This window comes from Calliphora vicina, chromosome 3 (assembly GCF_958450345.1).
Source record: "Calliphora vicina chromosome 3, idCalVici1.1, whole genome shotgun sequence".
Taxonomy (NCBI): domain Eukaryota; kingdom Metazoa; phylum Arthropoda; class Insecta; order Diptera; family Calliphoridae; genus Calliphora; species Calliphora vicina.
This window is the reverse complement of record NC_088782.1, coordinates 23726398-23798486: the sequence shown is the minus strand read 5'-3', so window position 1 is coordinate 23798486 and position 72089 is coordinate 23726398. Positions and strand designations below refer to the sequence as shown.

The 72089-nt window shown below is 30.0% G+C and overlaps 3 protein-coding genes across 3 annotated transcripts in view; 1 reads left to right on the top strand and 2 right to left on the bottom strand.

Moving 5' to 3' along the window:
- LOC135955353 (uncharacterized) overlaps positions 1–905 on the top strand; it is a 7245-nt gene extending 6340 nt beyond the window's left edge. Inside the window, exon 6 of the mRNA XM_065505705.1 lies at positions 182–905. Coding sequence (XP_065361777.1) covers positions 182–905 — 724 coding nt within the window. The remainder of the gene's footprint in view (positions 1–181) is intronic.
- A 5467-nt stretch (positions 906–6372) lies between these two features.
- Positions 6373–15355, bottom strand: LOC135954403 (uncharacterized). Its single transcript, XM_065504569.1, has 2 exons — positions 13840–15355; positions 6373–7131 (listed from the first exon to the last, which is right to left on the bottom strand). The coding sequence occupies exons 1-2, from the start codon at positions 15284–15286 to the stop codon at positions 7028–7030; spliced, it is 1551 nt and encodes a 516-aa protein (XP_065360641.1). The 5' UTR covers positions 15287–15355; the 3' UTR covers positions 6373–7027.
- An 11999-nt stretch (positions 15356–27354) lies between these two features.
- LOC135955352 (uncharacterized) lies at positions 27355–57242 on the bottom strand. The gene is made up of 4 exons (XM_065505704.1): positions 57104–57242; positions 34367–35078; positions 28116–28708; positions 27355–28055 (listed from the first exon to the last, which is right to left on the bottom strand). Exons 1-4 carry the CDS (start codon positions 57213–57215, stop codon positions 27355–27357), a joined length of 2118 nt encoding a protein of 705 aa, XP_065361776.1. The 5' UTR covers positions 57216–57242.
- Positions 57243–72089: the final 14847 nt, after the last annotated feature.

The following is a 72089-nucleotide window of genomic DNA, read 5'->3' as shown; positions in this document are numbered from 1 at the left end:
GTGAAGACATTTTTTATGGTTTTATCTTATTTGCAATCTGAAAAAAAGCTAGACTATGAAACAAATCCAGTGCAAAACATTTTCTCTCTTAATTAAACTACATAATTTCAAACTATAACATGGCACCATCAAAAATATTACCTCACTTTGCCTTTGCTCTCCCTGCATTACCTTTTTACAGCAGTCAACTCTCAGTATGTTCTGAGCCACCCGCCGCCATACGACAACTATCGGGTCAGTCAAGCCTAGAACCCTGTCTACCCGAAGAAGCAATTGAGCTAATGGATGACAACTTCCAAATCTCCCACACCGACTCCCCTCGATCGTTAACATCCGCAACCATTATTAATCCAGTAGATCCTCCACCACCAACAACACCGCCACTAATACAAAAATCCACCATCCCGGAAATGAAATCACCCAGCCGGTCTGGTATATTGAAAAAACCCCGCCCCGACTCTTTGCCTCTCATGGAGAATTCTGCCATACTTGATTTTAACAAACCCACCATCAAAACCACTAATCACGAACGTTACAAAAATCTTCAACGCAGCAATTCCTCGCGTACTTATGATCGTCCCAAAAGCCATAAAACCTCAGAGCATGATGATTCCATATTCTATATACGTTCCGAACATCGGGTATTACAGCACTGTAATGATTTCTATGATTCCGAACAGGTCATCAATGAAAGACGTTCGACACTGCTGAAGGCAGACAGTGAAACTGCACTGGCTGAGCGTAAATTAAGTTCATTCTCAATACCAGAGAGAATACTGGAACAAACGGCAACAGGAACGAGTGCAGAGAATGAAGAGTCAAAGCCACCCGATGTTACAGTATTACAGATCGAGGCGGATAGTAGGAAGGAGATGTCTCTAAATGAAAACAAGGATTTAGTTTAGAATGTGAAGTAGAATTTAAGCCGCTAATTACAAATCAATTAAACGGAATTACTTTACATCTTAAAGTTGTTGATGTGTAGAAGTAAAGAAAAAAAAAAATAAAAATACATTAATGTTAGAATTAAATATTATTACAATATTAGTGGGTAATTTGTTTTCAATTTTCTTTTATTTTTTTGTTTCAAATAATTTGTAAACTTTTGTATTTAGTAGCTGCATTGGTTTATTTAATTAGTAAGTATTTAGGTGAAATGAAATTAATGTAAACTGAGTACTTAATTTATGTATGTTTTTCTTTAGATATAAACATTAAAGTTCGGTAGTTTGTAATAATAAGTGTATTTTTTGTTCATCTTACTTTCCTTATTTTCTTTTGTAGCGGTTATTAAAATGTGATCAATTATATTTAGTTTGTGTTTAGATTAATTAATTACTTGTTCCTTTAACTAAGTTTACTGTAAGATTTATTAAGACAAGATATCTTAATCTTAATTCTAATAAATTATTAATTAACTCATGCTAAAACTCATATTCAAACATCTCATATTTATTAATTTTAGAAGCTAAAATGTCAAGGGATATAAAGACAAAGAGATCAGGGTTTCCAATATGAATCTCTACAGGAATATTTTGGAAATAAATCTGCTATTTCTAATTGGTTGATCCGAATAACAGGAGCGGTGAGATATGCTAAATTTATTTGTTGTATTTAGAATTAATTCTAATACATTCCTAAAGCCCGATAGGACTTTAACAAATATTTTATAGTCTGCGCATTTGAAAATACAAATTTCAAAATTTGTAAATATGTAAATATGTAACTTGTAAACGCTTAGTCCGATTTGAATGCGCCAAGAGGAAGTGTAGTCGAGTTTAAGGCTCAACTATAATATGCATACACTAGTTTAAGTCAGCTTAAGCAACTGTTCGAATACATATAAAACGTATGTGACAAACTATAATGTACTTAAGAGAGTTTTGTCAAGTTTCGTCAAATTTTATTTGCTTAAGCAAAGAGCGAAGCTGGTCGCACATTCCGTAAGTTTGTTTATTATATACAAAGAAAATAAAGAAAAAATGAAAAGGATGAAGAAAATTAATTTATTTTCATAAAATAATAAGAAATACGTATTTTTTTAATTACGTGTTGCACATAAATGTGCAAATGGGGCTAAATTGTTTTAAATGCACATAAGTATATTATGGCCACCTAAAAGTTTCTTCGGATTTTCTTAAGCATTTGACAGTATTTTCGTTCGGTTTTGACATTAACTTAAGCTAGCTTATGCACATTACAGTTGGGCCTTTAAGTTTTGAACTTAGACCTCATGGGTACATCCCCAAAGTAGGACACCTCGGGTATGTTAAAACGATATTTTTAAAACGATCATATTTCTTCGTTTGTGTTTCGCTTTCAAAATATTACATATATGTATGTATATGAGGAGCCTCAGAACAAAAGGTACTTTTTCGAATTTTTTTAAAAATTGATTTTTTGGTATTTTTATAATATTTGGGTTGGGTTCTAGAAAATATCAATTTCCCAAAATTTTTAAATTTTCACAAAAGTACCTTTTGTTCTGCGACTCCACATATATTCTCCTCGCCGAGTAGCTATCAATTATCTCTTAAAGCTTAGGAGATATACGCATTTTAAAATAAAATTTTCAACATTTTTACCCAGCCTACTCCAGTTTTTTGATAACAACGTGTACTAATATTTTCCGATTTTCTCCCTTTTTCTTTCATTGGCCTAACAACAAATATATGTATATCTCAAACAAAGCAAAGTTTAAAAATCTTGACTGCCTCCAAAATTATATGCATTTGAATTTAAAAACAGTACTTTCTTTGGAAAAAAAATACTTTTTTTCTTTTTAAGTTATCTAAAAAAATTCTAAGAAGATGTGTAAGGAATTTATACCTTTTACAAAGCTATCTTTACATAAAATATTTTCAATGAAAAACAAATTTAAAAATTTTGATACCGATGGGACCAGGCCCATCCAATGACTAGTTTTTATAAGAAATTCAACTTTAGGCCAAAAACTCTCAAATCGCATAGACGATATCAGAATATAGTAACCCAGTTTAGATGGCCCAATATTTTCTTAATTATTTTGCAAATGGTTCCGATAACTCCCACCTTGCTATGGATATTATAGCCAAAAAATTAAAAATTCCATTTTTGGGATTTTTCAAAACATTTTTGGGAATTGCGGGATTCAAATTTTTAATAGAAAAATCTATATAACTGAATAATTTCATTAAAAAATATTCATAAATAAAAATTTAATTTAAATTTGAAACATTTTTATCTTCACAAAAACTCAATAAAAAGCTTCTTTAGTCATATTTTTCAAAAAAGTATTCCATGAATTTTTTTATTATAAAAAGTTATATATATTTTTCTAGACAAAATTCCCTATCTATTGATATATAACATGTCTACCTTATGTTTTTTACGTGGCAAATTAATTAGGGAGCAGATGACGCTACAACAATACGGCCGCTATCAACTGTCAAGGGACTTCCGTACTTTGCTTTTAGTTTAGAAAAAAAAGTTTCGTTAAGTTTTTCAAATTCAAAAAATTCCAGAATTGTTCTCGTTTTTAAATAGTTGCTAAGAAATGCTAAAAGAATTCGTTAAGTTTTTTAAAATCCACAATTTTAAAATTTTTTATGGATTTAAATCGTTTTTAGTTAATGATAAATGAATATGAAAACATTTTTCTTTTTAGGATTTTATTTTAAAAATTAAAATTTCGTTAAGTTTTTTAAACTCCAAAAATTAAAATTTTTTTATTAATTTGAATAGTTTCTAATAAACACTAAAAAATATAGCGAATGTTTCATTTAAATGCCTTTCGTTTAGAAAATAAAGTTTCGTTAAGTTTTTTTTAAAAAAATTTTCCAGGTTTAAATAGTTGGTTAACTGTGAATTAAATGAAAACTTTTTTTCTTTATTAAGTTTTTTAAATTCGAAAATTTTGAAACATATTCTTGGTTTCTATGTTTGCTGATAAATGCTAACAGAATACAGTAAAAGTTTTTTTTAAGTTCCTTTGGTTTAGAAAATAAAGTATCGTTAAGTTTTTTAAATTCTAAAAATTTAAAATTTTTTCTTGATTTCAGTAATTGCTGATAAATACTAAAAGAATATAGCAAAAGTTGTATTCAAATAATTTTAGTTTAGAATAAAAAGTTTCGTTAAATTTCTCAAATTTCAAAAATTTCAAAATTTTTATTAACTTAAATAGTTGCTAATAAATACTAAAAGAATATAGCGAATGTTTCATTTAAATGCCTTTCGTTTAGAAAATAAAGTTTCGTTAAGTTTTTTAAATTCTAAAAATTTCTAAATTTTTCCAAGTTTAAATAGTTCTTTGTTAACTCTTTTTAGACCTTTGGTTTAAAAATTAAAGTTTTGTTAAGTTTTTTAAATTCTAAAAATTTAAATTTTTTTCTTGATTTCAGTGATTGCTGATAAATGCTAAAAGAATATACCAAAAGTTTTATTCAAATAATTTTAGTTTAGAAAAAAAAGTTTCGTTAAGTTTTTCAAACTCCAAAAATTTGAAAATTTTTCTTGATTTAAATAGTTTTCGATAAATGCATTATGAATATGAAAACAATTTTCTTTCTAGGCTTTTGGTTTAGAAAATAAAGTTTCGTTAAGTATTTTAAATTTCAAAAATTTAAAATTTTTTCTTGATTTAAATAGCTCTTGATAAATGCTTTATGAATATGAAAACAATTTTCTTTCTAGGCTTTGGGTTTAGAAAATAAAGTTTCGTTAAGTTTTTTAGATTCCAAAAATTTTAAAATTTTTCCTGACTTAAACAGTTCTTGATAAATTCTTTATGAATATGAAAACAATTTTCTTTCTAGGCTTTTGGTTTAGAAAATAAAGTTTCGTTAAGTTTTTTAAATTCCAAAAATTTCAAAATTTTTTTTTATTTAAATAATCTATGGTAATTACTTTATGAATATGAAAACAATTTTCTTTCTAAAAATTTGGTTTAGAAAAAAAAGTTTCGTTAAGTTTTTTAAATTCGAAAATTTTTGTTGATTTAAATTGTTTATTATTGGAAGGCAATTTAGTGTTGGTATCATTTGATAACAAATTTTTCTGCAATAGATATCTGTTAAAGTACCAAAAATTCAATTTTGTAGGCAAAGGGCAGAAAAAGGGCAACATTTTAGCAGGAAAACAAAATGGGATTAGTTTCACCTTTATTATCATCATATAAATTTGTAATATGATCTCCTGATCCTGGTCTTGTTAACAAAATCTCCTTGTCTTATTAATTTTTATAAAAAAAAACACCTTCAAATCATTCATAATTTATATGTAAGTATTTATTGTTAGTTTATCTGTTTTTAGCATAAATGTTGTTAACTATTTTAAGATTTACAAAAGAAATTATAAATAAATAATAAAAAAAGAAATACAAAACAACAAATAACAACAATTAAAAATAAAAGCAATGTACTTATGAGTAACTACTTTGTAAATGTAAGAAATTAATAAAAAAAAACTAAACTAAAAATATAAATAAAACAATTAAATTTAAAAACGATTTAAACAAGAAAAAACCTAAAAAAACACAACTTATTATAAATGTTTGTAAATTATAAATGTGAAAATTTTATATGTGTTTATTTCTATACAATACAAAACAAAAAAAAAAAGAATCAAAAAAATATTAAAAAAAAACAACTGAAAAGCAAAAAATACAAACAATCAAAACCGCAAGAACTAAAAATAAAATACTAAATAACAACAAATTGTTACAATTAAACAAAAAGAATAATTACTTGATACATTAAAGACTAAAGAAAAAAAAAATAAAAACTGAAAAATATTTGTGTGTTTTAAAACTGAACATGAAAAATTGATAATAATAACACTGTGCTACACCAAAAATATCTAGGGGTTCTCATATAGCAATTCTGTTGCATCAACAATGTTGATAACACGCTGTTATTAACATTGCTTATAAATATAACAACATTAACTGTTAAAGCTGCTAAAAGCTCTAGAAATATAACATTCTAGTTTTGTCCGTTAGATATTTCATGAAACTACTAAGAGATGGCACTGTGTATATAAATAGCAACAGCAAGTGTAGTATTTTCTTACTCTATGCCATAGAGTCTATGGACTCCATCAAGTTTCATTTGTAACATGAGAACCTCTGCATATTTTTTTTCATTCACTTTTGTATCACTGTGTAATTATTTAAGTGTTTTATTACTTTCAAATCAAAGTAAGTATGGTGGAACTAAATATGTAAAAAAAGAATTTTTAAAATTTATAGTTTTTTTTTAATTTGATATCAAATCTAAATCATATTGAAGATATTTAAAAAAACAGTATTGAGAAATTCATTATTTTGTATTATATTTTCAATATTCTCAAGCATTCTCAAACATTTGAGAATTATCCTTCGTGTTTGCCTTTTTAGGCTTCTGGTTTGATTTCATATTTTAGTAAGTCTAGCCTTAGTTTGAGATAAAACAATATTCATGCTTATAATTTGAGAGATTTTATTGACACGAGTATTACTTAATAGTATTTATTTAAGAGGGTCCTCAGATTTTGACTATATTCGTTAAACACATACCCTTTCGAGTCGTTTGGACAATTCCATTTTTTTAAATTTCGAAAAACTGATTTTTACACAGAGAAAACAGATTTGTGATAGCAACCGAATTTTTTGCCAATCGAATGATTCTGCCTTAGTGACCGAATTTTAGAAGGAGTAACCAAAGATTGGTTTCTTCAACTGAAATTCTTCTTTATCAACTGACTTTCTGTTGATAAAACCGAAAAATTCTATATGTACGACCGAATCATTCGATTGGCAACAAATTCGGTTGCTATCACGAATCTGTTTTCTGTGTGTACTCGAATTGAAATCGCCAGTTTTTTCAAAATTAGAAAAAATTAAAATGCAAATATCCAAAGGACTAGAAGGGATATGGGTTTACCGAATATAAGCAAAATCGGAAGATCCAATGTCAATTTGTTTGTGATATCTGATGAAATTCAAAATTTATAAAGATAGTTAGTTCCCAAGTTGTTGAATATCAATATTATTTCCTTTAATAAAATTCTACATTTCCAAGGTAAAATTTGTTTTTTTAAATCTATAATGACTTGTGTATTTATTTACTTGATGTAAGGCATTGTTGAAATTATCCTGCAAATCAAGGCAATCTGTAAGGAAATATACAAAAATGCAAATAAAATTAAAAGAAATTAAAATGTATTTATTAAAAAAAAAAAATTAAAAGTATAACAATGAAATGACAGAGAGTGGTCTAAAAATCTACATAAAACTTATTTTTAATATTAAATTAAATAGTCAGTATTCAGCTCAAAATTCAATGAAAATACTTAGTAGCCAAATTTTATTTCAACAGATAGGACATTTTGTGTACTTTTTAAAACTTATAAATAGGTCTTAAGGACCTTTAACCGTTCAAAATTTGTTAAAGCTTGGTACACAAATTCTTTAAACTAATGTTGGTTTTGATAGATATCCCACTCGCATCCCACTAAGCGACCAAATAGTTGTTCAAGGAAAATATCTAAGCTTTATTTAAAGAAAAAAAGGGCCCATTTTAAAAAGAAGTCAAAAAAGTTTTTGATTTCGAAAAAATATTAAATTTTTTTTATTTTTTTTTATAAATTTTTTTTCGAAAGATTGAAGAAAGAGCTATCTAAACTATTTGGGACACATTTTGCTAAGAACAATAGGTAATAAGTTACATGGATAAGAAAAAACACCTGCTTGACCAAAATGTAAAACTTTGACCCCCTCTAACTCAGAGAGTTCTCGACCGATCTTGTTGAAAAATTGTGTCTGAATTACTATCCAATAGAACTAACCTTGGTGCAAATTCATACCGATCGGAAGTTATCGATTTCAAAAGTTGCTTCACTTGACATGAAATGCCCCATATGTATTTTAGTAGAACAAAAGATTGTAACATGATTTGATTGTATGACTTGAAAATGTTGGATTTTTTAAAATTTTCAGCATTTATTTTAAAATATTTGTACCCATCTCACTGGCAACAAATGGATTCCGAGCCAAAAGAACTGCTCGTCTTTTGAGGCCATGAACGAATCAAGCCAATATCGGATACTCTGTTCCAAAGTGAAGCCTATATCAGAGAGAACGTTCAGCATCGATCGAAACAAAAGGTCTCGACTATAATGGGGGAGAAGTAATTCTTCCCAACCAGTTCATTCTAAATACTTTTTAACAGGTATTGCGTTTTTCGGCCAATGCTCGTTTCAAACGAATCAGTTGCGTTCGGTACAGAGATCATAGGCTTCAATTCGTATGGTACCCAATTTCCCTGCTTCTGGGTGAATCCTGCTGCTCGCAAACGTTTTGAAATTTTCTGCTTGTGTAGCTTGCAATGATTGTGCCAGCTCTTGTTGAGTTAGACAAGTAATGGCTCCAATTCTTGGTCTTCAAACTTGTTTGGCTGGCCAGGGCGATCTTTGTCTTCCGTGTCAAAATCATCACTTCTGAACCGAACAAAACATCGCTTGTTCGTTAAAACTGATTCTTCATAAGCTTTGCTGAGCAATCGGTGTGCTTCAGCGGCACTTTTTCAAATTATAGAAGTAAAGCAAAACTTCCCGCATATGACGCTTTGTTGGGACAAGATTCGACATTTTACGAAGCAAAACATTGATGTTACACAGGTATGTACCCTTGAAAACGACATATAAGTTATTTTTTTTTTTGCTCGGACCAGCACTCAGGGGATAACCCCTACTGCATTGTGTTGGAACTAGGAAAATGGGTAATGGATACATCAGAACACATTCCATTGTAGTATCGATAGAACAGTGAAACACAAATCACATTGCGACAATGCTCCAGAGAATCAATAGAGTTGGGTAGCCTACTGTCACCGATAAGCTCCTTCGCCCTCTCCTGTACGCGGTTGATTAACTCCAAAATAGACTTCGTAGCACCGGCCCATATATGAGAATTGTATTTCATTTTAGGTCGGATATAATTGGTGTAAATAGTAAGGAGATCAGATGAAGTGAAGTATTTCTTACACCGTCTTAGAAAACCGAGGCACTTGAATGCTTCTTTCGAAACACGTGAAAAACATCACACTGAATTCTCATGCCTAGAACATCGAGAGCGTCTGATTCCTTAATATTTACACCACCCATAGAAACAGATGAAGCAACATAATCTGTCATGCGTTTGTGTGTTAACATACAACATTGAGTCTTAAGTGCATTAAAATCGACTCTGTTCTCATAACCCCATTCAGAGATTGTCACAAGATCTTGGTTAAGTGTATCGTTCATGTTTTGCCTCATTGCCCCAATCTCCGAAATGCTTGGCCTATAGCTGAATGAATATGAATGGCAAATATTGCTGTCATCTGCAAAAGAATAGATAGGGTTGGAAGTTTGACTTTGAAGGTCATTTAGAAAAATAAGAAATAAAGTTGGAGAAAGAAGCCTTGCGGTACCCCTGAATTACTCTTGAACACATTTGATGAGATCCCATCTACAACAACTCGTATAGTGCGATATCTGAGAAAGCTCGATATAAATTGAGAGAAGTCGTTACCGACACCAAAAGCAATAAGTTTCGATGATAATGATTTCGTTTATATTTACAATACCATTACATTATAATATTTACAGATACATTAATACAATACTTTACCCAATTCAAAACCACAAATCTTAATCCATCTAACTCTCTGGCAAAACTTTTCATCACACACCAACTCATCCAAAAATATGTCATCCATCAGTTCTTCATGTCTGCCATAAATCGTATAACGCAAACGTCTATTCAGCAGCAATAAATCAATCCAAAATGATTGAGCCATTCTAAAAATCTTATAGGGCATAACTATCACACACAATGTGGTTTTTATACCGAAGGCATTGAATGGTATTACTTTATCATCATCAATGATTTCAGTGGTCTGCAGGTACAAAAATTCCAAAGCCAACATACGTATCAATGTCACAATGAAACACCATGACAGACGATTGCAGGAGGTGAATGTCAATTCTTTAAGAGACTTCAGATTGAAAACAATGCGTCTCAGTGAAACTGGATTGGGTATATGTAAGGTTTTCAATTTGGGACATTTATGTAAAATCCACTCGTCATTTATATTACCATTGTACCATAGAAGAGTGTGTAAATTTTCAAAATTATTTATGGAATTTTTAAAAGCTTCCGATATTTCAGCAAAACGTATGGTATCAATCATGATTTTTTCCAGTGAAGGTGAAACATAAATTTCAGTTATATTGCCATAAAGGCGGGTATTAGTCAGGGAGAAGCTTTTCAGTTTTAAAGCCCCCATAATCTGCTGAAAATTTGTAAACGTTAGAGCACCACAATTGGTTAATGATAAATGTTTGAGAGTTTTTAAAACCCCAAAATCCTCCACATCCAAATCACACTTTTCTAAATGCAATTTTTCCAATTGTGTAGATTTAGTGGCCAAAATCTCTACAGTTTGTGTATCAAATTTGATATTACAATTACTGACGCAAATAAACAGCTCTTTAAGTTTTACAAAATTATTATTAAGATAATTCCAAAAGTTGGTCCAAAATTTTGTAGTTATAATGCCCACATTCATTATTTCCATGTTATGGTTTGTGGCCAACGATGTATATTCACAATTGCCATATATGTAAATGTTTTTTAAAATCAATTTCTTTAACTTTGTATTGAAAAAAATATCTTTTAGATGAAAGGATTTCATGACCACATTTGTTATAGGATCTGCTTGTATGACAAGTTCCTCCAATTGTTTTATTTGGAAAATATATTTCAAATTTAAATGCTCTCCTGGTATTAGTGGCTTCAAATCATTGCCAAAACATTCTATTAAATGCAATTTTTGTAAATTTTTACATTCTGCTGACAACTCTAGCATTTGATTATCATTTAATATCACACGGTAGTAAGTAAGCTCCGTTAAATTATAGAATATTTGAATATTTTGAAAGACAATAGCTGTATTTTTTCCATAATATTCCGAGAGCACTTTCAACGCTTTAAAATTTTTTGCATTTAAATATAGAAAATTATAGAGTTGTTGATCAGATAAGGCCTCTTTGGATTTTTTCTCCTCATCCATTGACACTTCAAATAGCTCTGTTTGGTTCTGTTGACTGTTGTTGTTGGAGGTGATAATGTTGACATCTGGCGTTAAATATAGATTTATGTCAGTGTATGTTTTGAGCCATAGATCTTTTGTGAATATATTCTCAAACCGTTTACAAACTGACACTAATTTTAGTTGTTCACTTAAATTTAAATTTTTGAAAATATATTTCAATATATTATCTGAATTATAGATCTTAAAGCACGCTTTTTTAGTGCGATAACTCATTTTCTTTTATTTTATTTTATTTTTTTTTATTATCTTTGTACTATTACTAAGGAGATTATATGAATCTTTACTGCTTGAGATGTCTTTTATAACTGTATATAAAATATTTTCATTATTTGTAATAATTTATAAACGGTATAGATAAGTATTTGTTTAAAATATATAAAATATTCATAATTATTTATTTTTAAATACATACATTTATAAAACTTGCGGTTTTTTATCTTTCTAACTGGGGATTTCACTTGCATTTTATTCCTGTTATAATAAAACATGACAAAACATCACAATAGCAAAGTTTAGAAGGATATCTTATATTTTTAACCAAAACTCGGATTTTCATATGAAAATTAAATGAAACGCCGCACGGTGGCTCATACATTTCTCAATTTCATAGGCCAAAAGTCCAACTTTTTGTTAACTCCGATTTTAGATAAAACAAATAAGAAAGTATGGTCGGTCAAGCCCGACCATATAATACCCTACACTAAGTAAAAGAGCAAAAAAAAAAATTTCTTTTAAAATTTCAATAATTTATATTTTTGAGTGATTTTCGGAAGTGGGGTTATATGGGGGCTATGACCAATTATGGACCAATCACCATAAAATTAGGTCGTGTGATTTATGTCTATATTAAAGTTAACTACTATGTTGAATTTTGTGTGTATACCAACATTTTTAAGCGATTTATGCACGTTAAAGTGATTTTCGGAAGCGGGCATATATGGCAGCTATGACTAATTATGGACCGATCGTAACAAAATTTGGTGACATAAATTTTGTGTATATAAGACTTATTTGGAGCGGAATTTGTGAAGATACATATATAAATTAAACATTTATGACCGATAAAGTCCAATTTCGGAAGGACATTTGTATGGGGTCTAGTTGAGATAATGGACCGATTGCAGCCAGTTTCAGTAGGCTTGGTCCTTGAGCCGAAAAAATAATATGTACCAAATTTCATCGAAATATCTTCAAAATTGCAACCTGTACTCTGCGCACAAGGTTTACATGGACAGCCAGCCAGCCAGCCGACCAGACGGACGGACGGACATCGTTTAATCGACTCTGAAAGTGATTCTAAGTCGATCGGTATACTTTAAGGTGGGTGTTAGACTAATATTTTTGGGCGTTACAAACATCTGCACAAACGCATTATACCCTCCCCACTATGGCGGTGTAGGTTATAAAAACAAGCAGAGTCAAATTGATTTCATACTACAAGATAATTGGGAGCCTAGTTTTCGTCGCAATTTTAGCCTAAAACATACCCAAAAAATATTTTTGTCTTTAAAATATTGTAATATGATCTAAATACTTTCACATAGTAACATATTATTATTATATTCTTCTATTCAAATTATCTTGGAAAAAAGTTTCAAGGGTTTTTGTTTTTCAGTCGTGGTATCGATTCTCGTGGAATTGCCCATAATGAATTGCGCTATTATCAAAAAACTGGAGTAAAAATTTTTAAAATTCAATTTTAAAATGCGAATATCTCCTAAGCTACAAGTGATAATTGATAGCTGCTCAATGAGGTGATTCTATGTACTATGTAATGTGTTGGAAATCGGAACACAAACGAAAAAACCCTACTTTGGGGACCCTTTTCAAACTTAAACTCGAAAATACTTTCTCTTTGCGCATTTGAAATTTCATTCAAACCAGAGTAACCGTAATCAACTGTGTAATGTTGGCCAGGCATGACCGTTAACAGTAAACTCTATAGATCGATGATTAACAACTTCTTTTGGCCAGACACAGCTGATGTCACGAGCGATTTGAGAACATCTCACACACATTTTGTTTTATTTAAATTAAACGATACACCCACAGAATAAATAAGCTGTGCATGTTTACTGTAATCATTTAAGAAATTTTACAAGTTTTTTAACAATATTATTGTCACAGTAATTATTTATATGGTTGTGGTAACCATAATATGGTCAATTTACGATTCACATCATTGTATCAATCATATATATGGTTGCAGTGAACAACCACTTTTATGATTAATCATTATATGTTATAATATGTTATTCCCAGATTATAATATGAAAAATTCGAGAACAACATAATATGGTAAATCCTTCATCATAAAAATGGTTGTCTCAAACACTTAGGCCCTAATTTTGTAAATCATGTCACCAAAGTGATATTTATATGGAAAGCAAAAACAAAATTTCAAAAATTTATTTTTGTTTTATATACAAAATTTTCAAATTATGAAAGGCAAATCAACGCTTGAATTTTCGTGCGTTTGTTCTGTTAAGAATTTGTGTATAAAACAAAAACAAATTTTTAAAAATTTTGAAATTCTGTTTTTGCTTTCCATATAAATATCACTTTGTGACGTGATTTACAAAATTAGGGCCTTAAAGAAATACCTTTTATACAGATTTACTAGTCAACGAATTAATAGAAAATGAATATGAAGCAATTTAAAGAAGTTTGAAAACCCCTACTGTTTATAATAAATAAATAAAATTCAAATTCAATACTTTACCTAATTTAAAGCCACATATCTCAATCGACTTCACTCTCCGGCAAAACCTCTCACAGCAAATCAACTCATCCAGAAATATACCATCCAATAGCTCTTCATGTTTGCCATAAATCGAAAAACGCAACTCCTCATTCAGATACAGCAGATCAAGCCAAAATGATTGAGCCATTTTAAAAATATTACACGGTATTATGATCATTCGCAATGTGGTTTTTACATCATAAGCATTCGTAGGAATTTCTTTTTCATCATCAATGATTTCGTTGGTTTGCAGGCACAGACGTTCCAAAGTCAAATTGCGTATCAAAATCAAGATGAAACACCATGAGAGACCCTTGCAGGAAGTGAAAGTCAGTTCCTTAAGAGATTTCATGGTGAAAACAATGCGTCTCAATAAATATGGATTGGGTATGTGCAGATATTCCAATTTGGGGCATTTATCTATAATCCAATTGTCATTTATGTCACCATTTAGCCATTCTAAAGTGTGCAAGTTTTCAAAATTATTTAGGGACTTTTGAAAGGCATGTGATATTTCAGCAAAACGAATGGTATCAATGGTGATCTTTTCCAGAGAGGGTGAAACATAAATATGATTTATGACGCCATAAATGCGGGTATTAATCATAGAGAATGATTTTAGGGTTAAGGCGCCCAGAATCTGTTGAAAATTGGCAAATGTCAGGCCACCACACGAGGTCAGCGACAAGTGTTTTAAAGTTTTCAAAACACCAAAATCCTCCACACACAAATCACACTTTTCCAAAGACAATCTCACCAAATGTTTTAATTTGGTGGCCAAAATATCTATAACTTGTACATCTAAAGTGGTATTACAATCGCTGACATTGATGTACAGCTCTTTGAGTTTTTGAAAATGATTGAGATAGTGCATAAAACTGGGCCAAAAGCGCACAGATATCAAACCCATATTCAGCACTTCCAAGGTATCTCTTATGTTCTTTACCGTATCCGCATCATTGTCATCTATGGTGAAATTTTTCAAAATCAATTTCTTCAGCTTTAAATTTATAAAAATCTCTTGCAGATGATAGGATTTGATTACTGCCTCGGCAGTTGGGTCCGTATGTATCACAAACTCCTGCAACTGCTTCATTTCGTAAATATATTCCAAATTTAAATGTTCTCCCGGTATAAGAGGCGTCAAGTACTCATTGTAGCATTCTAGTAAATGTAATTTTTTCAATTTCTTACATTTTGTGGACAACATTAGCATTTGGTCATCGTTCAGTATCAGGCGATAGTAAGTTAGCTCTGTTAAATTACAAAACAATTGCACATTCTTAAACGAAATGCCCAGTTCCTTTTGATGGTAGAAGTATTCCGAATGCACTTTTAACTTTTCAATATTTCTGGCATTTAAAATTAAAAAATCACTGCATTGCTTATGATTTAAGGCCACCTTGGCTTCTTTAACCTCATCCATTTCCGTTACCGTTTCCCTGTCCCTGTACCGATTTCTATGGTCGTTATTGTTGGTTATAATATTAACATATGGCGTTTTATATAGATTTATGCTGGTGCAGATTTTGGGCCAGAGAAACGCTGATAATACGAAACCAAATCGTTTAGCCACTGCCACTAGTTTTACTTGTTCTTTGAAATCTAAGTGCTTTAATATATATTCCAGTATAAAATCTGAATTATAGACATTGAAACATGCTATTTCAGTGCGAAAATCCATTTTCAATTATTTACGTAAGTTTCAAGAGTGTTTATTGTTTGAGATCTAGTTTATGACTGTATAAAATTTTTTACATTATAATAAATACAAGAAATATTATTTATTTATTTATAAAGAAGAGTGTAGAGTTTGCGGTTTTTGTCTTTATAATAATAAATATCAAAGATCAATTAACTGTAAATTAAATACCAATGAAATGTTTATTTTTGCCACAAAATTATTTTTAAAGAACAGACTGGCAGTGAACCTTTACAGTATATCAGAGATTAACAGTAAAAGTTTTGCCAATTTAGATGCGATCTAATTGGGAATAAATTAGATTTTCAAAATATTTATTCCAATTATAATCAATTCAAACTAAATTTTGATATAAATATATATTAAAATAAAGATTTGATTTGTATTTACATGGGCTTGTAGCTGGAATGCGTTAGTGAGCTGCCCCCAAAGTTACTCATCTCGGGCATACAAAATTTAAAAAAAAAGAAGTAAGAAAGTATGGTCGGTCAAGCCCGACCATATAAAACCCTACACTAAGTAAAAAACATTTTTTAAAATTTCAATAATTTATATTTTTGAGTGATTTTCGGAAGTGGGCCTTATATAGGAGCTATGACCAATTATGGACTGATCATCATGAAATTAGGTCGTGTGATTTATATCTATATTAAAGTTAACTATGTTGAATTTTGTGAGTATACCAACATTTTTAAGCGATTTATGCACGTTAAAGTGATTTTCGGAAGCGGGTCTATATGGGAGCTATGACTAATTATGGACCGATCGTAACAAAATTTGGTGACATCCATTTTTATATATATAAAACTTATTTGGGCGGAATTTGTGTAGATACATATATAAATTAAACATTTATGACGGATAAAGTCCAATTTCTGAAGAACATTTGTATGGGGGCTAGGTGAAATCATGGACCGATTTCAGCCAGTTTCAATAGGCTTGGTCCTTGAGCCGAAAAAATAATATGTACCAAATTTTATCGAAATATCTTCAAAATTGCGACCTGTACTTTGCGCACAAGGTTTACATGGACAGCCAGCCAGCCAGCCAGCCAACCAACCAGCCAGACGGATGGACATCGTTTAATCGACTCAGAAAGTGATTCTAAGTCGATCGGTATACTTTAAGGTGGGTGTTAGACTAATATTATGATGGTGTAGGGTATAAAAATCACCAAAAATTTCAAATCATGGCCGAGTTCATAGTCAAGAAATTTTATATTGGGACCAGTGTTTAAAAAACTAGACTACAAGTAGCAGTAGCAACGAAAAAACACAAGTAGTCTAGTTAAAAAATTAATAAAAACACGGAGTCAATAATTACTAGTACTACTGCTACCTTCAGATTTTGGTAGCAGTCGTTGTAGTAGTACTAATAAAAGAAAAATTTAAAAGTAGCAGAGTAATTTATTTTCTATTGCTACCTTAAAAAAGAAAAAGTTTTGATGTAGCAGTCATTAGTTTTTTATTAATTGTGCTACTGAGGTAGCAATAAAATAAGTCAAAAATAAAAATCTTCAGCCAAAAAAGTATATTATGTGTTGTTGTTGTGAATGTATATTTGTGTAAGTTGGTCGTGTTGTAAACAAAAGTTCGGCTTTTTTGTTATACACACAGAAAACACGATCTTTCTGTTAGCAACACGAACATCTGAGACGAATAAAAACGAATAATTCTTTCAAACTCTCTCAAAACAAAAACAACACACAGTGTTTAATTCTGTCAATTTTTGTGTTATGACTGAAGATTTTCTTTTTTGACTACTTTTATTGCTACCTTAACTGCTGCATCAACTGCTACTTTACTGCTACCTTAAAAATTAAAACTCGACATAGAGCAGTAGCAATGATTTGTATTTTTATGCTACTACTCCATTTACAATTCATGTTTTATTACTACTGCTCTGTTAAGAGTTTTATATTTTGAAGGCAAATGCTACTGCTACCGCTACATACACTTTTTTGAAGCAGTAGTTGTAGCAACAGTTAAAAATTTGTTAGTTATCGTAGCTTTTTAAACACTGATTGGGACAGTTCTTGAAAATATCTAAAAAAAAGTCGCTTACATGTGTGGGTTATCCATTTTAGTTTAAAAGAATTTTTTTTTTAAATAAATTACTTCGACTTCCTTTTGGGTCGGAAAATTTTTTAAAAATATCTGTTGAATTTTTGTTTAAATTTCAAATAAACTATTAGTAAGTTCCCTATAATAAGTTACACGCTTCCAAATTCGGAACATATTGAAAATAAAATTGAAAATATTTTAAAATAATGTATGGGATTTTATATTTATTACAATCTTTATATATATAATTCTTCTGTACGTGTGTTAGTAACAGAACTCCTCCTTAACGGCTGGGCCGATTTGGATGAAATTGTGTGTGTGTGACATATATAGGTACAATGGGCATGGTACCTTCCATACAAATTAAAAATGTATTAATAGCTACCGAGCGAAGCCGTCAGCTAGTATTTTATAAATATATTTCGAAAATTAATTAAAAAGTTAATTTTTAAACAGACCGACTTAAAAACAAGTAAGAGAGCTATATTCGGCTGTGCCGAATCTTATATACCCTTCACCAAATTATACTTTAAAATAAATTTTTAGGTATTGTTTTTCGAAATTGTTTTTTAATTTTTTTTAAAAAAAGTTTTTTCCAAATTTTAAAAAATTTTTTTTTTTTTTTTTTTTGGAAAAAATATGTATGACAAAAAAAATTTTTAGATGAAAAAAAAATTCGGGTTAAAAAATATTTTTCCCGATTTTGACCCATTGTAGGTCCAACTTACTATAGCCTTATCTACATCGTTGCAATGGACTTTGAAATATCTATCATTAGATATCCATAGTGACTTAGTAATCCAGATATAGATCAAAAATCGAGGTTGTCCCGGTTTTTTGCTCATATCTCCGTTATTTATGGACCGATTTTGCTGATTTTAAATAGCAAACTTCTCGAAAGCACAGAAGATTTTGATTGAAGATTTGGATCCCGAAGATATCTGGGGTTTTCGGAAAATTGATTTCAACAGACAGACGAACAGACAGACGGACATGGCTTAATCGACTCCGCTATCTATAAGGATCCAGAATATATATACTTTATAGGGTCGAAAATGAAAAATATAGAAATTACAAACGGAATGACAAACTTATATATACCCTTCTCACGAAGGTGAAGGGTATAAAAAGGCGTATAAAATGGTAATATTTTATAAATTTTCTTTATTGTATAATTCCCCAAGACCACTTTATTAAACAAAGATTCGGCAACGTTGATAAAGCTTGATGTATAATACAATTTGTTATAAATAATTTAGAAATAATGAATAATTATTTTACTAAAGAATTAGTTACTCAACTTAAAACCCGAATTAATGAACGACATAAAAAAGTTCTTAATACGTTTATATTGTATTTGAATTCAGGATCATGTCCAACTAGCTAAAATTTGTTAAAGCATAGCTTTAAAACGGAAACTAAAGAGTTTGCTAATCAATTGTTTTGTAGATTGTTCGGGAGTTAATCTGATCAGAATATTTCTGTTGAAAATTTAATGATAGACTTTGTTTTCAAATGTTTTTTAACATTATAAATACTTGAATTCTTAACTTTAATGTTATTTTTTGTCTTATTCGAATTATTCGTTTTATTCGAACAAGAGAAAAATCGAATAATTCGAAGTATATACATATAAGTTCTACACAAAGTATATATATTTCCCCACAAGGTATATATATTCCGGATCGTTCTAGATATCGAAATCAACTTTGCGTAGCCCCCATATAACTTACATACATGACTGATACATCAAAATCGACAAAATCGGCCCAAAAATGACTGAGATATAAGGAAAAACCTGGGACAACCTCGATTTTTGGCCTATTTCTTATCTATATCTGGCTTACTAAGTCATTAATATAGTCAATATGGATATCTAATGATAGATATTTCAAAGTCCATTGCAACGATGTAATTTGGACCTACAATGGGTCAAAATCAGTAAAAAAAAAATTATATGTTAAACCAAATTTTTTTTTACCAAAAAAATATTTTTGTCAGACTTTTGTTTCACAAATAAATTTAAATTTTGAAAAAAAATTTTGAAAAAAAAATTTTAAAATTTTGAAAAAAAATTTAAAAATTTTGAAAAAAAATTAAAAAATTTTGAAAAAAATTTTAAAATTTTGAAAAAAATTAAAAAAAACAACTTGGAAAAAAAATTAAGTTTTAAAAATTTTTTTTTAATTTTTGTTTACCTAAAACTAATTAAAATTTGTATTTTAAAGTACAATTTGGTGGAGGGTATATAAGATTCGACACAGCCGAATATAGCTCTCTTACTTTTTTATTTTATTTTCGTGATATTCAATAGATTTAACACGTTGGTTTTGAAACGAACACAAATTAATTAGACGAAATATAATTTTTCTTAAACAATTTCCCAAAACTTACTACCAATTAATTAATAGCAAATAAATATGAAGCAATTTAGCGAAGTTTAAAAATGGCTGCCATACAAAGCTAATATTGATTATCGAATATTAGTTTTATATGGCTGCTATTTTTAACCCACTACTTAGTAAAAAAAATTAAATTCAAATTCAATACTTTACCTAATTTAAAGCCACATATCTCAATCGATTTCACTCTCTCGCAAAACTTCTCACAGCAAATCAACTCATTCAGAAATATACCATCCAATAGCTCTTCATGTTTGCCATAAATCGAAAAACGCAACTCCTCATTCAGATACAGCAGTTCAAGCCAAAATGATTGAGCCATTTTAAAAATATTACACGGTATTATGATCATTCTCAATGTGGTTTTTACATCATAAGCATTCGTAGGAATTTCTTTTTCATCATCAATGATTTCGTTGGTCTGCAGACATAAACGTTCCAAATTTAAATTGCGTATCAAAATCAAGATGAAACACCATGAGAGACCCTTGCAGGAAGTGAATGTCAGTTGCTTAAGAGTCTTCGTGGTGAAAAAAATGCGTCTCAATAAATAAGGATTGGGAATGTGCAGATATTCCAATTTGGGGCATTTATCTATAATCCAATTGTCATTTATGTCACCATTTAGCCATTCTAGGGTGTGTAAGTTTTCAAAATTATTTAGGGACTTTTGAAAGGCATTTGATATTTCAGCAAAACGTATGGTGCCAATAGTGATCTTTTCCAGAGAGGGTGAAATATAAATATGACTTATGGTGCCATAAATGCGGGTATTAATCATAGAAAATGATTTTAGGGTTAAGGCGCCCAGAATCTGTTGAAAATTTTCAAATGTCAGGCCACCACAAGAGATCAGCGATAAGTGTTTTAGAGCTTTCAAAACACCAAAATCCTCCACACGCAAATCACACTTTTCCAAAGACAATCTTTCCAAATGTTTTAATTTGGTGGCCAAAATATCTATAACTTGTACATCTAAAGTGGTATTACAATCGCTTACATTGATGTACAGCTCTTTGAGTTTTTCAAAATGATTGAGATAATGCATAAAGCTGGGCCAGAAACGCACAGATATCAAGCCCATATTCAGCACTTCCAAGGTATATCTTATGTTCATTATCGTATCCGCATCGTTGTCATCTATGGTGAAATTTTTCAAAATCAACTTCTTCAACTTTAAATTTACAAAAATCTCTTGCAGATGATAGGATTTCATTACTAAATCGGCTGCTGGTTCCGCATGTATCACAAGCTCCTGCAACTGTTTCATTTCGTAAATATATTCCAAATTCAAATGTTCTCCCGGTATAAGAGGCGCCATATACTCATTGTAGCATTCTAGTAAATGTAATTTTTTCAATTTCTTACATTCTGTGGACAATATTAGCATTTGGCCATCGTACACTATTAGGCGATAGTAAGTTAGCTCTGTTAAATTACAAAACAATTGTACATTTTTAAATGAAATGCCAATTTCATTCTGATCGTACAAGTATTCCAAATGCACATTTAGCTTTTCAATATTTCTAGCATTTAAAATTAAGAAATAATTGCAATGTTTATGAGTTAAGGCCACCTTGGCTTTCGTCACCTCATTCATTTCCGTTGCCATTTCCGTTACCGTTTCCCTATCCCTGTACCGATTTCTATGGTCGTTATTGTTGGTTATAATATTGACATATTGCGTTTTATATAGACTTATGTTGTTGTAGATTTTGGGCCAGAGAAACGCTGATAACACGTAACCAAATCGTTTAGCCACTGGCACTAGCTTTACTTGTTCTTTTAAATCTAATTGCTTTAATATATATTCCAGTATAAAATCTGAATTATAGACACGGAACCATGCTATTTCAGTGCGAAAATCCATTTTCAATTATTTATATATGTTTTTAGAGTGTTTATTGTTTGAGATCTAGTTTATGACTGTATAGAAATGTTTAAATTATAATAAATATAAGAAGTATTATTTATTTATACAGAAATTATGTATTTTATAATTTGCGGTTTTTGTTATTTTAATACTAAATTTCAGTTTATTTTTAGAATTATTTTTAAAGAACAGCCTGTCAGTGGACCTGTACAGTGTATCATATTGTAACGAAATTGTACTTGAATTCAAATATAACGATTTTAATGGCTGATTTAAAAGTTGCATAATGCTATTTGAAAACAGTGCCTCTCAAACTGTAACATATCTGTGGGCATTATTAACATTAAATAAAAGCTTTCAGTTGACCATTGATCGTAAGTATGGCAACGCTGTTTGCTGCGACTGTATATTCGAATTCGAATATTCAGTTAAAGAACATTGTAGAAACTACACCACAGATGGCGTATGTATTAGAAAGCTCTAGAATATACAAGCTTTGACAGTTAAAGAACAATCTAAAGTGCAGATGGCAGTGTTATAAATAGTGGCAGAGGTTGCAGTCGTTAGGGAGTTTATCAGAGACGCTATTAGAATAAACATCAACTGAGTGCCTTAAAGTGTGCTGTATTTTCAAGTGAATTCGTGTACATTATAAAGTGTGTCAGTATTTCTGCGAATTTGTAAACGTGTATAAAAAACATTGAGTGACTATTTAATTCTGTTGTTGTACATCTATATATATAAAAATTAAATGGTCCATGTATGTAATGTCATCACGTGAGAACGGCTGGAGCGATTTGGCTGATTTGTTTTTTGTAAAGAAAAAAAATTAAAAAATTCCGGGTAAAACTCGGAAATTTTTTTTTTGAGGCCAGTCAACTGTAATAAAAATGCTCCTTAAAGTATGCAGTACAAATTTAGATATTTTATTTGCAAATAAATAAGAACAGTGGGTTGCAGAAACTAGAAGAACTAACATTAGTAAATGCAACCGGGCGAAGCCGGGCGGGTCAACTAGTTTTAAATAAATAAAGAGTTGTTACAATTTTCAAACTACTAAACGGCTTTTATTTGCAATCAAGAGTATCCGGTTTATTTAAAGGAAAGGTTAAAACGTAACAATATATTAAGAGTAAAAGTTTTGCCAATTTAGATGACATTTAATTCAGAATAAATCAGATTTTCCAAATATTTATTCAAATTATGATAATTTAAAACTAAATTTTGATACAGATTTACATATATTAAAATTAAAATTCGAAACATGTTAAATATAGAAAAAATAAAATTAATTTTAACTCCAAAAAAATTGCATGGCGACACACAGTGATAGTTCAAATTACAGGGCGATGTTGAATCTATCTTAAACCTTAAATGCATGAGTTTTACTTTTATTTTTCTATAAAGTATCAAATATTTAAATGATTTTTATTTATATAGATATTTCCTTTAGCTTAAGTTTGATTTAGAATTTCTTTAGCTGAAACTTTTCGTACTCCATTTGATTTTTCGGAATTAGAATCTGAATTAGTATCAAGCTTATGTTCGTCTAAAATTAAGTGGAACTGGAATGTAGACAATTGGCAACAATATGCATTAAAGGGTTAAATCAGTATTAACAAGTAAGAGTACTATATTCGGCCGTGCCGAATCTTAAATACCCTCCACCTAAATATGATGACATAACAATTGTTAGAAAGACTAGTTTACGCAGAAGATATTTTAATTCAAATGTACAACAAATGTTATCTAATTAAGCAATTTATAATTGAAATTTCTATTAGAACGTATGACATTTAACAATTTATATTCTTAACTAGCTGAACCCGGTCCGCGTTGCTGGCCTTTAGAAAACATCTGTTTTATATTGCATATCGATCTCGATTTTAATATACAGTGTCGGTGAATCAACCTTCAATGTTAATACATGTAGTCGCATTTCGGCTGGTTCTAATGAATTCAAAAATTCAGTATGGAAATATCTTATTCATGACCCTATAAGCAAACCAAATTGTTTATTACAGACAGAAAATTAAAATCTGACTTTACACTGTTACCTAATAGGCTTTTCTGAAGACACCGTGAAAATATCATCAAAATAGGTCCAGCCATTTTTGAGTCCATACGGAACATATATACACACATCCATTTTTATGAAATATAGGGCATTAGCGGTATAATGTAAAAATTAGATTTTTACACACCCCTCCGCCCACAGACCGAATATCAAAAATCTGACTATACAGTGTTACCCGCTGGGATATTCTGAAGATTCCCTGAAAATTTCATCAAAATCGGTGGAGCCGTTTTTTATATATATAGATGGCATTAGCGGTATAATGTAAAAATTTGATAATGCCACGCCCTACCCTTCACCAAATTATACTTCAAAATAAAAAATTTAAATAGTTTTAGGTGAACAAAATTTTTTTTTCAGTTTTTTTAATTTTTTGGAAAAAAAAATTTCAAATTGATTTTTTTTAATTTTTTTTTTTAAATTTTAAAAATTAATTTTTTGTTTTTTTAATTTTTTTTTTTTTGAAAAAAAAATTCGGTTTAAAAAATATTTTTTCAGATTTTGACCCATTTTAGGTCCAACTTACTATGGTCTTATTTACGTCGTTGCAAAGGTCTTTGAAATATCTATCATTAGATATCCATATTGTCTATATTAGTGACTTAGTAATCCAGATATAGGTCAAAAATCGAGGTTGTCCTGGTTTTTTCCTCATATCTCAGCCATTTGTGGACCGATTTTGCTGATTTTAAATAGTAAACTTCTCGAAAGCATGTCTGACAGAATTATTGAAGATTTGGATCCCGAAGATATCAGGGGTCTTCAGAAAATTGATTTCAACAGACAGACAGACAGACAGACAGACAAACAGACAGACAGACGGACGGACATGGCTTAATCGACTCCGCTGTCTATAAGAATCCAAAATATATATACTTTATAGGGTCGGAAATGAAAAATGTAGAAATTACAAACGGAAGGTGAAGGGTATAAAAAGGTGAAGGGTATAAAAAGGGTATACAAATATATTTAGACAAATTTCAAAATGATGGGTTGTGGGACTTATATGGGAGCTATTACCTACATATTATGATTTGGTTGTCATAAAATATTTTAACATAATTTCTATGTATTTTAATTGAATTTCATCTGTACATTAGTTTTATAAAACATTTTATAGTATGATTCTTGGATGCAAGTTACTGATCGGTGTAAAATTTTGGTTAAGTACAGATTTTTTTGGATATTTGAGGAGGTGTTTTCCGGAAGTAGTTCTTATATGGAGGCTATGACCAATTATGGACCTATCATCGTAACATTTGGTACATCGATTTTTGTATATATGGAACAAGTTTTTTTCCGAATTCCAACCTGATAACTACTATTTGTAAGAAATTCATGAAGATTTTAGTGATTTTCGGGAGTGGACCTTATATGGCAGCTATGGTTAAATATGGACCGATATTCACAAAATCCAGTAGTATGATTGCTGGATACAAATTACTGATCTGTGCGTAATTTCATTTTGATTTCGATTTGTTTTAAATATTTATTAAGGTTAATGTTTTTCGAAAATGGGCCTTATAGGGGAGCTATGACCAATTACACAGTGCAACAGTGAAAAAAACACACGATCATAACTATATAGGTTCGACTCTACTACCAAAGGGTAGTAAAACCCTATACTCAGTTTGTCCATTTTGGTGACCGATTTTTTTTTATCGGCAACCAAAGTTTCTGAAAATCAGTTGGGCCTCTAAAAAAGGTGTCATCAGTTTTTTGTTAACAGCTAATTCAGACTTTGTGATACGACTTAACTTTATATGGCAATAATATAGCTAAAATTCCGCCATATCAATTTTGTTAAAATTTTTTTCCAAAAAATAGCTTTTTCGTACACTTTTGTTGAAAAAATATAGGAAGAAAAATTTTGATGTTTTTTCATACCTTTCATCAAGCCTGTCTTGCGTGATCAAGATTGGATAAAGTGATGCGCCCGGATCATACCGATAATGATTTGCCCATTCTTCGTTATTCCAGCACAATAGAGAAGTATACACTCGAACATACATTTTTAACAAAAAATTTTTGTTTTAGAGTCAAAAAATAGTAAAAAACTAAAATTTTTAAGCTACAAAGTGATTTATGACAGCTATTTAGAATGCCTAGATATGTTCGGATTGCATTGATATGTTCACAAGAGTTATTCAGATTTATCGTAGCTACAACTTTGCAAAATATTGTTATTGAAAAATTAGGAGTCCCTGGAAGTTATTCTAAAAAAAGTAAAAAACTAATTTTTTCTTCCAATAGTTTTTCAACAAAAGTGCACGAAAAAGCTATTTTTTGGAAATAAATTTTAACAAAATTTATTTGGCGGACTCTTAGCTATATTATTGCCATATAAAGTTAAGCCGTATCACAAAGTCTGAATTAGCTGTTGACCAAAAACTGATGACACCTTTTTTAGAGACCCCACTAATTTTCAGAAACTTTGGGGGCCATAAAAAAAAAATCGGTCACCAAAATGGACAAACTGAGTATAGGGTTTTACTACCCTTTGGTAGTAGAGTCGAAGCTATACTGTCATGATCTTGTGTTTTTCCAAAAGTCTTCATTTGTTGCATAGTGTTATCGGCCGATTTTCATAGAATTAGGTACAGCGATTTTCGTATATATGGGGACTATTTATAACGAATTTCAACTTAATAGCGATATTTATAAGACATTTATTCTTATTTAAGTGATTTTCGGAAGTGAACTTTATATGGGGACTATGGTCAAATATGGGCCGATCCACAAAAACTTTGGTATTTTGATTTTTTTAAGCACGAAACTAATTTTTTCTGAATTTTGTTTGGATACTCCAATTTTGTAGGCATTTACAGACCATAGAACCATATTTCGGAAAGAAATTTGTATGGGGGCTAGGAGAAATTATGGACCGATTCTTATAATTTTTAACAGAGTTAGTTATTTTCACATAAAAATAACGTGTATAAAATTCTATGGTATTATCTGCAATATATTTGCACAAATAACAAAAACTATTTTAAAATTATCAAGATTTTTTTTTAGGTTGTCTCAGATTTTGGTTCATAACTCTGGTTCCACTGAACCGCTTTTACTGATTTTCAATACCAAACTGCTTAGGAGAACAGTAAACATTCTTTCTGCAAGTATACCAATTTTGTTTGTCTAATTTGGACGTGAGCGTGTTTTACACAGACAGACAGATGGACATGGCTCAATCTACTTAGAATTTCATAAGGATCAATAATCATCTAATTGTTAAAATGACCTTTTTAAAACAAAAGTTATTTTAACATTAGATTAAAAAGCATCAGAGAAATTTTAAAAGTTTACTTACCCCTTTCCGGAAATAAAAACAAAACACACTAAACCAAAATGTTCATTAACAAAATTTTACAATTAATTTATTTTATTGAATACTTTTTACAGCATACATCACAGCGTTTACGTATTTTATAGGGACTCTTGTCCCTCGAACACAACTCCGGCAGAGTATGCGGCTTATTCTCCTTATTACTAGTAGCACTAAAGTACAGATCCGTATACGATTTTCTTATACTAAACGGTGAGCTGCGTGGTGTCGTTAGGAACGATGAGGTATTCTTGACATGAGGTGGGTTAACATCCAGGGTGGATGATTTAAACGCATGTACTGTATCCACATATGAGCTATTATTACTAAATAAAGAAGTGTTGGAAGATTGACGTGTTAGTGTGGACGTTTCATGGCTTTCATAGAGATCGCTTTGCAATGGCATACTACTGCCATTGTGGTCAAAGGCGCTAGTAGGAGCATAATCATGTCTAAAGTGTTGGTGGTGAGAACGTGAGCTTGCACGCTCTATGGCATCCAAAGGTGGCAAGGTTCTCGTATCGCTACGAGAGTGATGTGATCTCATGTTTGCGGGAGATTTAACACTCTCATTGTTAAGATGGTAGGGTGCATAAGGTATTTGTGAGAGTACGGTGTTGGTGGTGGTCTGTAAAGAAGAAGTTATAAGGGGAGTAGAACTTACGGTTGTGACGAGTTCATTGACACGCGAACGTGCTGGATTAAAATCGAATTTGCGTCCCGTTGTAGAGCTAGCATTGCTATTGCGACGTGCTCGGTTGGCATAGCGGCCGCCACCATTGTGTGAGGAAAATTCATGATTTTTCTTGCGACTGTTGCCGGTATTCGGACGATTTGGTAAACGTTGCACTCTACCACCTGCCCGAGCACTAGAACGTTGTGAATTATGGGGACTGCCGCGAAAGTTGGAGGTTGTATCACTGCTATCATCATCCATGCCACCACGTATATGATGACCCAAATGGGAGGGACGCTCTCTCAGGGGTCCAGTGCCACCAAATTTTGAGAAGGTGCCGCCACGTCTTAAGGCATCATGGGGATTGAATTTTCGTACTTGAGCCAACATATCGGCAAATTTCTCCCATTCTGTGGTGCCAGGGCGTTTTTCTTCGGTTTCCGAAGGGTTTCTCACAATAATTTTGTGAACTTTTATTTTCTTTACTTTTACGGGTGGAGGATGATGTTGTTGCAACACGACGGTGGGTGCTGGTGGCACTACTGCTGCTTGAGACAACTTTGTAGTTTCTTTTTCCTTTGTAGCTCTAGGCTGAACTGTTGCTGCAGCTGTGGCTGTGGCTATAGCAGTCGTTGCTAAAGTCAAAGGCAGCAAAGGTGGTGGATGTTGGGAGTGCGAACGCGTTTGTATATGTTTCGGTTGTACTGCTGTTGGAATTTGAGGTGTTTTGCTAATTATGATATTTTGTGAAAAAGCTTATTTGTATTAAAATGCCTTTTTTAAGAATAATTAGTTATTTTTGTTTAGTTCTTTTAAGTAAGAATAATAAAACATTTTGCTCTACAACTTTGTTTAAATTGCATTTTTGTTGGTCTATCAAAAGAAAACAACACTACTTTTGAATCTACTATAATTTTACACTAAAAGTGAAGAAGAACTCTTGTTTAATTCTTTACTACTTATTTAAAAACTTTTGTTGCCCAAGAATAATTTAAATTGTTTGTAGTCAGGCAAAACTCGTTAAATGCAGTAGTTTTGTTTCTCCAAAGAGTTTTAGCCTAAACAAACGGCAACAATAAAGTTTTTTTTACAAAAACAATATATAATAGAAATGAATAAATTTATATTTACAGTTTATAAAGTTATAAAATGTTGTATGTTTTGTTTTTTTTATTTATTAAAAGTTTTCTTTTTTATAATAATAAATTTGTATTTACATGGTAGTTTTTTTATGTATTTATTTATACATATAGATCTAGACGGTTTTTTATTAGATAAACTAAGTACTAGTCTTGTTAAGAGGAGAATAAATATAAAAAATATATTGTAGTTAAATTTATTTTAGTAGATTTATGAATATTGTGTATGAAAATAAAAGTTAAATGGCATTAGTAATATGTATGAATCATAAAATGGAGTTAAGTTTAAAAGATAAAGGTTTTAGTTATTTTTAAATAGTCTTTATTAGAGGATTATATCATCTTTATTACACTGCACAGTGGGCTAAAATCAGAATATTTTGAAAATAAATCTGTCATTTGTCACGATTGGCATGAAATTTTACATAGGAGTAGCAAAGCAGTATTCAAGTTTAAGTTTTGATAACGTGCTCCACAAACCACTCAGAAAGTATAGTCTGTCAAGTTCGACCATATGATACCCTACACCGAGTACATCATCATAAATACTTTTAAAACTTATATGTGCTACCTAAACGGTGCACAGTGTTCGTAATTTTGAAATAGCTTAAATACTCATATTAAAGCTAACACCTGAAAACCTTAGAAGCCAAAAATTCAGGTCTCTATGTAAACATTTTCTCTATAAACAGGGTGATTTAATATGCACCTTTTTATTTTTGACTGAAAAACAGGATTTTGTAATAAATTTTAAAAAATCAATCGCTTATAACTTTTTATTTACAAAAGAGATTTTTATGAAGTAAACGGTTTTCTTTAAAATGGTTTCATAGCTTTAATATCAATGTAGATATGTTTCCACTACTTTTGAAATTATTTGTAATTTAAAATTTTACATAAATTTAAGGTTTGATGTATAGAACCTTAGGGAATTCCTAATATTTCGTAAAAAGCATAGTACCATTTTAAAGTACGTAATCTCTCCTTTATTTGAATACCCAATTTGTTCTGCTCTTTTTTGCGTTTTGAGCTTGATAAATTTTTCTGACTCAAGTATGATGTTTATACTCTATAACACCATAAATATTGTATAGTATAAATGCATTCTTGTAAACAAAGTACAGGTCGCAATTTTGAAGATATTTCGATAAAAATCGGCCCATTGACGAAGCCTAACTAGCTGAAATCAGTCCATTATTTCACCTAGCCGCCATACAAATGTCCTCCCGAAATTGGACTTTATCCGTCATAAATCTTTAATTATTATAGGTATTTACACAAAATTCCTTTGCAATAAGTTTTATGTATACGGAAGTGATGTCACTTAATTTTAATTAGTATAAGACCAGCATCTGAAAATCTTTTTAATGAGCATAAATCTCTTAACAATTTTGGTATGAACATAAAATTCAACAGAAATAACTTCAATATAGACATAAATCACACGACCTAATTTCATGACGATCAGTCCATAATTAGTCATAGCTCCCATATAAGGGCCGCTTCCGAAAATCACTTTACCGAGCATAAATCTCTTAAAAATATTGCTAACTATACAAAAATAAACACAAATAACTTTCGTGTAGATATAAATCAGATGACCTAATTTCATGGTGATCGATCTATAATTAGTCATAGCTCCCATATAAGGTCCTCTTCCGAAATCACTTTAATTATCATATATCTTTTAAAAATGTTGGTATACACAAAAAATTCAACACAAATAACTTTCATATAGACATAAATCACATTTTCACGGCGATCGGTCCATAATTAGTCATAGCTCCTATATAAGGCCCTCTCCCGAAAATCATTCACGAAAATAAAAAGTCAAAAAACAAGTTTTTATTTGGGCGGTTTTTTGTCTTGGGTTGGTTAAAGAAATGCTCTAGGAGATAAAAAATTATCGTAGTAAGGTTCCTTGCCTCTAATGCAATTCATAATTTCAGTTTGAATGAGGCCTTCACACGAATGGAAAGATCGACTAGAAGGAGTTTCCGTTAAACAGGTGTCAAAGTTTTTGTAATCAAGCAAATCAAACGAAACAAAATGGATTATACAGCTGAAGGTAAGTATAATCAGTGTTTAAAAAACTAGACTACAAGTAGCAGTAGCAACGAAAAAACACAAGTAGTCTAGTTAAAAAATTAATAAAAACTCGGAGTCAATAATTATAACTACTACTGCTACCTTCACATTTTGGTAGCAGTAGTTGTAGTAGTACTAATAAAAGAAAAATTTAAAAATAGCAGAGTAATTTATTTTCTATTGCTATCTTAAAAAAGAAAAAGTTTTGATGTAGCAGTCATTAGTTTTTTATTAATTCTGTTACTTTTAAAATTTAGTAGTAATAGAAGTAGCAGTTGAGGTAGTAGAAGAAGTAGCAGTTAAGTAGCAGTTGAAGTAGCAGTTGAGGTAGCAATAAAATAAGTCAAAAATAAAAATCTTCAGCCAAAAAAGTATATTATGTGTTGTTGTTGTGAATGTATATTTGTGTAAGTTGGTCGTGTTGTAAACAAAAGTTCGGCTTTTTTGTTATACACACAGAAAACACGATCTTTCTGTTAGCAACACGAACATCTGAGACGAATAAAAACGAATAATTCTTTCAAACTCTCTCAAAACAAAAACAACACACAGTGTTTAATTATGTCAATTTTGGTGTTATGACTGAAGATTTTCTTTTTTGACTACTTTTATTGCTACCTTAACTGCTGCATCAACTGCTACTTTACTGCTACCTTAAAAATTAAAACTCGATATAGAGTAGTAGCAATGATTTGTATTTTTATGCTACTACTCCATTTACAATTCATGTTTTATTACTACTGCTCTGTTAAGAGTTTTATATTTTGAAGGCAGCAGTAGTTTTAAAAAAACAAAAAACGAAAAAAGACAAATGCTACTGCTACTGCTACCGCTACATACACTTTTTTGAAGCAGTAGTTGTAGCAACAGTTAAAAATTTGTTAGTTATCGTAGCTTTTTAAACACTGAGTATAATACGTAAAATCAAAAACTGAATGTAAATTTCTCAATAGTAAATTGTTAGAAAGTGATATGTAAGGACTATTTTTTATTTTTAAATTGTTAAACAAAATTGATGTGATTGAGTGAAATTTTTTTTCCTGCTCTCTAAGCTATTGGCGGTAATAAGTCAAAGTATTATTTAACAAATAAAATAAAATTCAACTGCACGTATTTGCAAGTTGCCCTACGTTCGGCAAAAAATAAATATTTTTTTTTGATAACTGCCTTGCTAAAATACTTACTAGAGAGTTTACGGCGCATTTTTTTGCTTGTAAGGTGGTACGCTTTAATGTACATGAAAAAACATAAAATACAACAGCACATTTATATATATAAATATACAGTACACTCTCGAAAACATGAACTAAGGTAGAGCTATACAAATACGTATGCATGTATTTGTTGAATGGACTCTAACATCGCCATATTGCATTTCACCATTGTAAATTTGTTAATTTGTAATAAATTTTCAATTATATACCCTAAAATATCAAAACAAAAACTTTTAATCAATTAGCAAATTCATTTAACTTTTTTCGTATGAATTTCCTAATTCTGATAACGGATTCGTAATGAGCGAAAAACCCCCATATACAAATTTGTGGATCATTTTGTACATTTTTCGACTTTTGGCCGGACAAAGGTGCCTCTGGCCGCACTGTGCGGTATTAAGAATCATTCCTATGAAATTCATATGTTCTAGAAAGTTGTTTACTGCGACCATAGGTATATTTTTGTACATGATTGTTTCTTTGAATTTTGAACGGCTTGCTACCTATGGACTTGAACAGTGGAAAAAAAGGTAAAAAAAAATCGAATTTTTTAAAGTTTTTTGCGATTTTGATCTTGATCACATAAAAAAGTGCATGACTTTGGGCAAAACTGGGAGACACGGGTATTTTTTTTTTTTTTGTATTTTATCACGTACTGCTGTCCGTATATGGTTATATTTTTTCGTGTTGCAATGTGTACTCAACATATTGATAAAACATAAGTAAAAAATCTAGGTAGTTGTATCTCAGCTTTTTGTTGCCCGATTTTCATGAATTTAAATAGCTGCCGAACCAGAATTATAGCAGATATATTGATGTATGAGTCATGTATGTAAGTTTTTTGGGGCATCGGAATGTTGATTTCGACATACAGACGGGCATAGCTTTTTCGAATCCGCTATCTATAACGATCCAGAATATATATACTTTATGGGGCGCAAATGATAAAGTGAAGGGTATAAACATGAGCTTTGAACCTATATAATAAATCGAATTTGAAATTCGGGAGAACTTTAAATTTAGTTTGAATGATTGATTGAAATTTTTCGTTTCGTCCCAATAATATACCTCAGTACTAACAAAAAATATAAAGTATATCCATATTCTTTGGTACTACTCTTATAATTAAGTAAATAGTATGACATTAAAAAGAAGAAATTAAGTAAAATAAATTTCTCTCAAGTTCAATAAACCATAAATTGTTAACAATCAATTGAAAACCACTTGATATATACACAAAATGATTGACAGACAGAGTTGAATGATTGATTGATCGATTTTCGTTTTAACAATATATTTTGTACATATTTCAAATGCCAAGTAACTTCTGGTTATAATTAAAGCATATTTAGTTTTGTATTTACAAAAGTTTCTTGTTAGTAAAATATACAATATAACTAGTAGCAATAAGTATTAATTAGAAAATATGTATGTAGTATTATATGTATGTATATTGCATATTATTTAACTACGGTGTGTTTTTAGATTTTAGTAATAAATATTAGAAAAAATTGTTCTAAACAAATTACAACTAACTACAGCTACTACTTACTTACTTAGAAATATAGCTAAAAACCAACTACTTTGTTTACAATAAAATAGATAATAGTGCAATGACCATAAATTTAGGTATTTTCTAGATAAAATATCGTTTAGGGATTTTGTTTGTTTTGTAAACAAACTAACTATTGCATGTCTTGACATGTTTATGTTTGATTTGCATTATTTTTTTTCTAAATACAAATGTATGATTTTCCTTTAAAGCAGAAAATCTATATTTTAGAATTTCGTTTTAAAAAAAAAGGAAAGGAAAAATTAGGTAAAAAAGGAATAGAGCTAAAGTACACACATCACATCACATTTAATTAAGGATACAAAAAACGTACACACACAATGGATAAAAAAAAGTAGACACATTAATGATTTTACAAGGACCTGCCTACTCACTGCATATTATTGGACTTAATATCATTGTTAGTTGCCACTATTGCTGCTGCTGCTGCTGTTGTCGTTGGCTCATTGTCCTTTGTGGTGTGGCTGTTGTCAGCAATTAACGACGACATGTTGTTGCTATCAAGCGTTTTAATGTTTTCATGCATGGCTGACATTAGTGGCTCATTACTCTTTGCAAGGTCATTGACCACCATTACCGCTGTTGCCTCTTGTGGCTGCTGCTTTAGAACTTCTGCTGTTAGATTTTCCAATTCTGATAGTGTGGGCTTTGGTGTGGGTGGATTATCCTCGTCATCATCCTGCGGATCATCATGGCTTTTAGCTAATGCCTGTTCGATTTCCGGTTCCGGTGTAGAAGTTCTCAAACTATCCGTTTCAGTATCAGTACGTGTTAGCTCTTTCGTTGCTGCACTCTCCGCCAAACTACTACTGATGCCTGCATCATCATTTCCCTTGCTCTGTTTTAAACATTCATCTAATTCAGTTTTCAATTCATCCGTTTCCGGATGTTCTTCGTTTTTGTTGCTGCTGTCCTCGTTCTCGTTGTGTTTTAAATGCAATTTTTCCATTAGTTTATTTGAGGCATCCTCCAACATTTCGGATTTTTCTTTGACCACATTCTCTACTTCATGTTTAACACTTTCGACCGTTGTAGCCACCGAATCTTTTGCGGTCTCCAGAGTTTTGCCAACGGAATCTTTTGCGCCTGCAAATAAAGTTTATGAAAAAAAAACCAACGCAAATCAATAAATATTTTAGCAATATGAAAAAATACTGTGTGGGTATGTGAATGCAAGTTGTAGCATTTGGAAAATAAATTTTGTTGAACTCAATTCCAAAGAAGAATAAATGAAATCATAATATTGAATTTAATACAAGTTAAAGATTTAAGTTTACAAAATAGTATCAGTTTTTAATGTGAGAAAACAAAAAATATTCGACAAGACATCGGACCTTACCCATTCCAAATTTGTTAAAACTTTGAATTTGAATTAAATGCGCTTTATTGAGATTCAGGGTAACATTTTTATATAAAAAAAATGTTCCTAAAAATCTTTATCTTTTGAATCAAAAAATTGTCTTAAACAAAGAATACGAGTATTTAAAAAAAAGCCATCTTCCATCACGGGACCCAGTTACCCTTTAGTTGGTCAAGTCGGGTCTCACATTAAAAAAAAATGCGACAAATCCATTTATGATCCGATTGAGTTAAAATTTAAAATATAAATCATAGAGAATATACATAGAGCGGACACTCTCCTGTCAAAGACCTAACTCAGTTGTCAGAAACCTAAGTTATGAGAATGTATTAGTAAAAATAACTATGTGAAAACAAAAACAACACTCGTATGTGTGATTATTTTGCGAAATTTTTTTGTTTGAGTTTTTTTCTAGTTTCCGCTCTATGATATAAATATGAAGGTTTTGCTTGAAATACATATATGAAAAAAATGTAAAACTTTTGAAAGGCAGCAAGGTTTGTGGAGCTTCCAAAGAGTAAGTACAAGGTGGCGCAAAAGTAATCCTCCTATCAGAAAATGCTATAAATTTTGCGATTGGCCCCTAATGTCAGTTCTGTTTTGACATTTGTGTAGTAAACACATGCGAAATACACGTTAATAAACAATGTTACGCTACACTGCTCCAGAACGCGGAATATTGCTGACTATTTATTTGACCAATAATCGGTCGGTGACTTCATCAAAAATAATCATGAGTGATGAGGCCCATTTCCATCTTAGCGGGTACGTAAATAAGCAAAATTTACGCTTCTGGGGCACTGAAAATCCGCGTGTAACCCACGAAGAGCCATTACACCCGCTCAAAGTCACTGTATGGTGTGCTGTTTTTACTGGAGGAGTCATCGGACCTTTTTTCTTCGACGACGTCGCGAGCCAAACGGTTACTGTGAATGGTGAGCGCTACAGAGCAATGATCAACGAGTTCTTTTTGCCGCAACTTGATGAATTGGGGTTGGAAAACATGTGGTTCCAACAGGACGGCACACACTGCACGTGCCACAACCGATATGCTGAAGGATGCATTTCCCGGGAGATTTGCACTGGCCAGCAAGATCGCCTGATTTGACCGCTCCAGACTTCTTTTTGTGGGGCTTTTTGAAGTCGCGGGTTTGTGTCAACAAGCCTCAGACTCTTGCAGCTCTTAAAGACAATATCCGTCAAGAATGTGAGGACCTATCGCCGGAAGTTTTGGCCAAAGTGATGGAAAATGACATAAAAAGGGCTCAAATGACAATCAACTGTGGCGGCGGCCATTTACATGACATCATATTCTCGACTTGATGTAAAAAAAATTAAAGGACCAAATAAAAACAAGTAAGAGAGCTATATTCGGCTGTGCCGAATTTTATATACCCTTCACCAAAATATACTTTAAAATAAAAATTTTAAATATTTTTAGGTAAACAAAATTTAATTTTTTTTCCAGTTGTTTTTCGAAATTTTTAATTTTTTTTGTTAATTTAAAAAAATTTTTTTTTTTGTTTTTAATTTTTTTTTTAATATTTGGTGAAAAAAAATTCGGGTTAAAAAATTTTTTCCGATTTTGACCCATTGTAGGTCCAACTTACTATGGTCTTATATACGTCGTTGCACAGGTCTTTGAAATATCTATCATTAGATATCCATATTGTCTATATTAATGATTTAGTAATCCAGATATGGGTCAAAAATAGGTCAAAAATCTATCATTAGATATCCATATTGTCTATATTAATGATATGGGTCAAAAATAGGTCAAAAATCGAGGTTGTCCTGGTTTTTTGTGGACCGATTTTCTCGATTTTAAATATTGATGTATCATTCGTGTATGTAAGTTATTTGGGGGCTTCAGAAAGTTGATTTCAACACACAGACGGACATGGCTATATCGACTCCGCTATCTATAACGATTCAGAATATATATACTTTGTGGAGTCGCAAATAAAAAATGTAGAAATTACAAACGGAATGACAAACTTATATATACCCTTGCCACTCATGGTGAAGGGTATAATAATCCACAAGAAGAATCAAAGTTTTTAATTTTTTTTTTAATTACAGCCAAAAAACATCGGAAGTTTCCTTTTCGCCACCTTGTAGTTTTAAGAAAAACTGTATTTTATTTTTATAAAATTGTTAAGCAAAAATTTACTTATATTTTCACGCAAGTCAGTGGTTTATATATGGGGCATTTCATGTCAAGTGAACCTACTTTTGAAATCGATGTCTTCCGATCGGGATGAAATTTGCACCAAGGTTAGTTCTATTGGATAGTAACTCAGACACAATTTTTCAACAAGATCGGTCGAAAACTCTCGACTCTTGACATTTTGGTCAAACAGGTGTTTTTTCTTATCCATGTAACTAATTACCTATTGTTCTTAGCAAAATGTGTCCCAAATAGTTTAGATAGCTCTTTCTTCAATCTTTCGAAAAAAATATTTTAAAAAAAAATAAAAAAAATTTAATATTTTTTCCGAAATCAAAAACTTTTTTGACTTTTTTTTAAAATGGGCCCTTTTTTTCTTTCTTCTTAAAATAAAGCTTAGATATTTTCCTTGAACACCTATTTGGTCGCTTAGTGGGATGCGAGTGGGATATCTATCAAAATAAATATTTTGTAACTCAAAACATAAAATGTTTGACTTTTTTTGCAAAATCAAAAACTTTGTTGACTATTTTTTTCAAAATGGACCCTTTTTTAATTTTTTTTTTAGCTCAAACAAAAGCTTAGATATTATCCTTGAATACCCTATTTCAAAAGTTGGTTCACTTGACATGAAATGTATAATTTCCCGATAATATAATTTACCTTTAACATATTTGAAAAACATAGGATTTCTCCATAAATACACAAAAAAAAATTATGGGGATATCATAAACCGTTAAGAAGGTATCTATAAGCCTCTAAAAATTATTTTATTTTTGATTTTCCATGGAAAAAAATAATGTAGCCCCACTTTCCCCCAATCTGTTGTTTTAATAAAATGAAAGGTGGAAGTGTCTTGTTTCGACTAAAAAATAATTAATTCTCGGAAGTTTTCGGAACAGGTTAAAAAATTTTAATTTTTTGTCGAATAGAAGACGAAATATCTAAAAAAATCTTATTTATTGTATGGGTTTCGTGGGCGGTGGGCGTGACCGATTTTATTGAAATTCGGCATGCGTTCTTTTTTTGTGCCAAATTTCTAGACTTATGCATGTATAGAAAAAATTTTATGCGAAAAAATCGATTTGGATTGTATGGGCAGTGGGCGTGGAAGATTTTGATAAAATTTCATTTTCTCGGTGCCAAATTTCAATGCTGTAAAAAATGTATGAAGCTATCCCTCTGTGCTCCGTATGCCCGCCATATCTAAATACCAAAAAAATATCGAGTAAGATTAAAAATTATTTTGAATGTCTTTATATATCGAGCCCTTAGCGCCAAATTATCGTTTTTTATTATTTTGGTTTTTTTTATTATTTTGAAATTTATACATTGAATTAAAAATGTTATGAGCGATATAATATAATTTCGTTCAAACTATTTGTCTATTTTTCAAAAATATTGATAACTTTTGACAATTAAAAATTCATGGAATACTTTATAGAAAAATATGACAAAAAATGTTTTTTATTGAATTTTTGCATAGATAAACATTTTTTGAATTGAAATTAAACTTTTATTTATAAATAGTTATGTAGCTTTTTCTATTTAAAATGGAAAAATAAAAACAAATTTTGAAATTTATTATCAGCAATCCCGCAATTCCCAAAAAAGTGTTGAAAAATTCCAAAAATGGTATTTTTTAGATTTTTGGCTATAATATCCATACCAGGGTCGGGGTTCTCGGGATCCTTTACAAAATAATTAGAAACATATGGAACCACCTATAATCGGTTACTATATTTTGATATCGAATATGCGATTTGAGAATTTTTGCCCTAAAATTTTATTTTACATAAAAACTAGGTGTTTTTTGAAATGACCTGGTCCCCTTCGTAACAACAATTTTGAAATTGGTTTTCCTTTAAAATATTTAGTGAAAACTAAGCTTTCAGAAAGTAGAAATTTCTTATACATCCTCTTAAAAATTTTTTGCGATAACTTAAAAAGAAAAAAAGTTCCTTTTTCCCAAAAAAAATAGCGAAAAATCGCTTTTTAAATTTTTTTTTATATAACTTTGGACTTAGTCATTATTTATAAACAGTTCTTTTTCCATTTGACACATGCATGTGTTGTTAGTCCAATAAAGGAAAACTGGAGAAAATCGGGAAATATTTGGATACGCTGTTATCAAAAAACTGCAGTAGGATGGGTAAAAATGTTGAAAATTTAATTTTCAAATGCGAATATCTCCTAAGCTATAATAGATAATTGATAGCTACGACAAGGTTTTTTGTAGTGCTCGATGAAAAGATTCTACATGTATAATGTTTTTGAAATCAGAACTCAAACCAAGAAATAATATCGTTTTAAAAATGTAACATGTCCTACTTTGAGGGCCTTTGTTCGCGCCCCTGGTGATCCCATGAGGTCTACGTTCAAAACTTAAACTCGACAACACTTCTTCTTTGAGCATGTGAAATTTCATTCAAACCAATCTAACCATTTAGAAGTTACAGATTTATTTCCCTCTTTTCGCTTACGAAAAAATTTGTTTACTGTAAAATCTTAGCCCCTATATTTTTGATGTTATTAACAATTTTGATATTCTGAGAACGCTAAAACATCAGTCGGTCCATATAATTTTAATTTCTGCAATAAAACAAAAATTTTAAAAATGTCACTTACGATAATTTGGCGCTAAGGGCTCGATATATTTACTTATATTTTCTAACCAAATGTTTAACTTGTAATTAAAAGCAATTTTTCTCTGTTTTTCGTTAAAAAAGTTATTAATCGTTAACTTTTAATTTAGACTTAAATACGAAATTTTTAAAATAAATCAGCCTAACCAAAAGAGACATTTTAAAGATAGTTTATGTTAAAGTCGTATTTTAAAACTCAATTTTTGTTTTTTTACTATCATAAGATTGTTTTTTTACTATCATAAGAATTTACGAAAGCTTTTCAAACATTTTCCAACACATACCTTCAAATAATTTAAAATATTTTTCAATGAATGTAAAAAAAATTGTGGTTAGGCTGAATATTTTCATGTTTTTTTCTTATTGTGTGATATTTTCGATATAATTCGAAATTTTTAGCATGTTTTTCCCAACATATGAACGAATCAAGCCAATAGAGAGCGTTGTGCATCGATCGAAAAAATAAGTAGTCAGGCGGGACAAGGTCTGGACTATAAGGTGAGGCAAAACACCCCAACCGCTTCTTTCTAAATAGTTTTTAAGAGGTATTGCAACATGTGCCGAGCGTAATAATGGAATATTACGATTTCATGTCTGGCCGCATATTCTGGTCGTTTTTTTGGCCAATGCTCGCTTCAAACGAATCAGTTGAGTTCGGTACAGGTTCTTCGTGCAGAGCATTACCTTAGCTCCATTGATATTTGGCTTTGATGTCGTTTCAGCTTGTTGATCGGACTTCACATACGATCTTCGGATTATCGTAATGGATTAATTTTTCAATTATAGTGGATTATGTGAATTAACTCCTTTCTAGCCAAATTTCTCTTGCTCTATTCAAATATTTTTCGGTGTTTAAGCTTGCAAAACCATTAAATGCATGCAATTTGAAACAATGCAATAATTGTTTATTGTTTGTTAAAGTTCATGTGCATAAAATATGAATATTTTTTTAAATATATTTTCATATTATTTCATATAATAAATATAATAAAGGTTGACTGAATTACACGTATTCATATACCTACATTCATACATACACTCGTACTATGTATAAATTGTACATAGTTTCTTTTTTTGTTTCATATGAAAATTAACATGAATCAATGTCAAATATGTCCAACCCTTAGGGACTGTCGTAGACGAACTTAGCCCCAACATTGTAGAGATCTTACATGCAAAGATATTTATACACGAAAGTCTTAGCATAGAAAGGAATTCAAGTTTAACAACAAAAAGAAAAGGGTCCTGTCTTTGTTTGGAAAACAAATAGAAAGTCATTGTGTTTTAGTGTAAAAAGGATATTTTGTGTAAGAGGATTGTAAGAAAAGACAACATTTTTAAGGCGGAGATTTTAATTAAAATATTTTGTTATAGTAAATGTTAAACCAAATATTTAATAGTGTGAAAATATAAGAAAGAACTATTAAGAGTATTATATTCCGCTATGTCGAATTTTATATATCCACCACAAAGATAATACGGGCACCAATTTTTATGGATTTTGTATAAATAAAACATTTATCTGGTTCAACCGCAAAACTTCCCAGCCTCTTCGTTCTAAATAATTATACCCTACACCACCATAGTGGAGAGGGTATAATGCGTTTGTGCAGATGTTTGTAACGCCCAAAAATATTAGTCTAACACCCACCTTAAAGTATACCGATCGACTTCCGAATCACTTTCTGACTCGATTAAACAATGTCCGTCCGTCCGTCTGGTTGGCTGGCTGTCCATGTAAACCTTGTGCCGATAAAGTCCAATTTCGGAAGGACATTTGTATGGGGGCTAGGTGAAATAATGGACCGATTTCAGCCATTTTCAATAGGATTGGTTCTTGGGCCGAAAAAATAATATGTACCAAATTGGATCGAAATATCTTCAAAATTGCGACCTGTATTCTGCGGTCGCAATTTTGAAGATATTTCGATCCAATTTGGTACATATTATTTTTTCGGCCCAAGAACCAATCCTATTGAAAATGGCTGAAATCGGTCCATTATTTCACCTAGCCCCCATACAAATGTCCTTCCGAAATTGGACTTTATCGGCCATAAATGTTTAATTTATAAATTTATCTCCACAAATTGCTCTCCAAATAAATTTTATATACACGAAATTCATGTCACCAAATTTTGTTACGATCGGTCCATAATTAGTCATAGCTCCCATATAGACCCGCTTCCGAAAATCACTTTAACGTGCATAAATCGCTTAAAAATATATATATACTCACAAAATTCAACATAGTAAACTTTCATATAGACATAAATCACACGACCTAATTTCATGATGATCGGTCCATAATTGGTCATAGCCCCCATATAAGGCAACCTTACGAAAATCACTCAAAAATATAAATTATTGAAACTTTGAAAGAAAAATGTTTTTGCTCTTTTACTTAGCGTAGGGTATTATATGGTCGGGCTTGACCGACCATACTTTGTTACTTGTTTTTAACAGGTGTTGCATAATGAGAGTTGTCATGAAAGAATATTACGGTGTCATGTCTGGCCGCATATTCTGGGAGTTTTTCGGCAAATGTTCGCTTCAAACGAATCAGTTGCGTTCGGTACAGATTCCTTATGTTGATCTGGTCTGATTTCAGCAGCTCATAATAGGTAGAACCCTTTTGCTCTCACCAAATACAGAGCAATACTTAGCGCCATGGATATTTTGCTTTGGTGTCGATTCGACTGGTTGACCGGGCTTCACTTACGACCTCTTACGCTTCGGGTTATCGTAATGGATCCATTTTTCATCGCAAGTAATGATTCGGTGCAAAAATTATTTTCTTTTGTAGCGTTTAAGCAACATTTCGAACACGCAAAATCGTCTTTCAAGGTATCTCGGCTTCAATTCGTATAATACCCAATTTCCCTGATTTTGGATGAATCCTTTTGCTTGCAAACGTTTTGAAATTGCTAATTGAGTAGCTCCCAATAATTTTGCAAGATCTTGTTGAGCTTGATATTTGTCTTCTGAACCACACAAACCATTAGCTCGCAAAATTTAAACCGATGAAACACATTCATCATAAGCTACGGAGAGCAATCAAGGTCTTCAGCAGCACTTTTTTTCAAATTAAAGCAGTAAAGCAAAATATCCTTCATATGAAGCAAAAAAAAAAAATGTTGTTTGCCACTATAATGATCAATAACTATGTGAGAATAAATGACAGATAAGTTATTAAAAACAAAAACCGAGTTCAAAATATACACCATCTGTTGAAAATGTCGCGTTTTTAAGTCATACACCCAATAAAGATTGAGATTACATAGAGGGGAAGATAGGGGAATTATAAAAATGTCAATAAAATTGCACAAAATAGGTTTTTTTTTTAAATTTATATCACAAATGTTTGCTGAAACCTTTTTCATGGAAATGTAAGAGATCTAACTTTGTAAGTTAAAAACTGTGAGTACATTTTTATTAAAATACTAGTGACAGCCCCGGCTTCGCTCGGTAGCATTTACTAATGTTAGTTCTTCAAGTTTCTCCAACCCACATACACCTGCCTGTTCTTATTTATTTGCAAATAAAATATATAAATTTGTACTGCATACTTTAGGGAGCTTTTATATTACAGTTGACTGGACTCAAAAAAATAAAAAATTCCGAGTGTTACCTGGAATTTTTGAATTTTTTTTCTTTACCAACCATCTCCTGAAAATTTCGAATCGAATAAAGAAATCAGCCAAATCGCTTCAGCCGTTCTCATGTGATTTAATTTTTATATACATATCGAGCCCTTAGCGCAAAATTATAGTAAGCGACAAAACATAAATTTTACAGGAGCAGGTTTTTTCGATTATTTTGAAATTTATACATAAAATGTTATGATGCGATATATTATAATTTCGTTCAAGCTATTTGTCTATTTTTCAAAAATATTTATAACTTTTGACAATTAAAAATTCATGGAATACTTTATTGAAAAATGTGACAAAAAAAATTTTTTATTGAATGTAGATCTAGATTTTAATTAAATTTTTCCAATTATCCTCCGTATTTTATGTAGTATTTTACGGATTTCTGAAAGCCAGTGAGTTAGAGTAGTGCGGTTTGGTCCCACTTGATATGATAATCGAGCGTGAATATTTTCCCATGTTGAAATATTTACTGTTGCTTTTTTGCTGTTTTATTTTTTTAATATAAATAAATATAAACAACACATACGCACTCACAAACACACACACACTTGAACCTTTAACACGCAGTGTTCTCATTTTAAGTACCGTTATTTTTTTATTTACTTCTTTCTCTCTCTCTTTCTCTTTTGTGAATCAATGAATGTTTTTGTTTGTTTGTTTGTTGTTGCGTATGAGTATGAGTTTGACTTTTATTTTTAGTTTGCAATGTTGTTGTTGCTTAATAATTTACCGTAAAATAATGCATGTGAATAAATAATATTTTTTATAAATATTTAAAAATGTACATATGTATATGTCGTCACCTAAAATGCAAAATAACGTAACATCACTTTTCATAAATTTATAGGAGAAGCAAAAAACGATATAAAATGAAAACTGCTGGAGATATTGAAACAAAATTTTCAAATCTGAATTACAATGACTCTAGAAATATATTTTATGAAAAAAAATTATTTTTTTCCAAACACACTTTAAGATATGTGGCTTACGTTTTTTTGAATTTTTATTTTCTGAAACAAAAAAACGTATCATCAATATAAATTTTTAAGAAAAAATAAAAACTTAAATAAAAATATTTTTTTTTATTTTAAATAAAAGCATGTTTATATATACATTTTTAATTTTATTACGTTTTTTTTTATTTCAATTACAAACAACTACTTTTTTAAACTAAAAAAGTTTATTCATTAAAACTGCAAAAAATATTAAATTGCAACAAATTGATTAAAAATAAATTAGGATACTACCTAAAATAAGGTAAAAATAATTTATTAATTAATTACTCAAAGCGTATACGTTATTTTGTTTAAGAAAATCATATACTTGATGATACTTTAGTTTTAATTTTGGTTATAACTTGGTTATTTTTGATAGTAAAAGTTTAAAATTTTGTACACATATGTAATATGATGTAATGAATCGTAATCAATAATAAAATCAATTTCGAATTTTTTGATGATACGTTGTTTTGCATTTTAGGTGACGATGTGTATGTATATAAGTAGCTTGCATATGCAGGTATATAGTTTTTTGTATGCTTTAAAAGTTCAGGCATTCATATGTTAATTTTACGCTTCAATTTTTTTCTTATAATGTCAAAATATTAATTAAAATTACGCAAAATTATGATAATTCTTTTAAATGCTCAACTTTTTTATTAGCAGTATGTAATTTAATTGTTTTATTAAAATATATTATTTTTGCATTTTATGTGCCAAGAAATTCCCAACATATTGGCGTTTATTCAAATCTGTTTAAATGAAGTTAGAAGAATTATGACAATGAACTCTAAACTTTTAAATATACCAAGATATTTATTAATCTTGCATAGTAAATGACATTTTTATAACAGCATTTTGGTAAAAAAAAATATTATTTATGATAACATTTTTTTATTTTTTACTTTTGCTTGTTTAAATTTTAAAATTTTTTTTAAAGCATATTTAAAGTTTTGTGCAAATATAAATTATAGGGGCTTACAATTTTGTATTGAAAGAATATCGAACATTTAAAAACTTAACGTTTTAGCGAAAAATTACAAAAAATTGATTTTATTTGAAGTTTAATGGATCAAACTAATTTGTGTACATATACATATGTATGTTGAAGTTTAATATTAGAGGAATTTAGAAATGAATATTAGAGGAATTTAGAAATGTTCAAATAGTATATCCCTCTGAAGAATTTTTTTTAAAGTATGACTTATTTTATTTAGTTTTACTTTACGAAGGTATGCAAAAATTAGATTTTTGTGGTGTCTTGCAGACTACGACATCAGTTGCAGGGGGATATTCTATTATTCATGGCGTATTTTTTGAACGCGGTTTTGGTTTTTAATACCTTATATGTAATTTTAAGGGTATATATCCGTCATTAATTCTCACTTCTCAAAGTTTTTTTTATTTTGCATCGAAAACATTTTGAAAAACTTAAAATTAAAGAAATTTTTTACAGTTTCTTTAATTAATTAAGTTTAAAACGCTTTAAAGTTAAATTTAGGAAATAGTACTATATTGGTACTTTTAAGAAAGTTATTATTGAAAAAAGTGCCTTTTCGAAAAAGTACCAAATGTTATAAAATAATTGTGAAATTACTTTAAAGTTAGAAAAAACTTTACTTCAGGGAAATTATTGGGCGTATGACTTAAAAATGCGTGATTTACAATACATACATAAATAGCTTATTTTTTGAACGCGGTTTTTGTTTTTAACAACTTTAATGACATTTTGAAGGGTGCATATCTGTCATTTATTCACACTTAGTTATTTAACATTATAGTGTTAATAATACAGTTTTTGCTTCAAAAATATCGAAGCGTCATATGCGGGAAGTTTTGCTTTACATCTTTAATTTGAAAAATTGTGCAACTGAAGCACACCGATTGCTTATCCAAGTTTAAGGTAAATGTATTTAATCGGTTTGAACATGCGAGAGATGGTTTGTTCTGTTCAGAAATTGTAATTTTGACATGGAAGACAAAGATCGCCATGAAGATTAATGTCAAACTCCACAAGAGCTTGCAAAATCATTGGGAGCTACTCAGGCAGCAATTTCAAAATGTTTGCTAGTAGCAGGATTCATCTACAAGCAGGGAAATTTGGTGACATACGAACAAAAGCTGAAATATCTTGAAAGACGATTTTGTTTGTCTAACATGAAATGCAGCTTGAACCCTATAAAAGAAAATAATTTTTGCAACGAATCATTACTTGCGACGAAAAATAGAGTCTTATGATAATCAAAAATTAAAGAGATCGTATTTGAAGCTCGGTCAACCAGCCAAATCGACACCAAAGCCAAATATCCATGGCGCTAAGGTAATGCTTTGTATTTGGTGAGAGGGTCTATTATAAACTACTGGAATCTGGCTAGTCCATCACAGGGAATATGTACCTAATGCAACTGATTCATCGGAAGCGACTTTGCCGAAAAACGCCCAAAATATGCTGCCTAACATGACAACGCTCGGCCAAATGTTAAAAACTATTTAAAAATAAGTTGTTTTTTAGTATGAACAAGTGCAATTTTTTTGAAGGACGGAGTTTTAAAGTGGCATATTTTTGAATCTAATTGAGATATTGACTTGAAATTGTAAGACTAAAAATTAACTTATCTAAACAAAAAAATATAGCTCGGAATGAATGTGGATCAAATTGTTCCTAATATTTGCAATCCTATTAACATTTTTCTATAAATTTTAATTTTAGAAACTCAATGAATATGTAATATATAATAAAATCTTTATTTATTAACAAAACTCAATGAAATTTTCAGCGTTTTTTAAGTTTGTCATTCTAAATAACAAGGTGTAAAAAAACTTGTCAAAAGGTCAAAGGCAATCCCGCAATTCCTAAAAATTGGAGCAAAAATCCCAAAAATGGTATTTTTTACAATTTTGCCTATAGGGTCCATATTTCCTTCGGGGCTGGCAAAATACTTTAAGGATAAATAGGGAACATATCAGGATTTCCAAAGCTGCTTTCCGTTTTCTGATCCCTGCTTTAGGATTTAAGAACATGTGAAATTTTGATAAAAAATCTTTCAATTTCTAAAGGGCGTAGGGCCGACATGTTCCAAAATTAGTACATTTTTTTATACCAAAATGTTCTCCGTAAAGAAACTTTATAGAAAAACATAAAATTGTTCTTAAAGAAAGTTGTTTTTTAATAAAAAAAAAAGAGTTAAGTCACCTTTTTGTCCAAAAAACAGCAAAAATATACTATTTTTTTAATTTTTAAATTGAAAATCAGTTATTTTTGGATTCGTAATTGATATTGCTCTGAAATCTTTTGCATGTTATTGGTAATTTAGTTGTCTAACTAACAAAAAAAATTCGAGTCCATTCGGTCCAAAAGTGCACCCTATATTTTTCAAAAAGCGGACCAAGATATGGCAAAATTTTAAAATTTCAATTTTGAAATGCCTATAACTAGGAAATTATAAGAGATAAATAGCACATGCAAGTATGTTTTTTCAAGACCTAGCGCTTTCCAAAAATATAAAATTCTTTGAAATCGGATGGGAAACAAAAAAATGCCACGTGTTTACAAATTTTACATGTCGAAGGTACCCTATTATGAGCCCCATAGCGCCGCCCCTGGAGCATTTGTAGGGCCCATTTTAATAACTTAAACTCGAATACTCCTTGGCTACTTTCACGTCAAATTTTATCACGCAAGCCATTTATAAATGCCAGATTTATTTCCAAAAAATTTCGATTTTGCCCCACTGTGCAATGGCCAATACATTGAATAAATTTATATTGTACAAATGTTTCAAATTAGAAGCTAACAAATTGAATAAAATCCGGCATTTTTAAGTCATACACCACAATAAGTTACAGATTTAGTTCCACTTTTTTTAATTCACCCACTGTGCAATGTTCAACGTAGGCTAAAATTTCGCTATTAAGCATTTCTGAAGTTATTTATTTTGAAATATGGAAAAAATTATATTTTACCAATTAAACCAAAAAAAAAATTATTAAAATTTTCATATATTTTTTTAATACTTGAGTTGTTCTAAAACGTCCCTATAGTTTCTCACAATCAGATTAGTCGCTTAAAAGATACATATGGGGAATTTCATGTCAAGTGAACCAACTTTTGAAATCGATGTCTTCCGATCGGGATGAAATTTGCACCAAGGTTAGCTCTATTGGATAGTAACTCAGACACAATTTTTCAACAACATCGGTCGAGAACTCTCTGAGTTATAGGGGGTAAAATTTTGACAATTTGGTCAAACAGGGGTTTTTTCTTATCCATGTAACTTATTACCTATTGTTCTTAGCAAAATGTGTCCCAAATAGTATAGATAGCTATTTCTTCGATCTTTCGAAAAAAAATATTTAAAAAAAAAAATAAAAAATTTTTAATATTTTTTTTTCCGAAATCAAAAACTTTTTTGACTTTTTTTTAAAATTTTTTCTCTTTTTTTTTTTTTTTTTTTTTTTTTCTTAAAATAAAGTTTAGATATTTTCCTTGAACACCTACTTGGTCGCTTAGTGGGATGCGAGTGGGATATCTATCAAAATAAATATTTTGTAACTCAAAACATAAAATTTTTGACTTTTTTTGCAAAATCAAAAACTTTGTTGACTTTTTTTTTTTTCAAAATGGACCCTTTTTTAATCTTTTTTTTTAGGTCAAACAAAAGCTTAGATATTATCCTTGAAGACCCTTTTGGTCGCTTAGTGGGATGCAAGTGGGATATCTATCAAAATAAATATTTTTTAACTCAAGACTTACAATTTTTGACTTTTTTTTTGCAAATACGATTTTTTTTCCAAATGGGCCCTTTTTTTAAAATTTTTTTTGTAGTCAAAAGAAAGCTTAGGTCCATTCCTTTAAGATATTTTTAGTCCCTTAGTGGGATGCGAGTGGGATATCTATCAAAATAAATATTTTGTAACGCAAGACATACAATTTTTTAATTTTTTTTTTGCAAAATCAAAATTTTTTTCCAATATGGGCCCTTTTTTAATTTTTTTTTTTTTGCTCAAAAGAAAGCCTAGGTCCATTCCTTTAAGATATTTTTAGTCCCTTAGTGGGATGCGAGTAGGATATCTATCAAAATAAATGTTTTAACACAAAAATTGTATGTCTTGAGTTACAAAACATTTATTTTGATATATATCCCACTCGCATCCCACTAAGCGATCAAAACCATCTTAAAGGAATAGGCCTAAGCTTTCTTTATAGCAAAAAAAAAATTACAAAAAGGGCCCATTTTAAAAAAAAGTCAAAAAAGTTTTTGATTTTGCCAAAAAATCAAAAATTGTATATCTTGAGTTACAAAATATTTATTTTGATAGATATCCCACTCGTATCCCACTAAGGGACCTAAAATATCTTAAAGGAATGGACCTAAGCTTTCTTTTGACTAAAAAAAATTTTTTAAAAAAGGGCCCATTTTGAAAAAAAATTCGAATTTGCAAAAAAAAGTCAATAATTGAATGTCTTGAGTTACAACATTTTTATTTTAATAGATATCCTACTCACATCTTCCTAAGTGACAAAATAGGTCTTAAAGGAAAAGACCTAAGCTTTCTTTTGAGCAAAAAAAAATTTTTTAAAAAAAGTCCCATATTGGAAAAAAATTTCGATTTTGCAAAAAAAAATTAAAAAATTGTTACAAAATATTTATTTTGATAGATATCCCACTCGCATCCCACTAAGGGACTAAAAATATCTTAAAGGAATGGACCTAGGCTTTCTTTTGAGCAAAAAAAAAAATTAAAAAAGGGCCCATATTGGAAAAAAATTTTGATTTTGCAAAAAAAAATTAAAAAATTGTATGTCTTGCGTTACAAAATATTTATTTTGATAGATATCCCACTCGCATCCCACTAAGGGACTAAAAATATCTTAAAGGAATGGACCTAAGCTTTCTTTTGACTACAAAAAAAATTTTAAAAAAAGGGCCCATTTGGAAACAAAATCGTATTTGCAAAAAAAAAAGTCAAAAATTGTAAGTCTTGAGTTAAAAAATATTTATTTTGATAGATATCCCACTCGCATCCCACTAAGCGACCAAAAGGGTCTTCAAGGATAATATCTAAGCTTTTGTTTGACCTAAAAAAAAAGATTAAAAAATGGTCCATTTTGAAAAAAAAAGTCAACAAAGTTTTTGATTTTGCAAAAAAAGTCAAAAATTTTATGTTTTGAGTTACAAAATATTTATTTTGATAGATATCCCACTCGCATCCCACTAAGCGACCAAGTAGGTGTTCAAGGAAAATATCTAAACTTTATTTTAAGAAAAAAAAAAAAAAAAAAAAAAAAAAAAGAGAAAAAATTTAAAAAAAAAGTCAAAAAAGTTTTTGATTTCGGAAAAAAAATATTAAAAATTTTTTATTTTTTTTTTTAAATATTTTTTTTCGAAAGATCGAAGAAATAGCTATCTATACTATTTGGGACACATTTTGCTAAGAACAATAGGTAATAAGTTACATGGATAAGAAAAAACCCCTGTTTGACCAAATTGTCAAAATTTTACCCCCTATAACTCAGAGAGTTCTCGACCGATGTTGTTGAAAAATTGTGTCTGAGTTACTATCCAATAGAGCTAACCTTGGTGCAAATTTCATCCCGATCGGAAGACATCGATTTCAAAAGTTGGTTCACTTGACATGAAATGCCCCATATTCATTATCTTTTTAGGCAATCAGCCCTACTTTTGTATGAATGTCATCGTATGAGTAATATTTTAATACGTATACGCAACCCTATTTGTAGAATAAATTCAAAATTTTAATAAAATTAAAAACTGTTGAGTTTGATAATTTCTCTATTTAAAAATTGAATTTTGTTTAATACTTTTTCCAACATCTTAAATTAAACATTTATATCTCTTTGTAGTCATATACTTTAAATATTTTACAATGTCAAATCCTACATTTTTAAATCTTAAATAAGTATGTACAATTGTGCTATAAATTATTTTAGTCCTAAATTAGCCCGCCTTTCTCCTAAGTGCCATTGTAGAACCAGTGACATATTTTCTTTAACAAAGCACTTGTCTTAAATACCAATTTAGTGATTTTTTTCAACTTGCTGTTGTTGTTTTGTTTGTTTGTTTTTGCATGTTTTTCCTTATCAAAATTCAAAACATTAACATGAACTGTCACTTGAAATTCAACAATAACAATGCGAGCACTCATACACCCCAGCTATGGAAATGATTTATTTGTGTACATTTGTATGTTCAAATGTAAGTGTTAGAATGTATGAGGCAAAGAGAGAGGGAGAGAGAGAGTGTGTAATGCATGCAATACATCTTTATAAAATACGGCTGCAGAAAATATATAGAATCTAAAAAAAAAAAAATATATAAAAAACAACAAGACAATGGAATGTTTAAAAATAAATAATATTCAGTGTTTTAGATGTGTTAGTCAGTCGTATGTTATTGGAAGGCTACATTTTGCTACCAGATTTAATTTGTTTAAAAAGTTTGTAACATTTGAAAAATCTAGGTACTAAATACCTAAACTAGCCATTTGTCATTTTGAATGCTATAGAAATAACAAAATCATGTTTCAACCAACATAATCCAGCCAATTGTACAGAATTGTGCAATTAATAGAAAAATATTTGTCAGTTATAAGAAGAACTTTAAAGAGGACAGAAAACGGTAACTAGTGTCAACCAAAGAAGGATTCAAAACTAAAAGTATTTGGTAGACAATCCATATATTCTTCTATAGAAGTAAAAATCAAATGTCGTTCGTTGGTAATTGCATCAGTTGAGAACGGCTGGACCGATTTCAAAATTTTTTTTTTAATTTTCGACATATTTCAATTTAGTTTTTTACAGAAAGGAAAATTGACCACGCCCACTTTTTTTCGATATATCTAAAATCGCAGAAGGCCTGCACCGATTTGGGTAACTTTTTTTAAAATGTTGTCAATAGTCCACAAAAGTTTTTTAAAATATTGGAGAGAATTCAATTTCAAATGGGCCACAACTGTTGCTCATTTAGTCGTACATCTGGAAAATGGTCAAAGAGTGTACTTTACTGAAGAGAATGTATTACAAGGAGTTGATTAACTGCCATCTACAACATTGACTAGATTTTTAGAAATGTGGCGGAATGATGAAATTAAACGAACTTAGAATCAATCTTCACAGAAATTTTAACCGCCGCGCCGAAACAAGGAAATCCAGTTCCAGGTTTCCCTCATTTATTTTCCACCGAAGCATTAGATCGTATCTACACAGTCCATAGAAGAAACGATGAGTGTTTCTATTTGCGTTTGCTATTAGTCAACGTTCGTGGCCCAACATCAGTCCAAGATTTGCTAACTATAAATGGTGAATTGTGTGACACATATAGAGAATCGTGTCAATCGTGTCGTGTCATCGTGTCATCGGATATGATGTGCTTTCGTCAAATGCTCATGAAATACGAACATTAGCTCAACATGCTTCCCATTAAACTGACTGATTTGTGGAGCAAATACAAAGATGCCATTTGAAATGATATTTTTTACATCAGATGCGTATTTGTTTATCAAATCCAAATTTGCAACTGAGCGAGGAAATTTACAAGGAGGCTTTGATATTAATTGAGTGCTTGTGCTTGATGATTTCGAACAAGAAATTATCCTATGAAGGACGCAATTAATCAATAGTTGGGACAATATGATTGCGATGCCTTGAGGTAATAAGTTCGAACAAACGGTCCACTGTTGCGTACGACACTCTTATGATAGTTGTAAAATATGAAACTGGAAGAATTTTTGTTGGTGAAACTGGAAACATTTTTTTGGTCACGATGATTTTAGCAACGATACGTTTGCAGAATGATATTGCAATTGCATCATTAGGAATTGCAGTTGCACTCAATTTCAGTAGCACTCAAGTTGCAACTGAATATGCAAATCAATGAAAATCCGACACGCAAAATTTCCAAGAATAGAATGATTTCCAAAGTTTTGCAGCAAAACAAACTCATCGTTTGGGATGAGTGTACTTTGGAGGCATTAGATAAAATGGTGCAAGCTTTACGAAACAACCAAAGCTGATTTGGCAGATGATTTTGAACAAACCATGCCAATGATTCCACGGTCAACGCCAGCCGATGAACTTAATGCATGTTTGAAGTAGTCCGCTTTGTGGAAACACGTCAAGAAACTCAAATTGACTGTTAACATGCTTATCGACTAGGGTTTTTAATTTTCCTACCTTTTTTGATTCCCGGGAATCGGGAAGTTTTTTTCTACATTCCCGGGTACCCGGCTATTCCCGAAATATATAATGATACTGTATAGCGAATTTTTATATCAATACATAGTGTTATAATAATTATATATCAGAGCTTCGAATTAATTAATAAAATTTGTACTTAATTCACTAAAATCTTAATCCATAATTAAAGAATATCAGCCTTTCATTCCATAAATCCATTGCTAATATATTTAGTTTTTAGATTCATTCCAAAGCCTTTGTTTAAACTGAATTAATTTTAATTTATAATAGAATTTATTCAAACTTTTAATGATTAAATTTTTGTTAAATCAAATCATTTACAAAATTAATTAATTAAAAGATTGTCTTAAGCCTTTTTGTAATAAATTTGAATTGAAGAACAATTTAGGGTCATTATTACAACTTGCCGTTATAGTGAATAATGACCCTTAATCATTTAATAAATTTTTGGAGCTATTTTGTTATGGATTTGAAGAAGAAATTTAAAGAAATTAGAATGATTCAATAAGAAATAAATTCTATAAATAATGAATTCACTTTTTAAATTTGCATACTTTCGTATGCCCCAAAAAAATAATAAAGCGGTCTATTATTGCCGAGATATAAGCATAAAATTGTAAAAAACTTTTCACTGTTTTTTGGTGAAAAAAAAATAGAGTTCTAACTTGTTTTCTATGTATTTTCGTCAGTTTTTAATTCCCGGCATTCCCGACTAAAAATCCCGGGAATCGGGTAGTGAAAAATTGGCAAAATTCCCAGGAAATTTGTACCGGAAATTCCCGGGATAAAAACCCTATTATCGACCTGCAGAATGATCAATATGGAGAAGTATTTTCAAAATACTTTTCAAGACAACGATCCCGAGCCCACATCAAGTGTTGCTTAGCTAAGGTTGATCCATAATAGTTCCAGACATATAGAACCTCCTGCACAGATTCCAGACTTTAATGTAATTGAATATCTTTGGCAGGAGAATGCATCATATAAAAAGTAACACATTAGTTCAGCTAGAAGAGTCCTTACTAGAAGCATGGAACTCAATAGAGCCGGAAGTGTCGATTATAAAGCTATTACAGGCCATTCTAGACAACAAAGGATATGCAACTAAATATTGATCGGACACTTTGGAATACCTATTTTACTTTGTCCGATTATGTGTTGATCTCAAGAAATTGAGTTATTTTGGGTTTTCGAAATTGAGTTATTTTGTGGAATGTAAGTTTAGAGCACATTTATATTAGACAAAATCTTGTCCGATTATGCGTTGGAGCCACTGTATTGTATTAACATTTTTATTAATTTTAAATTTTGAAATTTGTGCTGTTATTATAAATGTTAAATTTTTTCTTAAGTTTCATTAAAATCGACCCAAAAAATATATAACGTTTCGCTTTATCTTTCCATTAGAAATTCCAAATATTAAAAAATTTGACCTTTGACCTTCACGATTTAAGGTTTAATGTTTTCCCATTTTAATAAAACTTTCAAAGTATATTTAGAATTATTTGGACTATAATATTCTGAATAGGTTGTACTTAGAAATTCATAACAGTAAGGAAATCGAACAGCAGGGTAACAGTTTAGAGAAGGCCAAACACTGAATTGGAAAAGTACAATGTAGTAAACACTGTGAAATATGGTGGAGAAGGGGTAATGTTGTGGGGTTGTATGGCTGCATCTGGTGTAGGAAGCTTAGTTTTGATCGACGGTTCAATGGACAAAACAGTGTACCTTAATATTTTAAAAGAAAACCTACTACAATGCGCTCTAAAAGTAAAGCTTGGGAACGTTTCTATTTTCAACAGTGCAATGACCCCAATCAAACTGCCCATGATGAAACTGCCGAATATGAATAATCCATCATGTTCCCCACATTCTCACGACTCCTCCGCAATCACCTGACATGAATGCCATAGAACATTTGTGGGATAAATTGGCCGAACGTGTAGGAAAGTACCATATTATTAGTAAGACTCAACTTAAAGAAGTCCTGTTACAAGAATGGTAAAATATTTGAGCTGATGTCACCAAAAATTGGTCGATTCAATGCCAAGACGATTAAAATAAGTCATTAAAAAGATAGGCTATCCACAAAATATTAAACTATTAAAAAACTATTTTCCTATTATAAATAAGAAACTGTGTGAATATTTTTGTCCCCTTAAAATCGAACTTCGAAACATTAGTTAAATTTTTTTTCTGAAATGTGCCAACTTATATTCAGTTTTTCCATATATTTCAATAACTTATACGTAAATAAATATTTTTTTTGAAACCCGTACGAATGTTGTGGCCTTCGTTTAAAAAATATGGAAGATTAAAGATAAATCTGTATGCTGTGTGAATATTTAAGTCCGGCACAAAATATGTATGTTAATTTTGTTCCTACATTTTTTGTTCTAGTAGCCTGAGTCACGTTAATGGCCTGGGGAATTTTTAATGACTTTAACATTTTTAACCAATTTCAGATTTTTATGTCTCATTAGAACGACAATTATGTACACATTTCTATTCTTTTAAATTAAATTGCAAAAGTAATTTTTTAATGGCAACATTTTTACAAAAACTGAAAAAATTGAATTTTTCCCCTTCAGGTGGCTTCCGACACGTCTTAAACCCCAACCGATTTACCTACATTTTTTTCAGGATGATTTTTTTTACCAATATTCATTAAACTGGGGGGGGTGAGACTGGCATAAATCCAACTTTTGTTTATCTAGCATTATTTGTAAGCATCCATTTTGCGAATGGTACCACTGTAAAACTCTGAAATATTTTTTAAAGTGCATCATAAAACTTTATTTTAATTTTAGTTGAGAAACTTGTCACAACTTTTTGTTTTTAGTTTTCATGCGGATATTATTATTAAACTACATTTTTGTAGGAAACTGTATAAAAAATTCGTCTTGAACTATTAAAAACTACACAAATTTATTTTTGTTGTTGTTGTCTTATCATGAAAGCACAAACATACACCCACACAATACCGTACACATGTTGACAATGTTTGTCTGCAAGTGAAGGCATGCTTGAGCAGGACGTTTTTATTTTTGTACGTCTCTTTTTACCTTCTACAGCATCTTCAGCAGTTTTTGTTGCATCTGAGGCAACATGTGTGGCTGCTTTTAACATTTCACTTCCGGTTGTTTGTATCATTGGCGTACTACTAGCACAACCCATTATTTCCTTTTTATTTTCTGTTTTTTGTTTCTTTGTATTTTTTCAAGTTTGAGATTTAAGCTTTAAACTATAACGATTTTTTGGTATTAACACTTTAATTTTATTTTCTTTATTTTTTAACTATAAAAATAAGTATTTGGTGTTAAATAAATTTAAGTTTTTTTAGTTTTAAATTTTTAATATCTGGTTTGTTTTGGTTTCTATATAAAAGACGTGTTTAAGCACGCAGCTGTTTAGTGACTAAATTCATTAAACGCGTTTTACTTTGCATTTAGCCACTCATTACCTTCGTTTCTGGCTAAATATTGTATTTTTCTATATATTTTTATTAGTTTTACTTGATGGTTGAGTTTTAGCTTACATTTTTTTTCGTCTGTGTTTTTTTTTAAGTAGAAGTAAAACAAATGACCATTTGCTGGCTGTAGACCGTTAGAAATGTTCGTGTTCAGTTACGAGGTGTTTGCTTGGCATTTAGCTAACGGTTCATTGCTTTTTTTCCGTTATTTTTTATTTTGGTTCTTATGTTGTTGTTGTTTTTTGATTCTAAGCATGCAAAGTAAAATTTGTTCGACCACATGTTAGTTTAGGTCAGAGGCGTGTTTTTATAAAACATCTAGTTAAAGGAGTTGTATCCTAAACAAAATTTGTTTGCTCTCCCCCCACTACCACTTCAAACCTACTCTCCTGCTCGAAAAGAAGTATCAACAATCACTCCATTTCAAACAAAACTAAATAAAATATACAGCGAAAATTGGTTAAACAACCCTTAAATGCTTGTAACAGGACATTTAATATTTTAGATGAGGTCATGAGTGCCATCATGAAGCCATCGATTTGTGAATACGAAGCGAGAATATAATTGAATGGTTTAATTATTAATTGACCAGCAATAAAATGGACTCACACACACTCACACCCAATCACAAATTATCAATTAAGTTTTATTTATTATTTTTTTTTTAATTTAACTCTTTAAATATTTATAAATGAAATTATTAATAAATATTTATGTAGGTTTGTATGTTTAATTTCCTTTTTTATCCAATTTCATTACGAATGAATATATTGTACATAAATGTTGAAATATGATAAATTTCATTTTATTTTATTACTGTGCAAAAAAGACCCCTGAGAGCCAGTAATTTCTATGACTATAAATTCTAGAAATTAATCTAGTTAAATTTCTATACATAGAGTAGAGTTTACATACTTACACTTACTTACTTACTTATATTCAAGCAAATCTGTTACTCATTTTCGTAAAAACCGTCTTAACTTTTAAATAGAAGTTTGCAATAAAACACACTGTATGTATACCACAGACACTCTCTTTAGTATAAAGATACAATATTTAGTATAAAGACTGATAGTCTTTAGTATAAAGACTGATAGTCTTTAGTATAAAGACTGATAGTCTTTAGTATAAAGACTGATAGTCTTTAGTATAAAGACTGAGAGTCTTTAGTATAAAGACTGAGAGTCTTTAGTATAAAGACTGAGAGTCTTTAGTATAAAGACTGAGAGTCTTTAGTATAAAGACTGAGAGTCTTTAGTATAAAGACTGAGAGTCTTTAGTATAAAGACTGAGAGTCTTTAGTATAAAGACTGAGAGTCTTTAGTATAAAGACTGAGAGTCTTTAGTATAAAGACTGAGAGTCTTTAGTATAAAGACTGAGAGTCTTTAGTATAAAGACTGAGAGTCTTTAGTATAAAGACTGAGAGTCTTTAGTATAAAGACTGAGAGTCTTTAGTATAAAGACTGAGAGTCTTTAGTATAAAGACTGAGAGTCTTTAGTATAAAGACTGAGAGTCTTTAGTATAAAGACTGAGAGTCTTTAGTATAAAGACTGAGAGTCTTTAGTATAAAGACTGAGAGTCTTTAGTATAAAGACTGAGAGTCTTTAGTATAAAGACTGAGAGTCTTTAGTATAAAGACTGAGAGTCTTTAGTATAAAGACTGAGAGTCTTTAGTATAAAGACTGAGAGTCTTTAGTATAAAGACTGAGAGTCTTTAGTATAAAGACTGAGAGTCTTTAGTATAAAGACTGAGAGTCTTTAGTATAAAGACTGAGAGTCTTTAGTATAAAGACTGAGAGTCTTTAGTATAAAGACTGAGAGTCTTTAGTATAAAGACTGAGAGTCTTTAGTATAAAGACTGAGAGTCTTTAGTATAAAGACTGAGAGTCTTTAGTATAAAGACTGAGAGTCTTTAGTATAAAGACTGAGAGTCTTTAGTATAAAGACTGAGAGTCTTTAGTATAAAGACTGAGAGTCTTTAGTATAAAGACTGAGAGTCTTTAGTATAAAGACTGAGAGTCTTTAGTATAAAGACTGAGAGTCTTTAGTATAAAGACTGAGAGTCTTTAGTATAAAGACTGAGAGTCTTTAGTATAAAGACTGAGAGTCTTTAGTATAAAGACTGAGAGTCTTTAGTATAAAGACTGAGAGTCTTTAGTATAAAGACTGAGAGTCTTTAGTATAAAGACTGAGAGTCTTTAGTATAAAGACTGAGAGTCTTTAGTATAAAGACTGAGAGTCTTTAGTATAAAGACTGAGAGTCTTTAGTATAAAGACTGAGAGTCTTTAGTATAAAGACTGGGAGTCTTTAGTATAAAGACTGAGAGTCTTTAGTATAAAGACTGAGAGTCTTTAGTACAAAGACTGAGAGTCTTTAGTATAAAGACTGGGATTCTTTAGTATAAAGACTGAGAGTCTTTAGTATAAAGACTGAGAGTCTTTAGTATAAAGACTGAGAGTCTTTAGTATAAAGACTGAGAGTCTTTAGTATAAAGACTGAGAGTCTTTAGTATAAAGACTGAGAGTCTTTAGTATAAAGACTGAGAGTCTTTAGTATAAAGACTGAGAGTCTTTAGTATAAAGACTGAGAGTCTTTAGTATAAAGACTGAGAGTCTTTAGTATAAAGACTGAGAGTCTTTAGTATAAAGACTGAGAGTCTTTAGTATAAAGACTGAGAGTCTTTAGTATAAAGACTGAGAGTCTTTAGTATAAAGACTGAGAGTCTTTAGTATAAAGACTGAGAGTCTTTAGCATAAAGACTGAGAGTCTTTAGTATAAAGACTGAGAGTCTTTAGTATAAAGACTGAGAGTCTTTAGTTTAAAGACTGAGTCTTTAATATAAAGACTGAGAGTCTTTAGTTTAAAGACTGAGAGTCTTTAGTTTAAAGACTGAGTCTTTAGTTTCAAGACACAGTCTTTAGTTTAAAGACTGAGTCTTTAGTTTAAAGACTGAGTCTTTAGTTTAAAGACTGAGTCTTTAGTTTAAAGACTGAGTCTTCAGTTTAAAGACTGAGTCTTCAGTTTAAAGACTGAGTCTTTAGTTTAAAGACACAGTCTTTAGTACAAAGACTAAGTATGTTTTCAAAAATCGTAAATTTTTAGTTGTTGTGTTCTTCTTGAAAATGAACATTGTAATATCAAGTAACTCAAATCTAACTCTTTGCCTGTCTCTCCTGGAATTATAGAAGTTTTATATACTTTTACATTCACACTCACACATACACAAGTATGTATGAGTAAGTGTGCATGTGTGTATTTTAATATTAGTTTAGTAACATGTTGCTTTTGCCTTTTGTTGCTTTCATATGGTCGTTGATATTTTGAATTTTGATTGTTGCTGTTTTTTTTGCTTGACTTAATGCCTTAGTTGAAGAGGAGGGCAGAAAAATGAAAATAACAAAAAGCACACACAAAAAGAAAAACCAGTGTTTTACAGTGGAGTCAAAAAATTAAGTTTTATATATGTATTTACAGCATTAATTGCTGTAAATTTCAGAATATCAGTGCAGGAACCGTTAAACTTTCAGCATAAAGAAATGTCAAAATTCGATCACTAGATGAAACAATTTTTTTATGTTGTGCATATCTAGAGAAAAGTGTCTTTTAAACCATTTATGTTTCATCAATATTGGTGGACAATAACACACTTAAAAGTGTACCACAAAAAAACGAGTGGCCTATTTATATATAAAATAAAGACAAAAGCTTCACAGTTTACAACCACTATTTATTTTCCATCCACCGCCACTGTTCGTGCATTGAAAATATATTGAAGGGCATTTCTGCCAGCATGAGGGTTAAATGTTTTTTATATTAATTTTTTGTTGTTTATGAGACATTTGCTCATTTGAATAAATATTTTAATGTTAATTTTTTTTTTAGCTTACGTTTGAGTAAATCATAAATATTTTTGAAATTTATTTTCAGTTTTTGAAAATGCTGCAAAAAAAACAGAAATCGATTCTCATTATTGTGTCAATCATATATCGTAGCTATCAATTATCTCTTATAGCTTAGGAGATATTCGCTTTTGAAAATTAAATTTTCAAAATTTTTACCACACCCTACTCAAGTTTTTTGACAATATCGAGCCCTTGCGCCAAATTATCGTAAGCGACATTTTTAAAATTTTTATTTTATTGCAGAAATTAAAATTATATGGAGCGACTGATGTTTTAGCGTTCTCAGAATATCAAAATTGTTAATAACATCAAAAATATAGGGGGTAAAATTTTATCGTAAGTCAATGTTTATATTTTACAGTAAACTAATTTTATCGTAAGCGACACACAGTGGTATAGAAAAAAAAGAGGGAAATAAATCTGTAACTTCTAAATGGTTAGATTGGTTTGAATGAAATTTCACGTGCGCAAAGAAGAAGTGTTGTCGACCAGGGCCAACCAGGGGCGCGACCAAAAGCCCTCAAAGTAGGACACCTCGGGTATGTTACAGTTTTAAAACGATATTATTTCTTGGTTTGAGTTCCGATTTCAAAAACATTATACATATAGACTCTTCTAATCGAGCACTATAAAAACCCTCGTCGTTGCTATCAATTATCTATTGTAGCTTAGGAGATATTCGCATTTGAAAATTAAATTTTCAACATTTTTACCCACCCTACTCCAGTTTTTTGATAACAGCGTATCCAAATATTTCCCGATTTTCTCCGGTTTTCATTTATTGGACTAACAACGCATGTATGTGTCAAATGGAAAAAGAACTGTTTAAAAATAATGACTAAGTCCAAAGTTATATGCATTTGAATTTAAAAAAATTTTAAAAAGCAATTTTTCGCTATTTTTTTTGGGAAAAATAACTTTTTAAGTTATCGCAAAAAGATTCTAATATGATGTATAAGAAATTTCTAGTTTCTGAAAGCTTAGTCTTCATAAAATATTTTAAAGGAAAACCAATTTCAAAATTCTTGTTACCGAGGGGACCAGGTCCTTTTAAAAAACACATATTTTTTATGTAAAATAAAACTTTAGGCCAAAAATTCTCACATCGCGTATCCGATATCAAAATATAGTAACCGATTATAGGTGGCTCAATATGTTTCTAATTATTTTGTAAAGGGTCCCGATAACCCCGACCCTGGTATGGATATTATAGCCAAAAAACTTTTTTTCAACACTTTTTTTGGGAATTGCTTGATTGCTGATAATAAATTTCAAAATTCGTTTTTATTTTTCCATCTTAAATAGAAAAATCTACATAACTGTGAAATTTCATTAAAAACTATTCATAAATAAAAATTTATTTTCAATTCGAATAATTTGTATCTATGCAAAAATTCAATAAAAAACATTTTTTGTCATATTTTTCTATAAAGTATTCCATGAATTGTTAATTGTCAAAAGTTATAAATATTTTTGAGAAATAGACAAATAGCTTGAACGAAATTATATTATATCACATCATAAAATTTTTAATTGTATGTATAAATTTCAAAATAATCAATAAAAAAACCTTTTCCTGTAAAATTTGTGTTTTGTCGCTTACGATAATTTGGCGCTAAGGGCTCGATATTGTAGTCAAAAAAAAGTAAAAAATCTAATAATTAATGCACAGTGCATCAAAACATTTTTAATTCTATGTATAAATTTCAAAATAATCAAAAAAATCTTCTCCTGTAAATTTTTTGTTATGTCGCTTACCATAATTTGGCTCTAAGGGGTCGATATTTTTCCCGTTTTATGAATTTCGGTCTGAGAAATAAAGACAATGGCAAATGTTATCTATGAATTGTTTGAAAAATCATTCATTCTATATACATTAGGGTATTCAATCGATTAACCGTTAATCGGTTAACCGATTAATTTTGGACGGTTAACTGTTCGAATAATTTGAAATTGACGATTTTCAAATAACAAATAAACCGATTAATTTGTGTCGATTAACCGAAATTCCTTTTTTTGCACTTTAAACATTTTTTTTGTATTTATTTTTCCGTTTCAATTCAAATACAAATTTAAATTAGATATTTTTTGAACATCCAATAAACATGATTAGTGAGGATGTATAACAACTGACATATTTAATTTACATGTATTTGAAACTTTGTATTTACATGTATAGACGAAACTTTTTTTTGAAATGAGTCTTTTATCGTAACTAAACGAAACTATTAAATTAATCAAAATCTAAAACAATCCAAAAATGGATATTCTTTATCATGCTTTTGATTTCTCCAACATATACAATCAGCGAGAGAGTTTTTTCCAAGAAAAGTTTTATTAAATCTAAAGAAAAAAATCGTTTAAATTATATTCTTTTTATAAAAGATTATTTCAGAAGATCTCACTAAAACCCTAAAAACTCACACATCGCTCATTTGCTGCAACAACGTCATTATTCAAAAAAAGTTTCGAGAAAAACGTCTTTGAATATTTTATGACATTTTACTATTTCTTAAATAAATTTTCAACAAATCATGCAATTTCAGACATATAAATAGTTGATGTTAATATCTTTCTAATCTGTATTTAACCCAAATTTTTACTTATCAAATATACGAGAAAACATGAATTTTAATTTTGATGTTTACAACAAAAAACACTCTCACACAAAAAATAATTGCCTTTTTTAAAACTGATGAAACTATATGAAATATTATAGAACAGTGCATATTTTGTGTTACTCAGTTCATAAAACACGGATTTTGAGTTATGACGTTGTTGCAGCAAATAGGCGATATGTTTACAAAAGTGATCTCAAATACCTTATTTGCTGTTTTTTATGTTTTTGTACACAAAATTCGTTGTTGTATTTTCAATTTAAAGTGAAAATAGGAATTATTCGGTTAATCGAATAATTTTAAATTAACCGATTATTAACCGAATAAATTTAAACCTCGATTTATTATTTGCTCGATTAACCGATTAAACCAGAAACCCGATTAATTGAATACAATAATATACATACATACATAAGTTCTAAATTTTACTATTCTAAGCCTTCAATAATAAACATTTTAAATTTGTAAACGTTTCATTTTATTAAATTTTTATGTAAGTTCTTAATAACTTAATGTCTACATATTGCATAAAATATCATGTTCTTGTTATCAAATTATAAAATTTTTAAAAGATTCACACTTAATAGCACGAAAGCGTATAAGTGTTGTCAACAATTAATTAACACGTATACGCTGCGTAACACTATTTAATTGACACACACACAATCGTTCACACAGGCATACATACATATATACAATTGTGTGATAAAATTGTACGATTATAATTAAATATTTCACACGTGACAAACATTGAATTTGCACTCTATAACTAAAGAAAAGTAAACAATGAAAATAAAAGCCAACAACAATAAAACATATTGAAATTAATTTGTACACTCAATCAATCAATCAATCAAACACTCTTTTGCTATTTCTCTATTTTCCTCATTTACTCAGACTCACCCAAATTAAAATAAATAAATCATTAAAACATAATGACATTTAACGAAATGTATGTACATATATATGTACAATACATATGTACATATAAATAAAAATAATTTTATTGTTGTTGTTATTTATTCACTCACCGGAAGAAATGAACAAAAATGAATGTGAGAACAAGAGAATAGCTGTACATACATATGTACGTATTTACATATTTATGTATGTATGTCTCTATGCATGAAAAACAACAAGGCGTTTTATTTTCTTTTTCTTTCCTTTTCTTTTGTTTTGATTTATCCGTTAACAAAACTAACAACTACAACAACAGCAACAAATTGCTTGGTTGAGTGATTAGTCAAAGTTGTTGTGCTCTTTTGATTTTGGTGTGTTTTTCAGCAGGCTCCTAACCACATTAAAGTAAAATGAAATGAAACTCAGTTTTTAGCAAAAAAAAAAAACGCGAACGACGGTATAATTAAAACCTGTTTCAATTGTTGTTATTAGTTAGAAGAACTAAGCAACACGAAATTAACAGCAAAAAAACAAGAAACTAACTAATATAGAGGTCGTCTTAAAAGTGAAATTAGTGTCAGAAATGGCAAAAATTATGAACAATTGTATTTATAATGTCATTAGAGTGTCCCCTAAACCTATTTTTTGAATAAAATTAGTTAAATAAATATAATTTCTCAGGTAATACCCTGACAGTTTAGTTTAAAATAACAAACCGTAGCGACGACGACTTCTGTGAGTTGTTTTATTTTTGTTCCTTTTTCCTTCCTTTTGGTCGTATGTAAAGTGCGATAAAACTTAACTATAAAATTGTGTTATAAAACCCATTGTTGGCATTATTTTGTTGTTGTTGTTGTTGGTGCTGTTTCTTTTATGGATTTAGCTGATTAAAACTGACCTTGTGGTTTTTGTTTAAATAACAACAACAACCATATGAGCAGCAGTAGTAACAATTAAACTGAAACTATTCTTTAATGTGTGCTTGGTATAGTTAGCACAGACATTTCTTTTACTTTAACGCACGTCATGTGTTGGTAAAAAAGAAATGTGAAAAGAATTTTTGCATAAATAAGCGAAAAATAAATTATTATATTTATTTTTTTTTTTTTGTGAAACTCATAATAAAAGGGGTCATATGTATGAAATTACCAAAAACAGTGGGGTGAAAATAAAAACCGAATTTTTTTTACCAAAAAAAAACTTAAAAAAAATTTTGAAAATTTTTTTTTTAAATTTTCAAATTTTTTTAAATTTTAACTAAAAATATTTCAAATTTGCATTTGAAAGTATAATTTGATGAAGGGTATATAAGATTCGGCACAGCGGAAGATAGCTCTCTTACTTGTTATAATTTCAAATTATTTATTCTGCGCAATTGATTACTTTTTCCTTCACTTGTTCACAGGCTCAAGCTATAAAATTCACTAGTGTTTCCCAGCAGTTCTGGGAGACAGTCCCGAACTAGTGATTTTACCCATCATTTAGGGTGACAACTCGTTACATATTTTAACACTTGCATGTCCTAAGCAGTGGATCAATTGACTCTTTTTGATTACAATGAGACTGTCTGATAGCTGATCCAAAGTAGTCAACGCATTGGTTTCACATATTGGTTACATGGAGTCAGTTACCTTACTAGCTAACTAACTGGTTACTTGATAAGCTACATAACCAGTTGTTTTAACATGTACGGGTGCTAATTGACCTCAAATAGTCAGCAAAAAAGACATATGGGCAATTTCATATCATCGTACGTTACATTTGTACGCCTATAGAGTGGAATAGATTTTTAAAAAAATAAGAGTATCTGGTAGGGTATTCGAATTATTCGATTTTTCTCTTGTTCGAATAAAACGAATAATTCGAATAAGAGATTTTAACTTGTTCGAATAATTCGATCACACATCAGCCAGCTAAATAACAAATATTTTATTCGTTACCTTTTATTTTCATTGGTTCAAGTCCTAAGTTAAAAATTTTGAAAGATTTGTTTTTAGAATTGTAACTTCTTGCAGTAATATTTATATATTTTTAGAAGCAGCTATCGGAACACTCATCTACAGTGATCGAAAGTCCCTTTGTCTTTAGTTATTTGTCGAATTTCAGAAACAATACAATTTTTGTGAGTCATTATTACTTATTTAAATTTGGAATTATGAAAAATTTTAAGCAATTTAATAAATTTAAATATATGTATATGAACATTTATTCGTTTTATTCGATTATTCTACATAAAATTGTTCGGATTATTCGTTATTCGAAAATGGCCATTTTTAAATTGTTCGAATAATTATTCGTAAGAAATTATTCGATTAGTCGAATGAATACCCTAGTATCTGGTCTTTATGGTCCATTCAGAGAGTACTATATTTTAAAATAATAAAAAGTTCTTTCGAAATATTGTTGTCCAAAATATTGAGCGAAATAAGGGCATATCGTACGTGACTAAAACGGAACTCATTTTGAGGTAAATGTAGAAATTTGCGAAAATATTCGAATCGTGTTTTCTTTTAATTTCTTACACTAAACGAAATATTTTTCCTTTACAATCCGTCATATTTAAATGAAAACAATCTTTGGATGATTTTATAATAAATAAAATTTAATATCGTACGTGACATACAGTACGTGACAGATTTTTCTCTTATAATAAAACAATATATATTCTGTGAATATATGTATACAAAAACTAAAAAAATTAATAGAAAATATATATTCGGTTTCAATAAACAATTTGACAATAACAAAAAAACAATAAGAGTCAAATTCATTTCATACTACAAGCTAATTTAGGCTCCCAATTAGCTTGTAGTATGAAATGAATTTGACTCTGATTGTTTTTTTTTTGCTATTGTCAAATTATTTATTTTTTTGCTATTGTCAAATTATTTATTGAAACCGAATGTATGTTTTCTATTAATTTTTTTAGTTTTCGCCGCAATTTTAGCCTAAACCATACCTAAAACATTAAACAATTAAGTATAATCAGTTTAAATTATTATTTTTGTCTTTAAAATATTGTAATATGATCTAAATACTTTCACATAGTAACATATTATTATTTTCTTCTACTCAAATCATCTTGAGTTTCAAGTGTTTTTGTTTATTCAGTCGTGGTAGCAATTCTCGTGGAATTGCCCATATCATACACAGTCCAATAAACGATTGCTTGTAAACAAACCTTCCTCCGACAACTCTCCAATAGATTGCTTCTGGTGGGTAAAATAAATACTTTCTAAAGTGTAGTACAAAATAAACGCTTCAAAAAATGTTATAAATTAATGGCTCATTATTATCTTAACCCTCTAACCGGCAAGGCTGCCTTTAGGCGGGGTATGTTAAATGTATGTAATGCTGCTTTATTTGCTTATTTCTCCCGTTATAACGGTAAATATGTGTAAAGAGACAAACAATTTACTTATTGTGATAAATATGAACGTGCACGTGTCTTTTGTTTTTTTTTTATTCCAACGTATTTTTTTTATTCAAACAATAACCTGGTATATTTTTTTACCTCAAAATAAAATTGGCAGGTTAGAGGGTTAAACAAGAAAGAGAGCTATATTCAGCTGTGTCGAATCTTATATACCGTTCACCAAATTATACTTCAAAATACAAATTTTATATATTTTTAGGTAAACAAAATTTATTTTTTTTTTAAATTTTTTTCAAATTGTTATTTTAAATTTTTTTTTTAAATTTAAGTAAAATTTTTGGTTTTTTAAATTTTTTTGGTGAAAAAAAAATTCGGGTTAAAAAATATTTTTTCCGGTTTTGACCCATTGTAGGTCAAACTTACTATATACATATGTATATATCTTATATGCAAAGGTCTTTGAAATATCTATCATTAGATATCCATATTGTCTATATTAATGACTTAGTAATCCAGATATATTCCAAAAATAGGTAAAAAATCGAGGTTGTCCTGGTTTTTGCCTCATATCTCAGCCATTTGTGGACAGATTTTGCTGATTTTAAATAGGAAACTTCTCGAAAGCATATCTGACAGAATTATTAAAAAATTGGATCCCAAAGATATCTGGAGTCTTCAGAAAATTGATTTCAAACAGACGGACAGTCAGACAGACGGACGGACGGACATGGCTTAATCGACTCCGCTATCTATAAGGATCCCGAATATATATACTTTATAGGGTCGGAAAATTATATTGTGGAAATTACAAACGGAATGACAAACTTATATATACCCTTATCACGAAGGTGAAGGGTATAAAAAGACTTTGATTTTAAACACGGCTACCTAATGAAATACATAGACAGAAAACTATTTAATTATTATAACCATTTTAATTTTTTCAAACATTTTATTCCCTTTTATACTACTGTGCAAGCAGTCAGCCAGAAATTTCATCATAAATAAATTCTGTGAATCATTTTATTCCATTTTTTTAAGCTAAATTAGCAATAAGTAACAAAAAACTATTTTCTTATAAATAGAATTTCCCCTGAGTAACAATTTAATATTAAAAACCACTATGTATTTTATAAAAATAAATTAGTAAATTCTATAGAATGGATTTTTCCTGCAATTTATTTATTAAAGTTTCCAGTTGCAAACAAAGTAACAATTTTCTAAAAAAAAAACACAAAAATTGTTTTCAATTTGTTTATAAACACAAAAGCATTATTATGGCAATTATTTATTCATTGTCCTGCAACACGTGATTTCAATTTAGTTTTCAAGCCAAAAAAATAACCAAAAGCAAGACAGGGAGGTACAAAACAGCATTATAAAAAGGATAGACATAATAAACAATAAACATACAATAAATAAAATAAATTTTGTATTAAATATTAAAAAAAAAAAAATATCCTTTTAATTTAATTTTTTGCTACGCCTCTGGCTCATTGCTGAAATTACCATTATAAATGTCAAATGACTACCAGTTGTCTGCTGTGACAATAAGTTGTTGTCCCTAATAGTTTTGGTCATTTATTGTATAAATAAATTTCGACAACAATAGAAACTAACGATGAAAAAAAACACAGCAAAATATAAAGAATTACTTAGTTTTCGTGTTTGTTGTTGATTGATAAAGTTGTACCTTGAATAAAAGGACATTCAACTTTAACTTTATGGTACAAATATAATGAATTGTTTTCAATTTGTTGTTACTTTTTGTGGTTTTTCTTTCATTAACTAGACGTTTGGATTTTTTCGTACTTTTCCCATGACATTTAATTTTGCAGGTTTTTTATTTGATGTAACTGGTATGTGATTTGAAAAAGGTTAAATCTTAGGCCATAGATAAATTTACATAGAGCGGAAACTAGAAAAACATTACATATACTAGAGTTGTTTTAGTTTTTACTTATTTTTTACACTTAGCTTTTTGACAACTGAGTTAGGACCATAGAGAAAACACATAGACCGGAAACTCTCCTGTGAAAGACCTAACTCAATTGTCAAAAACCTAAGTGGTGAGAATGTATTAGTAAAACAAACTGTGTGAAAACAAAAACAACACCCGTATGTGTATCTTTTTTGAGTAATTTTTTTGTTTGAGTTTTTTTCGAGTTTCCGCTCTATGTTCTCTATGGTTAGGACTTCGACAGGAGAGTTTCCAATATATGTGTATATATCTATGCTTTAAATCATAGAGAAATATACATAGAGGGCAAACTAGAAAAAAACTCAAACAAAAAAATTACTCAAAAAATCTCACATACGATAATTGTTTATGTTTTTAATGTGCTGTTTTTCAATAGCGAACGAGCGCTTTGAGTGGACGTTTTACATGTATTTTGTTTTTGTTACAATAACAAAACACATGTTAAATTTCCACTCAAAATACTCGTTCGCTATAGAAAAACAGCATATAATTATTTTTTACTAATACTTTCTCACAATTTAGGTTTTTACAACTGAGTTAGGTCTTCGACAGGAGAGTTTCCGATCGATGTATCGGTATAGATAGATAAATATAGAAACGAAACTAGATTTTGTCTTACTTATTATTATTATTACTGTAGGGTATATCACGGTCTTTCTTGACCACATGTACTCCTCATTAGATTTATATTATTTTAAGAAAAAGCTTGAATGTTTCATAATTATAAATCAAATTTCGTTTACAACTACTTACGATTACTATAAATACTACCGTTCTCCCGCCATGGCATGTGCGTGTAATACAACACCCTGTGTACCAAATTGTAAGGATCATTAAATACTTGTAGATTTACTCCAAGGTATAATAGGACGTCATAAATAATAATGGTGAATTTTGTTGTTTATTTTATAATATTTGACTTAATTTATTGAAATTAACATAAGGAAACTTAAAGGTTATTGAGTGCACACCATCTGACAGAGATTAGTTTGTGGCACCAATGGTAATGTGGCACATTGGGTAAATATGTACTCGAAATAGTGTAATAAATTGAACGTATTAACTCACCACAGATTTTTGTGTAATTTTTTTTTTTTTGAGTAATTTTTTTGTTTGAGTTTTTTTTCTAGTTTACGCACCATGTGTCATAGAGAAACATAGAGCCACAGAGAATAAACATAGAGCGGAAACTCTCCTGTCAAAGACCTAACTCAGTTGTCAGAAACCTAAGTGCTGAGAATGTATTAGTAGAAAAATCTATGTGAAAACAAAAACAACACTCGTATGTGTGATTATTTTGAGTAAATTTTTAGGTTTCTGACAACTGAGTTAGGTCTTTGACAGCAGAGTTTCCGCTCGATGTATATTCTCTATGCCATGTGTATTTCTCTATGGTTTATGACAACAGACTTTTTATGCCTCTCAGTTACCTATCAAACATTTGAAAAACTTCAAACCATAGATAAATACATATAGATCGAAAACTCTCCTGTTAATGACCTAACTCAGTTGTCAAAAACCTATGTGGTGTAATGAATCGTAGGTTTTTAAAAGTTCTTTTTCTAGAAATCAGTTTCCCATCAAAACTAGATATAACATAGAAAATAGTCTTTGAACAAAGGATATCTCAAAAAAAAATTCTTCAGTTTTCCAAAGATTGTTCTTAAATATGAGCCTTTGCGTGATTAAAAACATATACAAAATTCAGAATATGTAGGGCCATAGCGGGTTCTCGAGATAATGATATTAAGGGATATATTTGAAAATGTTTATTTACGTTTGTGAAATGTCAGTTAAGC

Bases quoted from the DNA above. Each gene is read 5' to 3' on its own strand.
- LOC135955352 (XM_065505704.1), bottom strand. From the start codon at position 57,215: ATGGGTTGTGCTAGTAGTACGCCAATGATACAAACAACCGGAAGTGAA. The intron at 35,079-57,103 runs GTAAAAAGAGAC...CTTTATTTGCAG, and splicing joins TGCTGAAGATGCTGTAGAAG to GCGCAAAAGATTCCGTTGGC. The intron at 28,709-34,366 runs GTGAGTAGGCAG...TATCATAATTAG, and splicing joins ATTAAGTCCAATAATATGCA to CAAAACACCTCAAATTCCAA.
- LOC135954403 (XM_065504569.1), bottom strand. From the start codon at position 15,286: ATGGATGAGGTTAAAGAAGCCAAGGTGGCCTTAAATCATAAGCAATGC. The intron at 7,132-13,839 runs GTAAAGTATTGA...ATTTCCTTACAG, and splicing joins GATATGTGGCTTTAAATTAG to ATTGCCTTGATTTGCAGGAT.